This window comes from Magnolia sinica, chromosome 17 (assembly GCF_029962835.1).
Source record: "Magnolia sinica isolate HGM2019 chromosome 17, MsV1, whole genome shotgun sequence".
Lineage (NCBI taxonomy): Eukaryota > Viridiplantae > Streptophyta > Magnoliopsida > Magnoliales > Magnoliaceae > Magnolia > Magnolia sinica.
Genome location: NC_080589.1, coordinates 67326398 through 67386542, shown reverse-complemented (window position 1 = coordinate 67386542; position 60145 = coordinate 67326398). Strand labels below are relative to the sequence as shown.

Here is a 60145-nt window from a genome sequence, read left to right as displayed (position 1 = left end):
TCCCGGGATATAGCAAACCCATGGATCTTAAACTAATTCACTGACATCACCATCATTACCTTAATTTGATCCCATCCCTCCTGATCTCGTTCAATCGGCCGGGGGCGTGTTTGGTTGGATGGATTGGAAGGTAAAATCTCGGGATATGCCGGGCGTGCCAAAATGACTCAGTGAACTTGTCTAGGGATACAGCAATCCCATGGATCTTAAACCAATCCATTGACAGCACCATCGTTACCTTAAAATTGATCCCATCCCTCCCAATCTTATTCAATCGTGCCGGGGGCATGTTTGGTTGGACGGATTGGAAGGGATTGGAAGGTAATATCCCAGGATATGCCAGGCATGCCAAAATGACTCAGTGAACTTGTCCGGGGATACAACAATCCCATGGATCTTAAACCAATCCACTAACAGCACCATCATTACCTTAAAATCCATTTCATCCCTCATAATCTCATGGGATCCGTCCGACCAAACAGGCCCTAATTGGACGTTGCTAGGTTCGATTTGCGCCAGACACAGCATGTGAGAAAATATTGGTCGTTGATCAAGAAGCTTCTCTAGATTTGCCTGGTTTGCTCTGCAAGTGACAACATGGTGGATGAGAAGATGTATGTTTAGAAAAAAGCATAAATAATACTTGGTGTGTATTTATGGCTCACCTGATGACTGGGCTAGGGGAAGGGTGTCATGGGAGTGAAAATAACACCACTTTTCATATCACTATTTTCTTACTCTTAGAGTACTTTTTCAAAATTTTGGGATGAAAATACACTTAAACACCTTTTTCATTTATCTGTTCATGTACTTAAACACCCAGTGATTGGCTTCTTTTACTACTTCACTCTGATGATCTTTTTTTTTTTTTTACAACTCTTCATGATCTTTCATCCATTACAACTATCCTTTGTAGTAGAAATTGTCACTTCTTCATCCTCCTTTTACATATTATATTGAAATATTATTGTCTTGAGAAAATGATAGAAATGCGAGATAAATATATATATATATATATATATATATATATATATATATTACAAATATGAGATAAAAAAATATTACAAATATTCCAACTTAAAAAGATGTGTTTTCTTATTTCTTAAAAAAAGAATGATGAGATGGGTTTGCTTGGGAAGAAATGGATAAAGAGGAAAAAATATATATATAAATAAAAAATAAAAAATCCACCAAGTAAGTTAGGAGATCATCCCTAAATGTACACAGCATGTAAAAGCTTACCAAGATGGTGAAAGCCTACTCTAAAATGAGAAATACAAGTTGATGGAACTAAACTCAGGCAAGTGGGTAGATCAACCCACTTCATACAATCACGCATCTATGCATCTTGCAGTATTCATGCATCCTTATTATTATTATCATCATGATGTACATGATCTGTGATTAGTTCACTCAATGAACTTGCCCAGTTAACATTATATTGATGGAAAAATTCCATGGATTTAGTAGAATATGAAATAGTTGCTCGAGTCTTAAGAAAAAAGGATGAACCAATGGATTATCCAAATGACAACTTGTATTTATTTTGTTGATTTAATGCTCCAGTAATTTACCGGAGAAATAGGAAAAATATCCTTAAAAGAAAAGGCCATGGGTGAGAAAGATTTTTAAAATAAGGGAATGAAAATACTAAAAATAGAGGGTGGCAAGCTTTGAGGGCCCATTGCTATGTATGTGTTTTCCATCTACCTTGTCCATTTATTTTGCTAGCTCATGTTTAGGATGTAAGCCAAAAGATGAGACAGACTTAAAACTTAAGTGGGAATGCCCACCATTGAAACATTCACGAGCACATTTAAGTTCCGAACCATGATGGTAATTTTGTGTTTTCAGTTCAATGAGAATGATCATATGAACCATTTGAATGGCATATAAACATCATGGTGGACTAGGAAAAGTTTCAACCCCCCTCATGCGCCCCACCTCAATGTATGTATCATATATCCACACTGCCCATCCACTTACAGGGAGCCCAAAAATCAAGCATATCCCATTCTCAAGTAGACCATACCATAGGAAAAAGTGGTGATCAGCCATTAACGGGTCACCAAAGCTTAGATAAAGTTGATATTTAGTTTCTTCCTTCATCCAGGTTCATGATACTTTTTCAACAGGTTCGATGGTAAATAAACATTACATAAATATTACATAAACATTACAGCAGGCCTTAAGAATTTTTTAATGGCAAGGAGCTTAATCACCACTCTCATTTGGGATTTGGATCTTCTTTATTTTTGGCTCATGCTTTAAAATAGCATGACAAAACGGATAAATGGCATGGATATAGAATAAATACAACAAGGTGGGCTCCATGGGAAGGGCCACACCATCTTGGGTGACGCCACGCCGCACCTTATCCCTTCTCCTTTTTGGATTGCATAACCTAACACTTGGAGGCAAAACGGATGAACGGGTTTAGGATTTCTCACAGAAAACTCTGCCCCTTAACCTGGAGACGAGATGAGTTATATGATACTCGGTCTGGGCATGACTCCTAGTACGCATGCTCTTAGAAATTAAAACATGTGTAAATTGTGTATTCCGTTGTCACCCATTCAAAATCTCAAGAGCAGATCGGTTGAACAATCCAAACCTTTGGTTTGTGGACACTTGGTTGTGGAAATAGAACAATTCGATTTTTCAATTTTAACCACCCAATGGATGCACACAACAGTCAGATAGTCCAATGAGCTTAATTTTTGGTTCATGACACATATAAGCTAGGTAACATAGTTTGGACAGTTAAATTTTGAAGTGCCCGAGTATCGTCCACTAGACACCAGAGTATCCAAGGGCCTGTTTGGCCGGACCGATCCCACGGTATTAGGAGGGATGGGATCACGATATCCTGGGATATGCATGACCAGCCAAGCGGACCGGTGAACTTGTCCTGGGATATAAGTAATCCCATGGATCTTAAAACAATCCACGGACATCACCGTCATTACCTTAAAATTGATACCATCCCTTGGTTAGATGGATTGGAAGGTAAAATCCGGGATATGCCGGCGTGCCAAACAGATCCAGTGAACTTGTCCTGGATATAGCAATCCCATGGATGTTAAACCAATCCACTGACACCACCATCGTTACCTTAAAATCCATCCCATCCCTCGTAGTCCCACGGATTCGCCCGGCCAAACGGGCCCCAATGTTTGTCTTTTTTCTTAAATGCCAAAAATACCCCTACTCAATCACTCAGTTTCCACTCAACTCGCCCTCATCCACAACAGAAATCCGAAAACCCTCTCCCGGCCCCCCCCCCCCCCCCCCCTCTGAAACTAACCCTCTGAAATTCTTGAAATTCCCCGCAAATCCCTCTCTCTCTCTCTCTCTCAAATGACATTTCCTTCTCTCTCCTTCCCCTCCTTTTCTCCACCATTCTTCCCACTCTCCAAAATCCAATCCCCCTTCCTCTCCAAACCCCACCTCCTCTCTCTCTCCACCCTCCGCTTCAATCTCCACCGTCCGATCGCGCTGCCCCCATCCGCCATCGGTCCCGATGGCAAATTCTACCCCACCCCCTCTGATGATGACCCTCCCGAAGCTCCCGAAGACTCCACCCATGGCGTCTCCAAGTTCCAGCAGATTCACCGCCAAGCCGGCCGTGCCCGGAAGCTCCAAGAATCCCAGTTCGAGAAGGACAAGCCCACCTTCCTCTCCGCCCTCGCCGCCGAGACCGACGCCCCTGATAACCCCAATACCGACCCCCCTTCCGACGGCGACGATCTCTTTGGTGACATCGACCGTGCCATCGCCCTCAAGCGCAAGGAATTCGTCCGGCAGGGCCTCCTCCCACCCAATCCGAAGAAATCGGCGGAAGTCCCTGGTGCTGAACCCGGCCTTGAGGGGATTGAGGAGCTCTTACCCGAGGAGGTCGTTGACCTTGATGAGATCCGCGACCTGCAGGGCCTGACAGTGATCTCAGATGATACGGATGAGGAGAGCTCACCAAAATTCGCTGACGAGGTGAGTGTCTCGGACTTGAATTACCGTGATTCTTCATTTGATCTTGATTTCGATAGTTTCGGAAAAACCAAGGCTAGGATTGTGGAACCCAAGTTCAAGATGACACTGGCAGAACTCTTGGATGAGAGCCGCGTGGTGCCGGTTTCAGTTTATGGGAATCTGGAGGTCCTGATCACAGGTATCCAGCATGATTCTAGGGAGGTGGGGCCTGGGGATCTGTTCGTGTGCTGTGTCGGGATGCGCACTGACGGGCACTTGTATTTGAGTGAGGCTGATAAGAGGGGGGCGGTTGCCGTTGTGGCCAGCAAGGAGATCGATATCGATGAGACATTGGGGTGTAAGGCTTTGGTCATTGTGGAGGACACGAATGCAGTGCTCCCCGCGTTGGCGGCGTCCTTTTACCGGTACCCATCAAAGAGCATGTCCGTGATTGGAATCACGGGCACAAATGGGAAGACAACCACTGCGTACTTGATAAAAGCCATGTATGAGGCGATGGCATTGCGGACCGGGATGTTGAGCACCGTTGCATACTACATCCATGGCGATAACCAGTTGGAGGCCCCGCACACAACCCCAGATGCTGTTATGGTCCAGAAACTGATGGCCACGATGGTCCACAACGGGACTGAGGCGATCGTCATGGAGGCGTCATCGCACGCTCTGGCGCTGGGAAGGTGCGACGAGGTTGATTTTGACATCGCAGTGTTCACAAACCTAACGCGGGACCACCTAGATTTCCACAAGTCTGAGGAGGAGTACTGAGCCTCCAAGGCGAAGCTATTTTCGAGGATGGTCGATCCGGAGCGGCATTGGAAGATCGTCAACATCGACGATCCAAATGCCCCGTTCTTCGCTGCACAGGGTGGACCGGATGTGCCTGTGGTCACATTCGCTATGGAGAACAAGAGTGCGGACGTGTACCCGTTGAAGTTAGAACTGTCATTGTTTGAGACACAGGTTTTGGTCAATACACCAAAAGGGATTTTGGAGATATCATCGGGGTTGCTTGGGAGGCACAATATCTACAATATCCTTGCAGCTGTGGCAGTTGGGATTGCAGTAGGGGCACCGTTGGAGGACATTGTGAGGGGAATCGAAGAGGTTGATGGAGTTCCGGGTAGATGTGAGTAGATTGACGAGGAGCAAGCATTTGGTGTGATTGTAGACTACGCCCATACACCTGATGCATTATCTAGGCTCCTTGATACAGTGAGGGAATTGGGTCCACGGAGAATCATCACGGGTGTGTTACTTTGATCTTCTTTGATTATTTTCCCGTTCCCATCAAATTCTATGCTGCTTGGATGAACAAAATTTGGATTAGAAAATGCACAGTTGGGGCTCACTTTCGGTTGATCCCGACCGTTATCTGATGGGTCACATTATGGATCGGTCATCCTGTGAATATTGACAATCTTAAATCTTTACTGTCCAAATCGGTGGCCTGCAACTGGACATCTTAGTTAACAATCAAACATTCAATGGGAAAATTACCATCAATTGTGTAGGTGAGATTTTCCATTGGAGGGGATTTTTGTGGCACGACCCACTCGTGATAGGACCTACCAGATGGGTCAGGATCACTGAGAAGTGTGACCTGCATGTGTTGTTAGTTCCGAACAGAAAAATAAAATGCTGTTTTGTTAAGCCGAACATGGTATTTTTCGTCAATAAGGTATATTGCTCCCATCTTTCCAATTAGTTGAAAGCAGTTGAGCCATTTCAGTATCTCAGAAATTGAATTCTATATTAGCCTGCATCTCCAAAAGGGTTCTTATCACAGATTGCTGACTTGTCTGAGTTTTACCCCACTCGTCTGAGTCAACTCGGGCTCAGTCGGGACCTGTACAGGTTGGTACCACCATACCACGAGTCAGCCTACGGTTCACCCCCAACTTGGGTGAATCATGACTTGACTCAAACCCGAACAAGTTGGGATGAGTTGCTGAGTAAAAAAACCACGGTTCTTTTACATCTCTTAGATGGAATTGTTTTTTCCCCCCTTTGGTGATAAGCAAGAAATCAGATAGACTGAAAATCCTCTTTTATATCAGTTTCTGCCATTTTGATTCATGACACCCTTACTTTCTTTATCCATAAGCAGCATTCAGCCTACCCATGGCAAAGGTAGTAATGAATGGACTCAGTGATGCTACTTCCAATATTTCTGTCTCTGACAATTGATGCTTTCATTGAAGTATTTGGTTGCGCCGGTGAAAGCGACAGAGGAAAGAGACCATTGATGACGAAAATTGCAACCGACAAAAGTGACGTAACCATGTTGACATCAGACAATCCAAAGTCAGAAGATCCATGTATGTAATCTAGACCATAATTCATAGATGTTTGCTTATCCCACTCGCATATAAGAGCCCTACCCGTCTACACATAAGCCCATGCCAATACAGCACAAGCATGATATCCAACCTTTCCTTTAGGTGGGCTACACTGTTTAGATCTTTTGGCATAAACAAAAAACAGGCTGTTTTACTCCTCAGGTGGTTGACACTGTACATAGCAATGGATGTTTAGGAAGGTCTTTTTCACCATTTGTTTTGTACCACGTGGCCCACCTTAAATGTTCTGTGGCTGACATTTTAAGTCAAAAGATTTAGTCAGTGTGGCCACCTGATGCAAAGCTCCTGTTTTACCCCTCAGGTCGGTGACACTGTACATAACAATGGATGTCTGGAAATAATTTTTTCACCATTTGTTTTGTAAGATGTGCTATGGCCGACATTTTAAATCAGAAGATTTAGTCAGTGTGGCCACCTAATGTAAAGCTCCGATATTGCTATGTCTGCTATATTGTCATGAATGTGTGTAGATGTGCAGGTCTATATTCCCATTATGCTTGGCAAACTTCATTATCCATATATTTTGTAAGCGCTGATATTGCTATGTATGCTATATTGTCATGAATGTGTGTCGATGGGCAGGTCTTTATTCCCATGTATGCTTGGCAAACTTCATTATCCATATACCCTGTGCGCGCGCGGATCCTGAAACAAGGAGATGATATAGAGAATCTGTTCTCTCTCTCTCTCTCTCTCTCTCCCTCCCTCCCTCCCTCCCTCTCTCCCCTCCCCTGCGTGCGCGCGGATCCTGAAACAAGGAGATGATATAGAGAAGCTGTTGGACAAATCTTTTATCTAACTTATAAGGTCTCACATGATGTTCAATTGATAGATATGGAGCCCTTTTGTTCGACCGAGTAATGGTACAGATGGGACCCACCTTTCTGTAACCTTTTTTTTAAAAAAATTTATATATATTTAAAGATGCCTTGCAAGATTAAATGACATATTTAACCTAGCAGACAGGTATCTAGTCTGTTGAATACATTTCAAAGCATCCAAGATTCTGTACCCAGCGAAACCCACCGGATAAGAGATTCTGAAGGGCCTTCAACAAACGTGAGAGGAAGCTCTGTTTCCAATCCAATAGTGCGCAAAACCTCCCTTCCCACAGCTGCTACGGCGTGCTGTGTATGACACGAACTAATCGGCCCCAAGAAAGCATTAATCACACCCCCAGCTGAATTCCTCAACACACTGCTGATGCTTCTGTTGCCATTGTTCCCAACTAGACCTGATGCATTGAATTCCAGGCATTTGGAGGGAGGATGGGACCAAATCCATAGAACCTAAGCCATTGATCTGGTGGGACCCCAATCATGGGTGGTCTAATCCCTAACCTCACAATGTGGTTGATCCTTGCCATCCGGTCAAGGTGAATAGTTAACAAGTAGTGGTCCTCATTTAATTGGGGGATATTGGATGTCAAAGATAATCAGATGGGAGAGATTTTGGGGGCACCTCCCATCTACAATTCGGCCTACCATATGAACAATTTAGATCACTAGAAGTTGGGTCCCAGATGTACTGTTTGTTGGTGCAAGCAAAAGCCTGGGTGAGCTTGTAGCCACATATATTGCCTCGGAACTTCCAGAGCAGGATACTCAATCTGACTTTTCGTGCACATGTTTACGTTTCATCAGTGGACATCTTGGACGACATGCTGGCAGGTGTGGGATTGACCATGCAGGACTACTTGCGACATGGTGAAAACGATTACTACCCACCTCTTCCGAATGGTCATAGGCTTTTCCTACATGATATCAGGCGAGTAGCTGTACGGGCTGCAGTGGCCATGGGCGAGGAAGGTGATATAGTTGTAAGTCTTTTACTAGTTGTTAAAAATCTACCTTATCATATATGGATTTCTCATTATAGAATTGCTAGTTGTCAAAGACATGTTTTTGAACCAAAACTTTATTTTCTAAGCGCATGTTTGCATGCGGGGGAGCATCGATCAACCAAATTGGATAGATCACTCTATCTATTTCGCCTTGAGCAGGAGATGAAAGGAAATGGCTTTCAAAAGAATACTCTTTTAATGTGTATCCCGTCTGCCCACAACGTTTTGGAGAAACCAAATGTTTAAAATTTTCATATTTAAATTCTTTTGGGCAACTCTTCAAAAAAAATAAAAAATCCTTTGGGGTAAAAAAAAAAGAAGGAAAACTCAGGATTCTCCATCGTTCCAAAAGGTCCTAAACGTCAAAGTAACATCATACCCTAGCCTGACACAAGTGGTTTGTTTTCTTTATTATTAGGGAGGGCTAAGACCTATGTAAAAGAGTGGGCTTCTAATTTGAATATCTCCACTGATTGTTTCTCTTTGTTGCTTTGGGGCTCTTGTTGTATCGCCAGTGCTTGTGGCAACTTTTATGATAAATAAATTTTTTATCATCTTTCAAAAAGCCCTAGCCTAAGATTTGCAAGAAGGGAATCTATGTTCATGGTTAGGAGACGAAAAGTTTTCGAAGCGACCAAGGACACAAGGGGCAATTGGTAGGGTTTTTTATTTTTATTTTTATTTTATTTTTTAATTAATCAGCATTTCATAAAATGATTAGATTACCATAGATTGCATGGTGTACTCATGATCATGTCACAACAAAGTCAATCTCTCCATATCAATTCAAGTATGTATTTTATCAAATGGCGACTAAAATTCTATCAAAGGCCACCTTTCAAAATAAAAAAATAAAAAAAATAAATTTAAAGGTACCAATAAGAGCTGATAAATACATAAAGGTGCTAATAGCTAGTGATCCTCTCATCACCTCTTTAGCGAGTCTATAGGCCACCTTGTTGACAATTCCTGGGACAATGGAGAAGTTGGCTTCCAATATAGCTGCAATATATTTGATCTCTAGAATACAGAAAGCTAGCTTCCGAGGCCCCAACTTATCAGTTGAAACGATAGTTAGCAAAACACCGAAAGGAAAAAAGGGGTACGGGAACTGTTCATATTTAATTAGGGGCGATTTGGGAAGCTGGAAATGGTAGGAAATGAAATTGGTTCCAATGGATATGGTGTTTTTAGCTGTTTATATTGTAAAAAGTAGCTGTGGAAATTGACTATCATTATTATGCTTTTGCTCAGAAGATTAGTGAATTGATTACTTCCCAAAAAAGCTAATCCATAGGCATTTTCATAATAATGAGAGACACCCCTTGTCGTTCATTAATGACTTTTCAACATTTCCATGGAAACCATGGAAACCATGCAAAACAAACAAAATATATTGATCATTGACACCTTCAACATTTCCTCTGTTTTTCACATTGTTAGATTTTCAGGGGGTTTTCCACATCTGCATTTTGTATTCTTCCTATCCAAAGGCTATGGAAAATGTTCGCGTTTAACTTTATAGTAGAAGCAATGGATCTATGCCTTGACATAATTGCATCGTTCTTCCATGTTCATTGTGACTCTAACAGTGAAGTGAATTGGCTAGGTAAGGTCTAAGGAGCATGTATTTGGGGATCAGCTTCTAATTATTGCTGGGATAAATTGCCCCAGTGTAGGGGTTCGTCAGCTTTTTATTGTTTTAATTTTAGGCATCTATCTGCTTGTGGTTATAGCTGACAATTTCCCTTCTTGTATTTCCCTTTTTCTTTGGTTATAATAAAATTCTGATCCATTCATAAAAAGATAGCATTTAATTTGATCATAAAAAGAGATGGTAAGGAATTTGGTCAAAGAAATGGAAACGCCAACAAATCGGAGAATGGATAGTTCAGATTTAATACAGTTCTGATTGAAAAAATAGTATTTTTGTCTCTCTTAATCCTTTCTTTTCAAATTACCCATATAAAAATTGACAGTCTCCACTAAAATTTATCACCTTCTAATCAATTCCATCAATGGATAGTGATTACCAATCACTGTTTTTTAAAATAAGTTCCTTTTTCTTGTTTCTTTTTGAATAAAACATGTTTTGTGAGAAAAATGTGTTTAATTTGGTTAACTAGTATGTTTGCCAATCTTTTGAAATACATGGAGGTTTTTTTTTTTTTTTTTTTTTACCTTTCAAAATGTGGAGTTTTGCTATCTATGGATGAAACCAACTGAATGTCAATCCGGCATCTCCTTCAACGATCAACTTTCTAGCAGAGGACAAGGAGAAATGCATAGACTTCCTAATGTAAGGATGTCCACAATGATTGGCCCCACCTAACTACAAGGTCCTAAGAAAGCCTTGGAGGCTAGATATGTTGGCTGTTATTTGGGCTTTGTGGTTGGAAAGGAATAATTGCTCCTTATGGGACAAGCATGAGTTTGTAGAGGATGTATTTTTTAGAGCAAAGCTAGAAGTTTTTTCTTGGGTCAATTGTGGCGAGGCCTCTGTCCTTTTGTTAGGTCTGTGAGGGCAGGGTGTTGTTGTAGCTTGCCTTTTGGCGTTTTCTTTTTAATAAAATATTCTTAACATTTCATTAAAAAAAAAAAAAAAGGAAAGGAAAAAAAGAAAAAGAAAAAGAAAAAGAAAAAGAAAAAAAAGAAAAGAGCTAAGCTTTAAAAAGCTAGAGATTGTTGGTAGCCACATGGGTCTCAAGCAATGTTTTTCGTAGCGGTATCGGTGGGATGTATTGCACCCTTGAGATACGGAAACATATCGGGTATCACATGGGAAATATTGGATGTATCGCGTAATGTTCTGTTGTTTTCGCGAAACAATGGGAAATTGATCAAAATTTTCAATGAAACTTCATGGGATGTTAAAAAAGACATCTATACACACCCAGAAATCAAAATCTCACAAAAAACAAGTGCACATGATAGGTTTCCTTTGTATAAGGTTTTAAACTATGTGCTGTCTGACAAAAGTGATGCAACTATCTTCAAAATCTTACCTCTTTGATAATTTTGGATGTTAATTATGACTTCTAAGTGGTAACTGATATCATTGGCATTTGCAAGTGTGAAACACCCAGTTGGCTTCACACAGCAATTTCTAGTTTTCTACTAACTCAATCACTATCACATATGTTGTAGGTTGTGGCTGGTAAAGGTCATGAAACTTATCAACTAGAAGGCAGCAAGAAGGAGTTCTTTGATGATAGGGAAGAGTGCCGAGAAGCGTTGCAATATGTTGATGAGCTTCATCAAGCTGGGATAGACACAAGCGAATTTCCATGGCGGTAAGTCGATCATCAGTCTTGAGTATTAATTATGCTTACTAGGCCAAATTTTATTACAAAAACCACTTTTTTCCTTTGCAACATCACTTCATAGATTGGGATTTTAATTACCTGGTGAGTGCTATATCATATTCATGGTGTGATCACCTTCTATAAGGTGTTAGCTCATAGGGTTAGGATTTCATGGCCTACTCTTGCCACATGTGCCAATGTGGCTCGGGTGTGAGATCCAGGCTGTTCATCAGATGGGTCCACCAGTTATGCATGATGCCCAGAAAACAAGCCAGTCTACTGATCAGGTTGGCCACACATGTACATTGAATGGGGACAACTGATCGATCTTTTCTAACAGTCCACCTTTTTGTATACGCATGGCCAATTCGGATGATTGGAGAGACCTGATTTTTTGTTGTAGAACATACCCAAGGGACCGACCTAAAGAATGGACTGAATCTTGTAAACATGTGACGGTGTAGGAAAGAAATCCCACTACCAAAGTAGCCTAATCATTTCTCATTTATGAGTTCTTTTGGGCTTTTAATTTCTCACAATTTTATTTGGTTCTAGAAAATTGGATATTCTTGTCACAAGGGGTCCCATGTGGATATATCAACATCATTAAGAGGGTACCATTATAAGAATGAGAACGGCTTGTTGTGAAATTGATGTGTTCTCAGGTAACATAAAATCTTGGATGATAAGTTGGATTGGGATAATTGGAATATGGTGGAGCCATATCTCCATGTGACACATGGCAGGCCAATAAATCAATCTGAGATGTCCATTTAGTCTCTTAAAAAATAATCTAATGAGAGTCATTGATTGTAATGAACCTATGTAATAGACTTTTTTTTTTGAAAGATGATAAATTTATTCACAAAAGGCTGAACCCAAAAATACAAAAACAAAAACAAAAACAAGAAAAAAAGAAAAAGAAAAGAAAATTACAACTGAAGCCAATTGATCGGAAATTGGGGGGTTTTAATGGGTTGGAATGTGGCTGATTTTGGGGTTTTAATGGGCTGGAATGGGCTGATTTTAGGGATTTCAATGGGCTGGAACCAGGCTGATTTTGAGGGTTTTTAATAGATTGGAATATGGCTGGTTTTTAGAAGTTTTAATGGGCTGGAATGTGGCTGATTTTTGGAAGTTTTAATGGGCTGGAATGGGGTTGATTTTGGGTTTTAAAGGACCTGATTATGGAGGAAAATGGTTGAAAAATTTTCGACAGTGTCTCCTTTGGTCAAATGGACTTTTTGGGTTTTGTAAAAGAAAAGAAACAAGTTGAATGGGGGGTAGGAGGGATCGGTGCAATGAAGAAAATAAAGAAAAAGAGTCAGAATTTTATGATTAAAGAACTTGAAAACAATAATATCGAGATTATTGTTGATCTAGGACTTCAACTCAACCATTGGGACCCGCTTTGATACCAAACTGGCATAGCTGGCTGATGGGGAGTATCCGCCCAAGCATAGGTACCTCTAAGCTAAGCTCACACAAGTAGAAGAAAACAATCTAGAAATTTTTTATTCAATTCAAAATGCCTTGGTACTATTCATCCTACGCCCTTATATAAGCTTTTGAAATGTACATATAAGTAAAACTTATAATGTCATTGACAACCAATGACTTATTACAAATGTGGAAAAGAAATTAAAAAAAAAGAAAGAAAGATAAGAATTGATTGATTTTGCTAGCTAATTGCCTAAATAAGTTAGCTCCTAAATAGTAGGCTTGTGCCTCCTTATTGATGGGCCGGCTGTTGGGCTTGTGCTTAATGGGCCTGTGCTTGGCCCATAGATCATGGGCCCAAATCAACTTGCATCACCTGCATAGGCTTGGTGTTTCCGTCATTTCTTTCTTGATGTTTGGTCCCCTTCAACCCGAGCGATATAAATATTCTTGCATAGGCACTTGGAAAACTTGCACCAAAATCTTATTGAAAGCTACTTATGTAGCATTATTCCACCAATTGCTGCATGGTTCTATATTCATTTAGGACCGTTTGTTAAGAGAGAAAACCATGGATGACCACATGGAAAAGAAAAATGAATTCCTTTGATGTGACAGTTTTCTCTATCTGAGAAAAAAAAAGGTGGAGGAAATCAGTTTCCTTTTCCAAAGTATTCCTCAAAAAGTGGCGAAAACCTATTCTCCACAAAAACCTGTTTAATCTATTTCCCTCAATTGGTGGGAAATGAGTTGACCATCTGATCTGACATTTTAACTGGCAAGAAATTATCGTTATTTATTGCACTTCTCCTTGGTTTAGGCAGATTTACCCATTTCGAAATGGCAAAACAACCATGAGAATGGAGAAAGGAAATACATTTCTATGGAAATTTACATTGCTAAACAAGCATCGGACATGGAAAGTAATTTCCTTCCTTTTCCCTTACATTTCGAAATGGCAAAACAACAATGAGAATGGAGAAAGGAAATACATTTCTATGGAAATTTACATTGCTAAACAAACATTGGACATGGAAAGTAATTTCCTTCTTTTTCCCTTAAATTTCGAAATGGCAAAACAACAATGAGAATGGAGAAAGGAAATGCATTTCTATGGAAATTTACATTGCTAAACAAACATCGGACATGGAAAGTAATTTCCTTCCTTTTCCGTTACATTTCCCTGATTTGAGGATTCCATGGGGTTTTCCATTTCCTTGTTTTGGTTTCATTACAAATCGGTCCTTAGCGAACAGAGTGCAAAAAAGAAAGCCAGTCTTCCGCTCTTCTCCCTACGATGCAGAGCTAAGAAGGAAGAAAATGTCTTGAGTGTGCAAAAAACCAAAAAAATGTCTTGAGTGGGAACCATACGTGGTATTCGTATGACCTCATACACCTGCAATGAAGATGGGATGCCCCAAAAGTCAGGTTTATCCAACCAATGGTTGGGACACATGAATGTTGAAGTTTTTATGTGCTTGTTCATTGTTTTCTATAGTGTGGCCTACATAACAGTCGGGTGAATTTGACTTTTTGGGCATCTTGTTTTCATGATGTGAGACTACCTTACTGGACCAGATGTTATATAAACACCATAGCAGGCCTCACACATTACTGGTTGGCCCAATTGGATGTTATATAAACACCATGGTGTGCCTCACACACTGCTTAGTTGGACGAACTAGTTAGGGCTGTCGATGGGCTAGGCCTGGTCTAGGTATCAGCCCATTTTGAACTGTTTTGGGCCTGCCCTATTCAAAATTAAGATTTTTAGGCCGGAGCCCGGCACATTAACACCCCTATGAAAATTGTGAGCATAGCTTTCAGTGGAACCCGGGATCCACCGAGGTGGGTGGATCTTGACTAAGGGAGCCATGTTAATGTATGTTCCTTACATCCATGCTGTCCATCCATTTTTACTGCTAATCTTGGGACATCATAAAAAAAATGAAGCAGATCCAACTCTCAGGTGAACCACACTGTCCAAAACATGTGGTGACGGACAATTAAAAACTTCTAGTAAGCTGCAAAATTTTTGAATCAAAATGATAGTTGTGTGTGGTCCTTTCATCTAGGTCTATGTGACCTTATCAATAGGTTGGATGGCAAATGAGCATTCGGGTGGCCCCAAAATTTTTTAATGGTGGGTATTCAATCACCACTATTTCCTATCTCGTGGTCCACCTATGATTTGGATTTGCTTCATTTTTTGGATCATGCCCTAAAATGATATGTCAAAATGGATGAATGGGATGTAAGGCACATACATCACCGGTGGGTCACACCGTCTGGGGATACACCGAACACCACGCCTGAAAATTGTCTCCAATGAAGAGCGCTGCAAGAGATCTTACGCCACTAGCAAAGTCAGGGTGGGCTCAAGTAAGCCTCATTGTGATGTGCACGTGAACTCTATTATGAGGATTGGATGCATCCACCCATGTTAAGCTTAAGATTTAGAAATCAGCGACATCCATGATTTAAGTGAGTCACATGATCGAGAACAGTGTATAGGGGTGTCCACCCTCCAAACTATTTCCCTTGGCGAGCGTACCTAATGGCTTATAAATCATTTGATGGTCGGAGTGGATTTCATATACACATCACCATGGACCCTATAAGAAATCAATGGTGAGCATCTCTCTCCTAACTGTTTCATTTGTTGTAACCCACTTTACACACCCCCGTCTAAAATAAGATTAAATTGCTCTTCAAGCTTTAACCGGCTTGGATTAAATCTTTTGTAAGCAATTGAAGAACCGTTGAAATATCCAAACCGATCAATAGGCAGGACCCTGACCTGTCACAAAAGGTGTCCAATGGACCCAATCGGCAGATACGCAACCCGGGTGGGTTGCATAGTGGGGTTGCATAGTGACCTTGCCACCATGGATGTCCATGGTGATTTGATATGGCAGGTTTTGATTGTGACATAGGGAAAGAAGTGAAGAGGTCGATCACTGTCTTCCTCGGGTATAACTAATGCAAATCTATGGAGCTCTCTGAATTCCTTACAGAATTTCCTTGAATCCACTATAGATAAAATAGAAATAATTTATAATAAATTTGAAAATAAATTGAATGATGATAAAAACAAAACTACAATCCTTTAACTAATGAATTCAAACATCGGACGGCGTTTTAGACCCAAACTCCCTAAAAATTTGACTTATTATAAATAGTAAACTTGCTATTTATATATGGTCACCATTCCTACTACACTTTAGGGTTTTTGGCCAAAAATAGGAAGTGTCCAATTTTGCCTAACCATGTTATTCTCCTGATTTTCTAAGCCATGCATTTTCATTTTGGGCACAACTCATACAACTCAAAGGATCAAAAGTTATGGTCCCATTAAAACTTACAATTTATAGTAAAAATGAAAATAAAATAGACTTTTAATTGTCAATCTGATGGAATCTTGCAAATCCGGTGGGCAACCCGGCATAGTAGGGTTGGTTAGCTAAAGTAGCTTCTCCTACCCAAAATCAAATATGATACGTTGGAAAACTCAATCTGGTTTGCGAGATATGACCGTTTAAAGGTTTTGACAGTCCGGAAATTTTCCGTCTCCAATCAGGCCTTCTCTGGTCAACCTTTGCCATGAAAGTGTCTGCAACTCGCTCCACATCAGATTGGGCCACGTGTCACTATTAGAAATGGATCCCACACAAAGCATGTTTTAAATTTGTGAGGTCAAATGTGCACTCGATTGGGCCACATCTCTGACAGTGGCATGTGACCTCATCAAATCCTGCCACATCGAGACATCATGGACATCCGTGGTTGCGGGGCTCCACACAATTTTATCCCATACAGATGGATGTAGAATTCAGTGGATTTAGAGAACCACGGAGATTGGTGGATCCATGCTATGGGCCCACTGTGATGTATGTGTTTTATATCCATGTCGTCCATCCATTTTGCTAGGTTATTTTAAGGCACGGGCCCAAAAAATGAAGCAAATCCAAAACTTAGGTGCAGTTGGTGGATAATCCAAAACTTAGGTGCAGTTGGTGGAGAGAACTCTGTGCATTTATTTGCATACGAAGTTACGCCAGTGTAAAGGGTGATTAGTAGGACTACACTTCCACTGTTTATTGGAAAAGCAGTTCCCAAGACAGCCTATTTTCTATTTGATTTTACCTAATCAAGTGAATAGTTTAAAAACTCTAAAGCTCAACTCTCGACTCGATACCTAACTAGGTTCGTTTGAATATAAAAGTATGAAAATTTTAACATAAACCATTGATTGAAAGGTATTGCGATCCAATCCTGCCCGTCACCAGCTCCGAACGAGCAGGGGCTCCAAGTAGCCACTGTAATGTATGGGTTTTATCCACACCGTCTATCCATTTTTCTATATCATCTTAGAACAGAAGGCCAAAACTGAGGCAGATTCAAGGCACAGGTGGACCACGGAATGGGGATTAAACTCTTACCGTTGAAAAACTCTTGAGGGTCATAGAAGCTTTGGATCGAGCTAATTTTTGTCTTTTTCTCTCATCCAGGTGTATGTAAATTTATGAATAGGCTGGACGGAAAATAAACATCACAGCGAGCCATTTGAAAGTTTCAACTGTGAGCATTATTCTCACCGCTGCTTCCTGTGGTGTGGTCAACGTGACCCTCGGATCTGTCTAACTTTTGATCCTACTTCATGAAATGTCACGTCAAAATGGATGGATGGTGTAGATAAAACCCGTACATCATAGTGGTCACTCGGAGCTCTTACCCGTTCCCTGCTCAAGACCTGCAGGATTGGACGCAATCAGCATTAGCATTGATTGGTCAGCTAGTACATGCCATTACCTTGGCATAGTTGAGGTCATCAGTTCGAGTCGTTGCACTTTCATTTTATGCAAGTTTTTAGAGTGAGTCACCGAGTTTTGGAACTATGATCAAGTGTGCCTCATGCCAATAGTCTATATTTAAGATGCATGTGTATTGCTCAATAAGGATTGGAATAAGACAGTTTTAGGTATATATATATATATATAGAGTGGAGCCATGTTTGTTTGGGCTAAAATGACTGACATCCAAGCTCAGCCTGAAAATTGATGGAGCAACACATGACAGGCCGCAGCTTAGCAGGGTTGGTTTAGGCTAAAATGACTTCGAACCCAAGCCCAGTTTGATAAATTATTACACATGACAGGGATCAAATCCGGGCTCACGGGCCAATCTAAAGTTCCAATTCCGTCCAGAGCTGGCTGGGTTTGGCAGGCCACCCGACCCATTGCCACCCCTAGTGAATGGATTCGTATCTCATTTACCAAACGCCCAACAAGTAAGCCCACCTAACCCAACTTACTGATCATTGGCCAAATGAATACTTACTTTTTGTGGGGTCCATTCTAATTTACGGTCAGGTTTTTCCCCTATAGATTTGGCTCATTTTCCATGACACTAGAAGTCTTTCCACCCTACCAACTACCTTACTAGGATGCTACCATCCATCCACTGTACATGTGGCATAACATGCATGCCAATTTTGACCCCTTAAAATTGTAGGCTGACGTGGATGAAGCCTAACCTGAACTGATGATATGGCCAGAAGAGTGTGAACAGTTTTCATCTTAGCCACAAGAGCGAATGTCTCATCATAATCAATTCCGTGTTCCTGTTTGTATTCCTGAGCGAAGGGCCGAGCTTTGTATCAATCCAATGAGCCGTCAGACTTAAGCTTTACAGAGAATAAATCTATTTACTGCCAATTAATTATTGGTCAGTAAGTCGAGTAACAATGTCTCACATATGGTTATCATCCAATGCTACAAGTTCTTCTGCCATAGCCTTCTTTCAACAATCATGACTAGTTGCCTGATGGTATGACCTCAAGCGATCAGGCTGTCGACGTACGCGAGTGGAATGACGTATATCAAGCGATCAGACTATCGATATACACGAGTGGAACGACGTACCAAGATAGGACCCGGATCGGTTATGGGTATAGTATGGAGAGTAGTAGGTGATGGATTTGTACAAGATCCTCATGAATAAACCTGCAATGGATAAGTAGAGGTACTCGAGGCAACCGGAATGTCAGGAAAAATAGTAAGATCAGGAGAATCTAGTGTGGGCGAAGGAGAAAAGATGAATGGAAGGCAATATGCTCAAGAAAAATAACATGTCATGATACCCGTACACAACGAGAGACCGGATCATAGCAACGAAAACCCTTTTAAGTGTCTCCAAATCCCAAGTACATACATTTGATTGATTTTTGGGGAAAGTTTGTTACGTTCACGTGATGCCCAATGAACATAACATACACAACCAAAAACACGAAATGTGAAATATGTAGGAAGAGAACCGGTGAGAACAAAATATGGAGATTTACTATTCAGGACTCTGGTTGGCAACCGATTAATTAAGTAGACTGAATGTATCATAGCTTCCGCCCAAAAGAAACGAGGAATACTTATAACTGTCATTAAGGTATCGGTAGTTTCAACAATATGACGATTTTTTCATTCAGCCATCTCATTTTGTTGTAGAGTATCAGAACAGGTGGTCTGATGAGTAATCCCATGACCTTGAAGATATGTACAAAAATTTGTGGAGAGATACTCTCTCCCTAAGTCAGAGTGGAGAGTTTGAATTTTTACTTGAAATTGTGTGTCCACTATAGAATGAAATATTTTAAAATTTTCAAACACCTGTGACTTAGAGTGCAGAAAGTAAATCCAGATGTAACAGGTGAAATCATTAATGAATATAACATAATATCATAGTTCAAAGAGAAATAATTGGGGAATGGCCCCAGACATCCGTATGCACCAATTCAAATATAGATGATAATTTTATAGTACTTAGAGGAAATAGAATACAATTACTTTTTGAAAGGCAACAAGAAGAACAAGAATAATCCAAACCACTTTTATTAAGAGAAATATTCCCTAACATACCAGAAGAAAAGAGCTGAATCAAACGATCAGAATGTAGATGACCCAAGCGAAAGTGCCAGGGTTTCCACATTTTATTTACCGAACAAATATCCGAGGAAGAGAGAGAGAAGAAACACCGAGCTAGAGTAACGGATGAGTGAAAGTCCAACACGTACAAACATCTAAGCCGCCCACCCTTCCCAAGTACCTTTCCCGTTGCCAGATCCTGCACAAAACAACAATTTGGAAGAAATATGATTAAGCAGTTATTGGATGTAAGTTGACCAAAAGAAATTAAATTTGAGGAGAGTTTAAGGATATGAAAAACATTACGAAGGGTAAACTGGTGATGGTCAGAAGGAGAGAAAGTTAAGGAACCAACGAACTGAATTAGTAGTTTAGTTCCATCTGCAGTAGAAATAGCCTGATTGTTAGTGTAGGGACGAATATTGCAAAGATGGGATACATCATTAGTTATATGATTTGAAGCACCGGAATTGAAGAACCATGGAGAAGATGCGGTTATACCTGACAGATTGGCCGTAAAAAGGCATGCACGATCTGTTAGAGCATCGCAGGAGTTAAAGGTGAGGAAAGACCTTCAACAAAACCAGTGGATGCAATATCAATAAAAGAAGGCGCGGAAGAAGTAGTCACAGAAGTAGCAGAAAGAGCACAACCACGGCCACGACCTTAACTACCACGTCCACGACTGAATGAGGATGCGTAGGCACGTGAACGACAGTCCTGAAGACCATAACCAGTCCTTCGAAAATACGCGCACCAATCTTTGCACAGAGTGACGATATGTCCGACTTTGTTATAGCCGCGACAAGTTAAAGGAGTGGAACCATTGTTTGGTGCAGAGGTGGATACAGTAAGTGCTAGGTCAAATGGTTCCTGAGATGTCTCCTTAGAGAGGACCTGCAATCGTTGTTCCTTGGCTAATAAATCATTAATAACTGAATTTATTGAAGGAGTTGGGCTACGGTTCAGGAGATCAGCCCTGCAATGCTCAAATTCCAGATGCAGTTTCATAAGAAACTGTCTAACTTGCGCACTCTCATGCATTGTATGGAATATGTTAAAGTCATTTGGGAAGTCGAGATCCATCATAGCCATCTCTGTCCAAATTGTAACCATTGTAGAGTAGAAAGATTGAATACTTTTGTCACCTTGAGTAAGGTGAACCAGATCTTGTTCCAGGCGGTATAACTGTTCACTCCCCAAGTATAGGGTTGTGATGTAGTAATAAACTCGGTAAGACCGAGGTCGAATCCACAGGGACTGATACCTGTACGTGTCCTGAAACTAGATAGAAATAGAACTAGGCTAAGATGAAATCTAAACCAAATAGAATATAAGGAATAATTGTCTAAAACTTTAAGGAATTCAGAGGAAGGGAACTAGGGATTCAGAGGATCCACTTGTAGAGATCAGGGAGATCTTATGTCTGCATCAGTAATTATGAAATTTAAACTGAACGTTGCTTGATCTAGTTTTTAAAGAGATGAAAAGTATAGGAATTAGAATGGATTCCATCACCAAACCATGCCCAGGAGACACAACAAACAACAGAATTAAACTAATTACCAACTAATCAACATACTATGAAGGTTAGGAAGGGTACTGTCATCCTACCATGCCCATGGGACGATGGTGAACAACAGGGCTTCCTAACGTTATGCACATAAAAGAAAAGGAACATGCTTACAGTTATCACAGACCCATTGTAATTTCAGTCACAACAGACCATTAAACACTAAAAACAATCCCTTAATTATACTCAAATCAATCTTATTTCAGTCTAACAACAGGCACAAGCAGAAAAATCTCCCATCAAGCTACAAGCTTCACCTCTTAGCCCTAGCTAAGAGGTTTAGCCTAGCATGATCATGCTAGAACCCCTTAGACAAAGTAAATAAACAGAAAAAAAGTAGAAAAGAACAAGAAGGGAAGAGAAGAAAACCCAGCCTCCTCACGTGCCAGCCCTCCAAAACCTTCCTCTTTTTCTTCAATCCTCCACTAAAGACGAGCTTCCAGACGTGCAGCAGCAACCCAGCCCAGCTCCTTTCCTTCCTTTCTCTCCTCACGCTGCCAGACGACCCAAACTCTCAGCCTTCCAAAATCTTCCTTCGTCAAAGCCAAAAACCAGCCTGCCTCCGAACGCTCCCCTTTTCCGCCTTTTCTTTATTCCTTTTTAAAGATGGACAGCCCCCGTCCGGTGCTGTGGAGTCCCACCAGAAATTGCCCGGCGGAACAGCGTCGGACGCTGTTTCCTTTCAAAACACAAACTTCGGTCAGACCTGCGTTTGACCGGAGTCTCCGTCCGGTGCACTTCTCATGCACATGTGTCCTATGTACATGCAATGTACATAAGGATCCATCGTGATATTCGAAAGAAATCTGTGCCGTCCATCCATTTTCTTGCCTCATTTAAGCTGTCTAGAACAATTTTGAAGCATATCCAGATATGAGGTGGGCCCCACATAATGATTAAAGGGGCTGATCTGTTCGTTGGGCCACTTTCACAGTGATTCAGGAGCTGAATTTTTACGTGTACGGTTCATTTAAGGTCCTCAGGTCACGTATGAAGTTTCGAACTGATCAGATGGTGGGAACCCTATGATCTTGCATTCTGGACACTTTTCAGGCCACTTGAGCTTCAATTCCTCGATTTTCTTGGATCCCTGGCATGCAAATCAGTCGATCTTGGTCTCCTGGGGTCCATTCCATGCTTTGGTGTCATCAGAGTGTTAAATCAATGCTTTAAGCATCCTTTTTCAGTCCATGCTCGTAAATACACTCTGCATCACAAACATGATTAAATCAGGCCGTTAAACAATACTATGTTTGTAAATCCAGGTAACAACTGGGTCTGATATGCAATATTTGACCCTTAACACAACCCCCAACCAGCATTTTGCTACTCCCGAGCAAAGTATGCGAAAAATAAATTGAGAATTACAGGATAATTTCTACAACTCAAAGAGATTTATGAAAAATAGTTCAGATACTCGAATTCTAAGATTCATGAATGTTGGCATTACTTTTTCCTGAAATCAAGCTCACGGTAAACTTCATAATCAAGTTCAACATATTAGTCCATTAATTAGAATAATTCTAAATATTGAATTTCATGGATGTATAGTCCAATCTCGACTTGTCAACATTAAGATTCACCTTGATATTTAAGGATATCATTGGTAACAAATAAGAGAAAACACGATAACCCAACTTGGCTTACACTTATCTTTTTATTCTTTTAATTTTTAATTTTTTTTTTTTTTTTTTTTTTTTTTTTTTTGAAATGACGCCAAGAAGAGGGATCAAATCCTCACCTACAGGGAGCAAACCTAAGGTAAAGACTGTACACCCAACTTTTTCACATATCATTCATGGGGAATCGAATCCTTACCTATAGGGAGCAAACCTATGGTAAAGACTGTTCGCCCACTCTTTTAATTTTCTCAGGCCGGTTCTTTTCATGCTTAGTGATTACCACGTTAATCCTTCAATATCAGACTAAAACCTTAACATGCAAGCGAAATGTGTCTTGCGAATTCATGACTAATCAATATTTACAAATTCTAATAATGGATTAACAATTCAAACTTAGCTGTGAAATTTGATAGATAACTGAATCCAAGAGTCATGAAGTACCAACATCACGCATTTTAAAATTCTAAGTGCCCTAGATGGCCATCAAGATCACTTTGAATTCATCAGAAATCCTGAAAAATTAAAAATTTTCACAATTTTTGCTCAAAACCAAGAAAACACTGATTAAGAACCTAATCTCCCACCCCCAACCAAAAATCTACATTGTCCTCAATGTAAAAAGAAGTAGACCTGCAATGCACATGAGACAACGGAAAAATAGGAGTGATGGAAAGATAATACCTGGACGAAAGAATCAAGAGGCTTTTCAAAGATATCTACGTAAGAGTGGGTCAGCACAAGAGAGAAACTAACAAAAATAAAATAAAAATAACAAAAATGAAATCCTACCTACACCACTTTCGCAGGTGCTCTCGATTGCATTTAGCGTATGCAACAAGCCTTTAAACCCCTAGGTTACCCCTAGTGGACGAGTTGTAGTCTCGTGAGGGTTTGCAGTAATGTTACCCACAAACATTGAACTGACTAATGATAAAAATGACATGAAATGAAGAACTGGGTTGCCTCCCAGGAGCGCTAAGTTTACCGTCTTCAGCCAGACAAATAAAACAACTACTCTAGTCCTATGAAAGCGATAAACCTACCTATACCTCCATCAGACTAGGAGATCAATCCTGGTAAACAGGATCAGTCAGAGGCATGGACATGTCCTCTGAATCAAATTTCTCGACAAATGGTTTCAATCGATGTCCATTGACTTTAAACTCCTTGCCATTGTCGGGATCTCTAATTTCAACGGCCCCATGAGGAAAAACAGTAACAACAATGTAAGGGCCGGTCCAACGAGATCGAAGCTTACCCGGAAAGAGATGTAATCGAGAATTGTACAAAAGAACCTTCTGACCAGGCGTGAATGATTTTCGCAAAATGTGTTGGTCATGAAATGCTTTCATCTTGTCCTTGTAAATTCTCGCATTATCGTACGCATCATTCCGGATTTCCTCAAGTTCATTCAATTGAAGTTTGCGTAGCGGGCCAGCGTTGTCCAGATTGAAATTAAGATTTTTGATCGCCCAGTACGCTTTATGTTCCAACTCCACAGGCAAGTGACAAGCCTTCCCATAGACAAGTCTAAAGGGAGACATTCCAATAGGAGTTTTAAATGCAGTACGGTATGCCCATAAGGCATCGGTTAATCGGATTGACCAATCCTTACGATCTGGGTTAACCGTTTTCTCCAAAATGTGTTTGATCTCCCTATTGAAAATCTCAGCTTGTCCACTTGTCTGAGGATGGTATGGGGTGCTCACCTTATGAGAGATACCGTATTTCTTCATTAAGCTCTCAAATGGTTTATTACAGAAGTGTGAGCCCCCATCACTAATGATGGCTCGAGGCGTTCCGAATCGAGAAAGGATGTTTTCTTTTAGGAATTTAATGACCGTGCGATGGTCATTCTTTCGACATGGAATCGCTTCGACCCATTTAGTGACATAATCCACGGCGAGCAAAATATACAGATTTCCAAACGATTGGGGGAATGGTCCCATGAAATCGATGCCCCAGCAATCAAATGCTTCAATGATAAGGATGGGATTCAAAGGCATCATATTTCGACGGGACAATGCTCCCAATTTTTGACAACGCTCACAAGCTTTGCAAAACTCATGAGTGTCCCTAAACATAGTGGGCCAGTAAAAGCCACACTGCAGAATCTTGGCCGTGGTCTTTTTAGCAGAAAAGTGACCACCACAGGCCTCTGAGTGACAGAAGGAGATGACGCTCTGATGCTCATCGTCTGGTACACATCTCCTTAGAATTTGGTCTGGGCAATATTTAAATAAATAAGGATCATCCCAGAAAAAGTTGCGCACCTCGGTGAAAAATTTCTTCTTATCTTGTGCAGTCCACTGTGTCGGTATGGCACCTGTAGCAAGATAATTAGCAATATCAGCGAACCAAGGTGAATGGGAGACTCTGAACAGTTGTTCATCAGGGAACATATCATTGATATGGGTCGCCTCAAGGGAATCAGAGGTATTAAGGCGAGAAAGGTGATCGGCCACTACGTTCTCTACTCCCTTTTTATCTTTAATTTCCAAATCAAATTCTTGGAGTAGAAGGATCCATCTTATCAAGCGGGGCTTAGAATCATTCTTAGAAAGAAGATACTTCAGTGCCGCATTATCTGTATATATAATGATCTTGGATCCGATCAGGTAGGACCTAAATTTGTCCAAGGCGAACACTACGGCTAAGAGTTCCTTTTCCGTAGTCGAGTAGTTCACTTGGGTACGATTTAGAGTCCTACTTGCGTAGTGAATGGCGTAGGGCTTCTTATCTTTTCTCTGGCCTAGGACCGCCCCAAGAGCATAATCAGAAGCGTCGCACATAAGCTCAAAAGGAAGGTTCCAGTCGGGTGGCTGCATGATAGGTGCAGTGGTTAATGTGCCTTTAAGCTTGGTGAAAGCTTCCTGGCATTGCTCAGTCCACTCGTACGGAACATCCTTTTGAAGAAGATTACATAATGGACGAGAGAGGAGACTAAAGTCCTTTATGAATCGCCTGTAAAATCCTGCGTGTCCTAAGAAGGATCGCACGTCTCTGATGTTCTTGGGTGGAGGTAGGTTAGAGATAAGATCGATTTTTACCTTATCTACCTCGATTCCTTTGGACGAGATGATATGTCCAAGGACAATTCCCTTCTGAACCATGAAATGACACTTCTCCCAATTAAGTACCAGGTTCTTTTCTTCACATCTTTTCAGCACACATTTAAGACTTTCCAAGCACTTGCTGAAAGATGGACCGTAGACAGAGAAATCATCCATGAAGACCTCTAGATATTGCCCTACCATATCAGAAAAGATACTAAGCATACATCGCTGAAAGGTGGCAGGGGCATTACATAGTCCGAATGGCATCCTTCGGTAAGCAAAGGTGCCGTAGGGACATGTAAATGTGGTCTTTTCCTGGTCTTCGAGGGCTATCTCTATCTGGTTATAGCGAATACCCGTCAAGAAAATCAGAATAGGAATGACCACTAACCTTTCCAGGATCTCGATCAATGAATGGTAAAGGGAAGTGGTCTTTCCTCGTGACGTATTCAACTTCCCGTAGTCAATGCACATTCTCCAACCGAGTGACTCTAATTGGCACGAGTTCATTATTAGCATTGGCTACGATGGTGATTAGGACTTCTTAGGGACCACTTGAGTTGGACTCACCCATTGACTATCAGATATAGGGTATATAATACCCACGTCCAGTAGTTTAAGAACCTCGGCTTTAACCACTTCCTTCATGTTTGGATTTAGTCTACGTTGTGGTTGCCGAGCGGTTTTTGCATTATCCTCAAGATATATGTGGTGAGTACAAATCGAGGGATCGATTCCTTTGAGGTCCGCTATCGTCCATCCCAGGGCTCCTTTATGCTCAATGAGAATAGATATAAGCATACTCTCCTGTTCTTTCTCCAGGTGGGCAGAGATCACCACCGGGTATGTCTCATCTTGACCCAAATATGCATATTTCAAATCAGAGGGCAAAGGTTTTAGGTCAAGCTTCGGCGGCTTGAGGTTAGACGGTAGAGGCACTACATCAGTTTGTGGTAATTCTTCAAATTGTGGCCTCCATCGGTTAACTTCAAGTACAGGATCAAGCAAGGCGCACGTCTCCCTAATCATGTCATCATCAAAATCATGGGAGTGGGCCAGGCACGTCTCTAGATGGTCGGAGGATAAGGTCAGAGGTGTCGTATTTTCCACGAAAGAGTCAATCATGTTAATGTCGTGGAAATCGCCATCATCCTCTGAGTTGCTGCCGTTATTGAAAAAGATGTTTGACTCCAATGTCAAATTTTCAAAAGACATAGTCATGATACCATTCCTGCAATTAATAATTGCATTTGACGTGGCGAGGAATGAGTGACCAAGAATGACGGGAATCTGAGTGCTCATGTTATTGATGGGTTCGGTGTCCAGGATGATAAAGTCTACAGGGTAGTAAAATCTATCGACAATTATCCCTCTTGGTACACGAACAGAGCGATCAGCAAGTTGTAGTGTGGTTAGGGTGGGTTTTAATTCACCCAAACCTAACTGTTTGTATACCGAGTAGGGAATCAAATTGACGCTCGCTCCTAAGTCAAGAAGTGCGTGATCAATTCGATGGTTCCCGATTACACATGATATGGTTGGGCTACCAGGATCCTTGAATTTCTGCGGCACGTCTTGCTTCAGGATGGCACTCACTTTCTCAGTCAAGAAGATTTTCTTTTGAATAATTTTCCGTCGCTTGGTCGTGCATAAGTCTTTTAGGAATTTGGCATATGAAGGTATCTGTTTAACGACATCAAGCAGAGGAATGTTGACTTTCACCTGTTTCAACACCTCTAGGATATCCTGAGAGTTAGAGAGAGGTTTTGGTGAAACCAACCGTTGGGGGAATGGAGCAACTGGCTTCTCTAGAAGTTCCGGTTCTACTTTTTGTGGGGCATCACTGGATCCATCATTGTTGTCCTCTTCTGGTTCTTAAGGCTTTTCGGGCCTAACCGGAAGAGTTTTATCAATGATCTTCCCACTCCTAAGAGTGGTGATGGATTTAGCATGCCCCATCTAATTTGAAGAGCTGGGATCATTATTCTCGTACTGCGGTTTAGGATTGGGGAGAGGTTGTGCAGGAAGCATCCCCTTTTCTATAACCGTCATACGAGAATCTATCTTTTGCATAAAATCTGTAATTCCCCGCATTGCCTGAGCCAGCTCTTGTATAGGATTTTGAACCAGTTCCTCTTGAGGTTTCACTTGATTTGGATTTTGATTGAAAAAACCTGGAGGAGTCGCCGTTTGTCCATTCCTCCAACTAAAGTTTGGATGATTTTTCTAGCCAGGATTGTATGTGTTGGAGTTGGGTCCAGTAAAAGGTCTTTGATAATTATTTACAGCATTGGCTTGTTCATTCAACACTCCTCGAAAAGCAGGTATTGTAGGACAGTTTTCAGTTGTGTGAATGTTGCAATCACAGATGCCGCAAACAACTTCATTGACCTTATCCTTCTTTCCTTCCATGGCCTCAACTTTCCTTATGAGCGTAGTCACTTTACACTTGAGATCATCCTCTTCTTTTAAGAGATATAATCCACCTTTCTCCTTTAATTGAGTCGGCCTAGACGTGGTGTTTGCCAGTGGGTAATAGTCCCATGATTGTATTTTTTCAGCGAGACTATCGAGGTAATCCCATACCTCGTCAACATCTTTGTTGATGAACTCTCCATTACACATTGTCTCGACCATTTGGCGCATGGAAGATGTCAGTCCATCGTAGAAAAAATTTGTAATGCGCCACGTTTCAAATCCGTGTTGTGGGCATGAACTGACCAAATCTTTGAACCTTTCCCAACATTGGAAGAATGTTTCGTCTTCCGTTTGGGCAAAGTTCATGATTGCTTTTCTGAGGGTAATCGTTTTATGATGTGGGAAGAATTTTTTTATGAATTCCCTCTGCATATCGTTCCATGTGCCAATGGATCTAGGACGCAGTGAATGTAACCACGTCTTAGCTTTCTCTTTTAAGGAAAAAGGAAAGAGTTTCAGCCTAATTGTATCCTCAGATACATTAGGAAAACATAATGTAGCTATAATCTCATCGAACTCTTTCAAATGTAAATATGGACTTTCTGATTCAAGTCCATGGAATTTGGGAAGGAGTTGGATAACTCCTGGCTTGATGTCCATTTGTCCTGTATTTTCAGGAAAAATCATGCATGAGGGCATACTCACTCCCGCCGGTTGTAGATAATCTCGTAAAGTACGAGGCGGGGGTGCCTGTTGCACCTCATTCTCATCTTGGGTATCCTCCACCCTGGGTGGAAGTGGAGGAGGTTGGTCTTCAGCCATAACCTCAGTTAACTCAGGGGATTTCAAGCGGTGTCTAGTCCTGTGATGGATAGTCAACCCCTCAACCAATCCTCCTTCAGTCAAGAGACGTCGAGTGTCGTCACGGGCCCACTTGGGCATGAAAACACTCGCAGCCCTCAATTAAAAACTTAACCCTAGGAAAATCTAGCAAGAAAGAGGGAGTTGGAAAGAAATTACCAAATTGGAGTCCTGAGTTAAAACCTGCAAAATAAAATAAAATAAGTTAGATTCTAAAAAGAGAAGAACAATTCTTTAAAAGAAAGATAGAAATAGAACTAGGCTAAGATGAAATCTAAACCAAATAGAATATAAGGAATAATTGTCTAAAACTTTAAGGAATTCAGAGGAAGGGAACTAGGGATTCAGAGGATCCACTTGTAGAGATCAGGGAGATCTTATGTCTGCATCAGTAATTATGAAATTTAAACTGAACGTTGCTTGATCTAGTTTTTAAAGAGATGAAAAGTATAGGAATTAGAATGGATTCCATCACCAAACCATGCCCAGGAGACACAGCAAACAACAGAATTAAACTAATTACCAACTAATCAACATGCTATGAAGGTTAGGAAGGGTACTGTCATCCTACCATGCCCATGGGACGATGGTGAACAACAGGGCTTCCTAACGTTATGCACATAAAAGAAAAGGAACATGCTTACAGTTATCACAGACCCATTGTAATTTCAGTCACAACAGACCATTAAACACTAAAAATAATCCCTTAATTATACTCAAATCAATCTTATTTCAGTCTAACAACAGGCACAAGCAGAAAAATCTCCCATCAAGCTACAAGCTTCACCTCTTAGCCCTAGCTAAGAGGTTTAGCCTAACATGATCATGCTAGAACCCCTTAGACAAAGTAAATAAACAGAAAAAAAGTAGAAAAGAACAAGAAGGGAAGAGAAGAAAACCCAGCCTCCTCACGTGCCAGCCCTCCAAAACCTTCCTCTTTTTCTTCAATCCTCCACTAAAGACGAGCTTCCAGACGTGCAGCAGCAACCCAGCCCAGCTCCTTTCCTTCCTTTCTCTCCTCACGCTGCCAGACGACCCAAACTCTCAGCCTTCCAAAATCTTCCTTCGTCAAAGCCAAAAACCAGCCTGCCTCCGAACGCTCCCCTTTTCCGTCTTTTCTTTATTCCTTTTTAAAGATGGACAGCCCCCGTCCGGTGCTGTGGAGTCCCACCAGAAATTGCCCAGCGGAACAGCGTCGGACGCTGTTTCCTTTCAAAACACAAACTTCGGTCAGACCTGCGTTTGACCGGAGTCTCCGTCCGGTGCACTTCTCATGCACATGTGTCCTATGTACATGCAATGTACATAAGGATCCATCGTGATATTCGAAAGAAATCTGTGCCGTCCATCCATTTTCTTGCCTCATTTAAGCTGTCTAGAACAATTTTGAAGCATATCCAGATATGAGGCGGGCCCCACATAATGATTAAAGGGGCTGATCTGTCCGTTGGGCCACTTTCACAGTGATTCAGGAGCTGAATTTTTACGTGTACGGTTCATTTAAGGTCCTCAAGCCACGTATGAAGTTTCGAACTGATCAGATGGTGGGAACCCTATGATCTTGCATTCTGGACACTTTTCAGGCCACTTGAGCTTCAATTCCTCAATTTTCTTGGATCCCTGGCATGCAAATCAGTTGATCTTGGTCTCCTGGGGTCCATCCCATGCTTTGGTGTCATCAGAGCGTTAAATCAATGCTTTAAGCATCCTTTTTCAGTCCATGCTCGTAAATACACTCTGCATCACAAACATGATTAAATCAGGCCGTTAAACAATACTATGTTTGTAAATCCAGGTAACAACTGGGTCTGATATGCAATATTTGACCCTTAACAATAACCTAGTCGCATTACTCTATTGATATATTATCTAGAGATGCTCCCACATAGCCGTAGCAGTGCGATGTGGCGTGAGGCCAACAGCTATTGATCGATTGACGGAATCAAGAATCCAGGTACTAATCCGTCCATTTTTCATTTCCCAATCAGTCATTCTTTCGGCATCGGTGGAAGCGGGAACAGTAACAGATCCATCAATCAGTTCCCACAAACCACGACCCTTAAGAAAACTTTGAAAGTGGATGGCCCATAGATTGTAATTGGTGCCATCGAAACTACATCGTGGGGCCTCTGTACGGGAGTCTTTGTCCATAGATAGGAAGAGATATAAACTACGCCAAAGAAAAAGGTACCTTGCAGCAGGAGAGTTGGTTGTAGGCAATAGAACAACAACAAATCAGAACAATAATCAACAAAAGGGTTTATATCACCACCAAACATATCAGAACCGTAACCAGCAAACGACAATAGATCAAAACAACAAAAGGGTTTGGATAGAGATAGCAAGACATACGCAGTAGGAGTTGATCGGATGCAGCAGGAGATGCAGTAGGGATCAGATGTACGTGCGGACGCAGTAGGTACAGACGTACGTGCGGACGTATGTGCGGACGGAAGTGATCGGATGCAGCAGGGGCGAGCGCAGCAGGGGCGTGCGCAGCAGGAGGGGTCAAATGCTGCAGGTGAGAGCGCAGCAAGTGTAGCAGGGATCGGACGTGCGCAGGGACGTGCGGACAGGCTTGGGGAAGATCGGACGAGCGTGGGGAGGGTCCGATCTGACAGAGGACAAGCCGGATATAACAGGGGAGGGCTGGATCTGACAGACGGTGGGACCAGTGATGAAGAGATGCCGGATTAGGATCGGTATTACTCTGATACCATTTAAACAAACCAAAAATAATGAAGGCTTTGGGGAGAATGATTCTCCTTTTCTTTTCTGCATTTCAGACAACCCTAAAGGATTGAATATATAGAGTTTTACAACGACTACATAAGGTAAGATGATAAATACAAAATCTTCTATATAAGGAATGTGGCCTGTCTAACATCAACATATTGTTTGGTCGTGTTACCTCGCATACGCTGCAAGACTCTCCTACCAAAGCAACAGTCGGAAAATCAAAACTGGGATTAAAATTTGATAATAACGTACTATAATTTGCCTTTTCAAATCCAAACAAGTAGTTGAAGCATATTTACACTAAACTTGTTGGGTAAATACATACCAAATTCAGTTGATGAAGCAAATAGAAAAGAAAAATGAAAAAAAAAAAAAAAAGATTGATCCCATGAGTTTTTTTTTTTTTTTTGATCCCATGAGTTACTAAAGCAAAATAAATAGTTTTAGTTGCATTGCATTAACACGTCTTCTTTTCTGTTTTACCAAATCCATGGGTGCACCCTACATCTAGACGTGATTGGCAGAGCCAGGGGAATTTCAGGTATAGATATTATGTAACTAAGTTTGAGTAGGATTAGGGTAAGGCATACATAAAACTCATTTAGAGGGGGCTCTTTATTGTACTAAGTAAAAGAGAGAATTTATCTAAAACTAAGAAAGAAATCCTTTCCTAATCTATACAACTTGTATTAATAAAGCCTCATAACCAGATTCAATATACGCATGTGGATCACCTGCTTATTGGACCATTCTGATTCATGGGTCAGGGCACAATCACGATGGCTCCACCCAATGGATGGCTTGATCTTGCACATGAGTACCACATTGGATGTGTAACGATGATAGAGGGAGTGGGATCTAATGGATGTAGAATCAACCAACCTCCTCTACAACTCTGTCAAATAGTTATAACAGTTGGATACTTGGAATTCTGCTTGCAAGATGGCATACCAAATGTTGCCATGCCAAAGTGATCAATTCTAGCCATCAATGATGGGTCCCAACAGATGACATGTTAGGTCGTTCGGACTACTAGGTCATTAATATGCATAGACGGTGACAAATTACGTGATTGTGTCATTAAAAAATAACATGCCTGAGAAAAGGAAACCACAACATAAAAGGACTAAACTATCTTATATGGTATCAAGTAAACCTCAGAAAACATTAATAACAACATAACCAACCACAAAATCAAGCAAAATTACATCAGTTAGACGAATACTCAATAACATTCAGAATTCAATAAGCTATTCAAAATATATAAATCTGGAATTTATTTATTTTTTTGTTTTACTTCGATTACTCCCACAATTGGGGTGGCACTCAAGTTTGCAGATTAACAGTTTCCAATCTATCTATTGAGTAAGAATGTTTTTCTTCTTTGTGAAATGACACTATGAAGACACCCGATAGCAGATTGATGAGTGTACTCAGCTTTGCATTAACCAGTTCGAGTTCTATCAGGGAACGTTATCAATTTCCGTTAAACAAATCCCCGGGCAATGCAGTGGCGGATAAGCCTGGCCCGCTGGGGTAGCTTAAATCAGCTCCACAGAACGTTCCATTCGTCTGCGGATCTCCCCCGCAAAACTCGCAGAGAGTTGGTTCTCCATAGAGTTGGATTGGGGGCGATTCGAATCTCGTAGCCTCTCCAGTCCATTTCAGTCTGTCGGTTCGCTTGTTTATTTTAGTTCAGCCTTTCACGATAGGCGGGCCTAGTCCTTTTTCTCTGGGCCTCCCCGAATTGTAAATTCTCTTTTTGTGGTTGAATAGACATTGGGCCTTCTTTTGAAAAAAAAAAAACAACATAGTCAATTCCCCTGATTTTGGGCTATGATCCATCTCTGTGATTGTCCAACCAGTCAATGGCCTAGAACACCAGAGACAGGTTTCCGTGTTGGGTATAGGTGTGTTGGGTATAGGTATTGTGACGTGCACTCCATAAACTCCACATCATAAGGAAACTAAGTTGTGTTTAGCCAAAGAAAATTGGTTTCCTAATGCATTATACTGTTTTCTGATCCTACCTGTGCATATAGCATACCTTGTGCATCCACTCATTATGTGGGCCACGGTGCATGAAAAGCATGTTTTAGCCATTTATTTGTTTTGTACATTGTAGCTCACCTGATGGTTCAACTGCTACACCTGACTGATTACTGAGCCACACGTTGACAGACATGGACAGCTTAGATCTTGCACTTGTTTTCTATCTAGGCACATGTAATGGCATGTAAAGCGGTTGGATTGTGAAGGCTTGAGATATTCAAATCTCAAAACATCCTTTAGCATTCAAAGAAAAGATAGTGCATTTCAAGAGCTGTCCATGTGGCTGCATGTTTAGATGATCATAACCATTGCTCTAGTGAACCCTTTCCCAGATAGAAAAGAGTCCGAAACTAGCATGGTGGCCCTCAAGCTGGAAGCCAAAATGGTCAAAAGTACACTATCAACAGAGCAATTAGATTGGTGCCACTTATCCAATCACACAGTCATGTGGGCCAATTCATAGGTAGTTGAAGTAATGGCCTTACACATTCTTGGTTGTGCCACTAAGGTACCCATCCATTCAGCAGCCCTAAAAAATGTTGATCAACTCAGAAAATAAGCAATAGCCAACATTCAAAAAGAAAAATTCACAATCATATGGACACCAGTGTATGAACCCATAATAATCTGATGGATGCTGCTGAAATCACAATCTACAACTACAAAGGATTAAGTCATCATCCTTTGATTTCAACCACCATAAAACACACCAGTGTATGAAGGGATTGGTAGATAAAAGTACACATCTCATGCTAATGTCTGAAAACATCATCCAAATAACTAACACACACCATTATACATAATGACAGAGTATGAAAACCATAAACAGGAAATGAACTTTCAAGCCAACAGTCTCTACATCAACATGTTGTCTGGTCATGTCGCCTCACATGCACCATGAGACTCTCTCCTATCAAAGCAACAATCGACAAATCAAAACTGGCATTAAAAATTAATAATGATGTACTATAATTTGCTTTTTCAAATCTAAACAAGTAGTTGAAGCATATTTACACTAAACTCGTTGTGTAAATAAATACCAAATTCAGTTGATGAAGCAAAATAGAAAAGCAAATTGGAAAAAAAAAAAAAAAAAAAAAAAATTGATTCCATGAGTTACTAAAGCAAGATATATAGTTTTAGTCGCATTGCATTAACATGTCTTGTGTTCTGTTTTACCTAATCCATGGGTGCACCCTACATCAGAGCTGGGGGAATTTCAGGTATAGATATTATGTAACTCAGTTTGAGTAGTGTTGATGTAAATATCCGGTTCGTCCTCTTTGACCTTCGTATACCTGCACAGAGAGAGAGGACAAAGGAGACCCTGGCTTGAGCAGGGGACCCTCCGATGCCAAAGTCAGGCCTGGATTCTGGGTCTAAGTATATTGATGAGTTTTTAGAGAGAATTCTTTTCGTACCTCTCAAGGTGACAGGGGTCCCTCTTTTATAGCTGCGGGGGCATTTAATCGTACGAGGATTCTCTTCCTGATATTGTGCGCGGGATCTTCTCCTGGGATCACGGAGATAGGATCGTGCCCCTCTCGGGCCTTCATCCGATCCCGTGAGCTCCGGGGTCGGAGACCTTATCCCAAGATATCCGGGACGAGGCTTGATCTTGCGATGGTCGATCTGGTAAGGAGGTCCGCCCGACGCGTGCCCGGAATGCTGATGAGTCGTCCGAACCGACTTAACCTTTGTCTCGGTTCGACGCATGCCCGGAATGCTGCTGAGTCGTCCGATCCGACTCAACCTTTGTCTCGGTTTAGCGAATCATGCCTCGGATTTGGCGCATCCTTTGATGATCCGAGGCATTAAGTCCGAGTCTGCGGACTTGTACTTTTTGTCCCCAACAGTAAGCCCCCCCTACTCCGTGTGTTTCATATGACACTTAGGAGTAGTGAGTTTTGAGTCGGTCCACAACCCAGTCCGAGACAGTAGGTAGTCGTTTAATGCGTTCCGTGTCGCCTTTGACGGGAGGCGGTTCGGTTCCTGACATCGCACGCGCCGTCAGCCGTCAAATCGCACATCCTGCCAATGAGGGTTGGACACGTAGCAAGGGCATTATTGTCGTCAGTCGACGAGCGCCACGTGTCGAGCGGGGGAATCGATGCAGGCGTCGAATCATTTCCCCATTAATTACTTCCGCCGTATGGCCATCTTATAAATTAGTGGGGGTCCCGCATTTTGAACTTCTATTGCCATTCCTATTTTTCATTCCCTTAGGAGCCTTCTCAGTCTTTCATCTTCTTCCTTTCCTTTCTCTTAACCGTCAGCGCTTCTTTCCGCCATTTTCGTTCTCCTTTCTCCCTCCGGTGAGTTTCTCCTTCCTCTTTATTAGATAATAATGGCGGATAGGGGTTCTCGAAGTCCCCAGGGGGGAGCTTCCGGAGACGAAGGCGAAGCGCAACGTTTTTGGACTGTTGCGGAATCGCCTTCCTTACTGACGGAGATAGCAGTGGATGCCAACGCTGCTTTTCTATCTGAGAGAGTCACTGAAGCTCCGGCGGAGCGCCCTGCTTCCGTAGCTCCTTCTCGTGGTGGGTCGTCTTTATTAACCCGCCCGGGAAGGCCTAACTTTCCAAGGGGCATGGAGGAAGATGAGGAGGAAGAAGATGAAATGTTGATTGCCGAGGGAACCTCTGATCCAGTTCCTGTCGATGAATCGGCGCACGCCGAGTCAGAAGGAGAGCGGGGGAAGATTTAAGCGGTCCGGTTCCCTCAGTTTTAACTGAGGCGGACTTAGACAGAATCCGAATCGGGTATCACATCCCCGAGTCGGTCATCACCTATCTCCCCCGTCCGAATGACTTGCCGGATCACCCTCCTGCTGGGGCGGTCGCGATTTACCAAGTGTCAATGCAATGCGGCTTGCGTCTGCCCCTTCAGGCCATCGTCCGGGGAGTTTTGTCTCGCATTCAGATTGCCCCGGGGCAGATAGTCCCGAATGGGTGGAGGAACTTATTCGGGTGTGCGGTGTTGTGGGCCGAGATGGAACAGCCACCGCTTACAGTCGACGAATTTCTCCACTTGTACCAAGTGCGAGTGAATCCGAACTACCCTGACTTCTACGTCTTCGCTGCTTGGCGAGGCGGAGGCGGTTCCCTGATCACTGACCCTCCCACTTCCAACAAACATTGGAGAGAGCGTTGGTTTTGGGCATGTGGTCGCTGGGAGATGGATGAGTCCGGGTCTTGCGAGGCTCGTGTTCCTCGGACATTTCAGAGAGCAGGTGACTTGGGTCTTCTCTCTCTCGCCCTTTTTCATTTTTTGCAATATTCAGAGTCTGACGGGCTTGTGTCTGGCAGACATTCCGAAGAAGCGACCGAAGCTTGGCTCCAGTGCCTCGGCTCGGATCAAAGAGTTGAGGACGTTGGATCCGGCGGATAGGTCTTGGAAGGTGCTTTTACAGCCGGAACGCCTTCCCCTTGCAGGTCTAGACTCGGAAGTCACAGGTAATTGAAAATGTACATTCTGAATTTTCCGAATTTTCCCTGACTTACTTCGTTTTTTTTTTTTTTTTATAGATCTGCTCGAGGCCCGTCCCAATCTCAGGATTGTTCACGAACTGGCTCCCTCAGAAATGACTGGAGCTCGTCCTCCCCTTAGGGCAGTCACGAAGTTGAAGGCTCCGCCGCGGTCAGTTCTTCTGTCGGAGCCTCGGCCGCCGAAGAGGCAAAGGGTCGTGCGGAAGGAGAAAGAGCCAGCGAGTTCTTCTGCCCCTTCCGTCGTCGTAATTCCCGACCCGGAAGAAAGGGCGGAGGAGACGGCGGCCGCTGCCTCGGAACCTCAGGCGGCACCCGACTCGGTACACATTGAGACGGATGTTCCGAGACAGGAGGAAGAGACCAGGGCCGCGTCTTCCAGAGGGGAAGGTGAGACGAGGACCGCATCCTCCAGAGGGGAGGAGACGAACCAGGAAGGGCCGTCTTTCCTGCAGCAGGTGGTATCGGGGATGGTTCCCTGGGCCTTAGCCCACGGGGGCGAAAGAGAGTTCGTGAGGCTCTACAACGCTCCGTCATCGCAAACCGTCAGCCATGCAGCAAGGGTGCTTTTTGAACTCGCTCCCTGCTTGATTAAGGCCAGCAAGGAGCTATCCTCGACTCATCGGCTGCAGACTCTTCTGTCGGAAGCCGAAGGGCGACGCGAGGAGGCCGAAATCCGAGTCGGCGTCCTGACAGGCGAGGCGGCCCTTGCCCGGAAGGCTGCCGAAGATGCGGGAGCAGAGGCGGCTTCCTCCAGAAGAGCCTTGGATGAAGCGAAAGCAGAGGTTGCTCGGGTACTGGCTCTTCTCTCCGAAGCTGAAGAAGAGAACCGACGAGTTCTCGCAGTTCATGCTTCGTGCGCAGATGACTTAGCTCGGGCTAAGCTTGAGGCGGCGGAGCATATTCAGCAGGCCGACGAGAAGAGTCGGGAGGCTGAGAAGGCCAGGGACCAAGCCGTCCAAGCTTTCCTTGAGTCGGTGGAGTTCGAGGACGAGAGGGACCGCTTGTTCCAAAGCGGATATCTGGAATGCGTCAAGGATATAAAGAAATCTTTTCCTGACCTTGACCTTTCAGAAATCGAGGGCGGAGCAGCCTCGAAATCCGAGAATCCGGACGCCGCTGCTGAAGACACTGCTGCTGGGGACGAGGCCGGTGCATGAGGACAGTTACTAGGGCCCTTCGATTTTTATTTTTTTTTGCTTTGATGTATTCACACGTTGTATTTGTATGTGTTTTGACAAATGAAAGAAAAATGCTTAGCTTTATTCATTTGACTTGGCTTTAATCCTTCTTAGTTCAGAATCTTTAAATATTGAGTACCGAGCTAAGGATAGTAGACCTTGAGGTGTTCAGCGTTCCAAGGGTGAGGCAATGGTTGTCCGTTTAGGTCTTCTAGCCGATACGTTCCTGGTCGGATGGTGCCCGAGACGGTATAGGGTCCTTCCCAATTGGGTCCCAGCGTACCCAACCCAAATTCCTTGGTGTTGGAAAATACTTTCCAGAGAACCATATCTCCCATTCGAAACCTTCTAATCTTAATTCGGGTATTGTAGAACCGAGTCACTTGTCGTTGCCGCGCCTCCGTGCGCAGCCGCGCCACTTCCCTTTGTTCGTCCAAAAGGTCGAGTCCGAGTGCAAGGAGTTCTTCATTCTCTTCTGCATTGAATGAGGTGATTCGAGCCGAAGTTAATCCGATTTCAACGGGAGTGACGGCTTCCGAGCCATAAGCTAATGAAAACGGAGTCTCTCCTGTGGCTGTTCGAGCTGTAGTTCGGTAAGCCCAAAGAATTTTCGGGAGCTCTTCGGCCCATGCTCCTTTGGCTCGGCCAAGCTTGGTCCGAAGATTTTGCTTGATAACCTTGTTAACCGCCTCAACTTGTCCGTTGGTTTGAGGATGATGAGGTGAAGAATAAACGTTTCTGATTCCGAGGTTGTCGCACATCTCGCGAAAGCTCCTATTATCAAATTGCCTTCCATTGTCTGTAACAATGGTACGGGGTACTCCGAATCGGCAGATAATGTTTTTCCATACAAACTCGGTGATCTTCTGCTCGGTTATTTTAGCTAATGGTTATACCTCGGCCCACTTCGTGAAATAGTCCACTGCTACCACAGCAAACTTGGTCTGACCTTTTCCCATAGGGAGCGGTCCTATAATGTCGACGCCCCACTGTACAAAAGGCCAGGGGCCAGTCATCGGTGTTAGTGCTTCGGGTGCTTGCCTCAGAATTGCCGCGAACCGTTGACATTTATCGCATTTTTGAACGAGCTTGCGAGCGTCATGTTGGATAGTAGGCCAGTAGTATCCCTGTCGTAGGACCTTATGGGCGAGAGATCGCCCTCCAGAGTGGTTTCCGCAGATTCCTTCATGGATTTCCCGTAATACATAGTTTGCCTCACTGGGTTTGAGGCACCGCAGCAACGGGGCGTAGTAACCTTTCTTATAGAGGGTTCCGTCGTGTATGGTGTAACGGGAGGCTCGGATCTTAATTCGTCGAGCCTCGGCGCGATCCTCAGGCAACTTTCCTTCGTCAAGGTATTGGCGGATTGGATCGATCCAGGATGGTCCCGAGTCGATTGTGTTGACAGCCTCGCCAATTGGTTCATTTACACTCGATTTGTCAACGTATTCGATAGGGACGGACCTGGGTATATCATCTTCATCGGCGGAGGCGAGCTTTGCTAATAAGTCGGCTTTGCTGTTTTCTGTACGAGGGATCCGAGTGACACGACAAAGCTGAAATCCATTGACAAGTTCTTTCGCTTTCTCCATGTATGCTCTTAATTGGTCTTTCCGTGTTTGGTATACACCGGTAACTTGATTAACAACCAACTGAGAGTCGCTGAAAACGCTTAGGTGGGTAACTCCCATACTAGCGGCGAGTCGGAGGCCGAGTAACAATGCTTCGTATTCTGCCGTATTGTTCGACGCTTGAAATCCGAGTCGTAAGACATACTGTATATAGGTATTATCGGGAGTTTCCAGCACAACCCCCGCCCCACTGGCCTTCGCGTTGGAAGAACCGTCGACATACAGTTTCCATGGAATAGGGCAAGGGGGAGCGGTTGATGTCGGAACTGCACCGTCCTTCGGCGCATTATTTACTGAGAGTTCGGTTGGAAGCGTCCCCTCGGCGATAAAATCAGCTACGGCTTGCCCTTTGATTGCTGCCTTTGGTCTGTATTGAATATCAAACTCACTCAGCTCGATAGCCCATTTAGTGAGTCGGCCGGAAGCCTCTGGCTTCTGCAATACCTGGCGAAGCGGAAGATCGGTCATCACGATGATGGTATGGGCATGGAAATACGGCCTGAGTCGGCGAGAGGAAGTTATTAAAGCCAAGGCGACTTTTTCCAAGCTTGGGTATCTCGTTTCTGCAGGCAGTAACGCTTTGCTGACGTAATAGACCGGCAGTTGCTTTCCTTCGGATTCTCGTATCAAAGCCGAGCTAACCGCTGCCTCGGATACTGCTAAGGGACTCCCCTGATTCGGGTTTTGATAAGAGAGGCGGAGAACCGAGATATGACTTTAATTGTTGGAATGCCGCTTCACATTCTTCCGTCCAACCCGTCGTTTGCCTTCCTTTCAATTGTTTGAAGAAAGGGAGACATTTATCCGTGGCTCTGGACAGGAACCGATTAAGTGCTGCGACTCGCCCGGTCAACCTTTGGATGTCCTTAATAGTTTTGGGGGATTCCATATCAATCAAAGCCTTTATCTTCTCAGGGTTTGCCTCTATTCCTCGCTGACTGACCAAGAAACCGAGGAATTTTTCGGAGCCTACTCCAAAAGCACATTTACTCGGATTTAGCTTCATCCGGAACTTCCGTAGGATTAGAAACATTTCTTCCAAATCATTCACATGATCTGCCGCGTGTATGCTTTTGACAAGCATGTCGTCGATGTATACTTCCATGGTTTGGCCTATAAGCCGGGCAAAGATTTTATTAACTAACCTTTGATAAGTTGCGCCGGCATTTTTCAGACCAAATGGCATCACTCGGTAGCAATAAAGGCTTTTGTCGGTGACAAAGGTAGTCTTTGATTTATCCGTTTGATGCATTACAATTTGATTATACCCTGAATAAGCATCCATGAAGCTAAGGAGCTCATGTCCGGCGGTACTGTCTACTAGCTGGTCTATCCTCGGAAGCGGAAAGCTATCCTTGGGGCAGGCTTTATTTAAGTCGGTATAGTCAATACAGACTCGCCACTTCCAGTTGGATTTCTTTACAAGCACGACATTCGCGACCCACTCTGGATAGTGTATTTCTTCTATGAAATTGGCCTGGAGGAGTTTGTTGACTTCTTTTTTGATGATGGCGTATCGTTCAGGGCCGAGCGGTCGTCGCTTCTGTCGGATCGGTCGATACGACGGATCGACGTTGAGTCGGTGAGTCACCACAGAGGGGTCGATCCCGGGCATATCTTCCTGACTCCAGGCAAATACGTCGGCATACCTACGGAGTAGGGCTATCAGCTTTTCTTTCAAAGGGGAATGTAGAGACGAGCCAATTCGTACCGTCTTGGATCCATCCGTCTCGATCAAGGGGACCAAGACAAGATCTTCGACCGGCTGTCCTCGCTCATAATTCTCGCCCCGAGGGTCCAATGATTCGATCGTTAATATGTTGGTCGGACTTTTGTCGGCAGCTCCCTTTACAGCTATCATGTAACATCGCCTCGCATCTTGCTAGTCTCCTTTGACAATTCCGACTCCCGACTCTGTCGGGAATTTCATTGAAAGGTGGTATGTGGATACCACGGCCTGGAGGAGACTCAATGAAGGTCGGCCGAGTATTGCGTTGTATACTGAGGGTTGATCGACGACCAGGAAGTTAACCATCATCGTCGTCTGATGCGGGGCACTACCAGCAGTGAGTGGTAATGAGACAATCCCTTCGGGCAGCACCTGTCCTCCGGAAAAATCGATCAACGGGGTCCGAACTGGGCGTAGCATGGACCGTTCGATCCCCATTTTATTGAACGCCTGAGTAAACAACACGTCCGCAGATGACCCCGTATCGACGAGTATCCGGAATACTTTTCGGTTAGCGATCGCCAGGGTGACGATCAACGCATCATCATGGGGGTGATGGATACCTCGGGCGTCTTCCTCAGTGAACGATATGCAATATCTTTCCCTTTTCTTCTCTTTTGGTGGCCGATTTATAATCATGAGCTCGGACTGAGGCTGACTAAGTTTTCTTGCATGATTCCTTCGTGCATTGTTTGAGTCGCCCCCACCTTGTGGACCGCCGATAATCGTCCGGATTTCTTCCATAGGCTGATTCTCGGTCGGGCGTGCCTCAGCTGCCCCAGCTTTAACCATATGTTCTCTGAGTCGGCCGTCTTTGATGAGTCGTTCGATCTCTTCTTTTAGGTGACGGCAATCACTTGTGCTATGCCCGTGATCACGGTGATAATGGCAGTATTTATCCTTGTCCCGCCGATTAGGATTACTCCTGAGCTTACTGGGCCAGTTAACAAAGCCTTCGTTTTTTATTTCCATCAATACCTCTTCCCGAGTCTTGTTCAGGGGAGTATATGTGGAAAATCTTCGATCCGGCCGTTTCCCTGACCTTCGCTCATCACGCGCTTGATCATCCTTGCGTTTCCTTCCTCGCCGAGTCGGCTTCCTTTTGGCCGACTCTTTGGCCAAAGTTTTAGTTTCACGCAGATTCGCGCTTCCTCGGCATTCGCATACTTGTCCGACCGTGCCATAAATTCTGCCAGTATCGGGCGGAGTTTTATCTAGAGATGCCAAGAATGGTTTATCTCTAACTCCTTGCATGAGCGCATTAAGGGCCGTTTCTTCCGAATGTTTTCGAACCTGAAGGGATTCGAAATTAAAACGCTTGATATAATCTTTCAATAGCTCTCCCTGCTTTTGAACTACGTTGTTCAGATGTGTGGGGGGCTTCAATTTCTTCTTTCCGCCGATGAAGTTGGTGAGGAAGGCGTCGCTCAGCTCAGCGAATGAACTGATGGACTTTGGTTTCAACTGTTTGAACCATAGTCGAGCTACATCGGTCAATGTAAGAGAAAAGGCCCGACACATTACTGCATCCGAGGCATCGTGGAGCTCCATGTAGGTTCTGAAGCATTCAATATGCTCGGTCGGGTCGGTCTTGCCGGTGAAAGGAGTGATTTGAGGTAATCGAAACCTCTCGGGCAACCGGGCCTTCAATACCGAGTCCACAAAGGGGGACGCCTTCGCTTCGGACCCGGTTGAATATCCATTCCGGCCGTGCTTCATGTCCGCCATCTCTTTTGCCATCTCTTCCCGCACTTCTCTTTTAAAATTTTGAATATCGGCTTTCCAAGGTTCACTGCTCTCTGCCGTGCCTTCGATGGATGGGCGATTACGCCTTCTTCGCTCTATCTCGTGCCGAAGATCAGTCGGGGGTAGGGAAGCGTTGGCTGACTGCTCTGGAGATGGTTCTGATCCGCCTTGGGGTTGACTCGGCCGGAGAGACTGTGGCGCGGAAGGTTGAGGATCAACCGCCGTAGTTGGTACGTGCGCCTGGGGTTGTGTTGTCTCCCCTTGAGGATGCGGGAGCGGCTGCATTTGTTGCTGATACATTCGTTCCAGCATCTGCTTCATCACATTCATATCAGACCGGATTTCTTGAACCTCCTTATCCAACCGTCCATCGTCGCGACCCTGCTGATTGTTGCTTGTCCTGGTCGCTCCTCGTTGGCGGTTGTTAGGTGGGTTCTGGGCTGCGGGGATCACGACTGGACCCACCGGCCCTCCAATCTCATTCAAATCTTCCTTTGGGACCGTCCTTCTAGTCATTACCATTGAAATCAATATAGAGATATGAGATGGCTTTTTTGTACGGTTCCCACAGACGGCGCCAAGCTGTTGATGTAAATATCCGGTTCGTCCTCTTTGACCTTCGTATACCTGCACAGAGAGAGAGGACAAAGGAGACCCTGGCTTGAGCAGGGGACCCTCCGATGCCAAAGTCAGGCCTGGATTCTGGGTCTAAGTATATTGATGAGTTTTTAGAGAGAATTCTTTTCGTACCTCTCAAGGTGACAGGGGTCCCTCTTTTATAGCTGCGGGGGCATTTAATCGTACGAGGATTCTCTTCCTGATATTGTGCGCGGGATCTTCTCCTGGGATCACGGAGATAGGATCGTGCCCCTCTCGGGCCTTCATCCGATCCCGTGAGCTCCGGGGTCGGAGACCTTATCCCAAGATATCCGGGACGAGGCTTGATCTTGCGATGGTCGATCTGGTAAGGAGGTCCGCCCGACGCGTGCCCGGAATGCTGATGAGTCGTCCGAACCGACTTAACCTTTGTCTCGGTTCGACGCATGCCCGGAATGCTGCTGAGTCGTCCGATCCGACTCAACCTTTGTCTCGGTTTAGCGAATCATGCCTCGGATTTGGCGCATCCTTTGATGATCCGAGGCATTAAGTCCGAGTCTGCGGACTTGTACTTTTTGTCCCCAACAAGTAGGATTAGGATAAGGAATACATAAAATTCATTTAGAGGTGGCTCTTTATTGTACTAAGTAAAAGAGAAAATTTATCTAAAACTAAGAAAGAAATTCTTTCCTAATCTATACAATTTGTATTAATAAAATCTCATAACCAGATTCAATGTATGCATGTGGATCGCCTGCACATTGGACCATTCTGATTCATGGGTCAGGGCACAATCACAATGGCTCCACCGGATGGATGGCTTGATCTTGCACATGAGTACAACATTTGATGAGTAGCGACGTTAGAGGGACTGGGATCTATATGCATGTAGAATCAACCAACCTCCTCTATCATGGCACGTATCGTAATCGATGATTAGAAAGATCACTTGGGCAATACGACATTTGGATTGTGAAGGATTGAGATATTCAAAGCTCAAAACTTTCTTAAGCATTCAAAGAAAAGATAGTGTATGTTAAGAGCTGTCCATGTGGCTGCATGCTTAGATGATCATAACCATTGCTCTAGTGAACCCTTTCCCAGATAGACGAGCCCGAAAATAGCACCGGCAAGCTCATTCTTACTGTTTGAATGGTGGCCCTCAAGCTGGAAGCCAAAATGATCAAAAGTTCACGATCAACAGGGAGCAATCAGAATGGTGCCACTTATCCAATCACACATTCATGTGGGCCAATTCATAGGTAGTTGGAAGTAATGGCCTCAGACATTCTTGGTTGGGTCACCGAGTTTTGGAACTATGATCAAGTGTGCCTCATGCCAATAGTCTATATTTAAGATGCATGTGTATTTCTCAATAAGGACAGGAATAAGACATTTTTAGGATAGAACACATGCATATGCATATATATAGAGTGGAGCCAGGTTTGTTTGGGCTAAAATGACTGACATCCAAGCTCAGCCTGAAAATTGATGGAGCAACACATGACAGGCTGCAGCCTAGCAGGGTTGGTTTGGGCTAAAATGACTTCGAACCCAAGCCCAGTTTGATAAATTATTACACATGACAGGGATGAAATCCGGGCTCACGGGCCAATCTAAAGTTCCAAGTCCGTCCAGAGCTGGCTGGGTTGGGCAGGCCACCCAACCCATTGCCACCCCTAGTGAATGGATTCGTATCTCATTTACCAAATGCCCAACAAGTAAGCCCACCTGACCCAACTTACTGATCATTGGCAAGATGAATACTTACTTTTTGTGGGGTCCATCCTAATTTACGGTCAGGTTTTTCCCCTATCGATTTGGCCCATTTTCCATGACACTAGAAGTCTTTCCACCCTACCAACTACCTTACTAGGATGCTATCATCCATCCACTGTACATGTGGCATAACATGCATGCCAATTTTGACCCCTTAAAATTGTTGGCTGACGTGGATGAAGCCTAACCCGAGGATTTGGTGAGCTACCACATGAATGTGGTTGTCATCCATTCATGGGCCCAAACAAAGATTGATAGACTCTGAAATATGCAATAGGCAGCATTCAAAGAGAAGAAGAAAAAAATACTCACAATTAGATGGACACCAGTGTATAAACCACAACAATCAGATGGATACTAACTGAAATCACAATCTACAACTACAGAGGATGTAAGTCATTATATATCATTGGATTCAACCACCATAAAACACACCAGTGTATGAAGATATTCATAGATAAAACTACAGATCTCATGCTAATGTCTGAAAACATCATCCAAATAACTCACACCATTATAGAGGACAGAGTATGAAAACCATAAAAAGAAAACGAACTTTCAAGGAAGCAATCTCATCACGTCGATGGAACTAGTCAAGCGGATACAGAAAGCGCAGAGAAAGTAGGGCTGGAACTGCTGCCTCCCGTAGGAGTCTGGGCCGTGTCTCAGTCCCAGTGTGGCTGATCATCCTCTCGGATACATCAACATGTTGTCTGGTCGTGTTGCCTCGCATATGCTGTAAGACTCTCCTACCAAAGCAACAGTCGGAAAATCAAAACTGGGATTAAAATTTGATAATAACGTACTATAATTTGCTTTTTCAAATCCAAACAAGTAGTTGAAGCATATTTACACTAAACTTGGTGGGTAAATAAATACCAAATTCAGTTGATGAAGCAAAATAGAAAAGAAAAATGGAAAAAAAAAGAAAAAAAAGATTGATCCCATGAGTTTTTTTTTTTTTTTGATCCCATAAGTTACTAAAGCAAAATAAATAGTTTTAGTTGCGTTGCATTAACGTCTTCTTTTCTGTTTTACCAAATCCATGGGTGCACCCTACATCTAGACGTGATTGGCAGAGCCAGGGGAATTTCAGGTATAGATATTATGTAACTAAGTTTGAGTAGGATTAGGGTAAGGCATACATAAAACTCATTTAGAGGGGGCTCTTTATTGTACTAAGTAAAAGAGAGAATTTATCTAAAACTAAGAAAGAAATCCTTTCCTAATCTATACAACCTGTATTAATAAAACCTCATAACCAGATTCAATATATGCATGTGGATCACCTGCTTATTGGACCATTCTGATTCATGGGTCAGGGCACAATCACGATGGCTCCACCTGATGGATGGCTATATCTTGCACATGAGTACCACATTTGATGTATAGTGATGTTAGAGGGAGTGGGATCTAATGGATGTAGAATCAACCAACCTCCTCTACAATTCTGTCAAATATTTATAACAGTTGGGTACATACAATTCTGCTTGCAAGATGGCATACTGAATGTTGCCGTGCCAAAGTGATCAATTCTAGCCATCAATGATGGGTCCCAACAGAAGAAACATTAGGACGTTCAGACTACTAGGTCATTAATATACATAGATGGTGACAAATTACGTGATTGTGTCATTAAAAAATAACATGCCTGAGAAAAGGAAACCATAACATAAAAGGACAAAGCAATCTTACATGGTATCAAGTAAACCTCAGAAAACATTAACAACATAACCATCCACAAAATCAAGAAAAATTACATCAGTTAGACGAATACTCAATAACATTCAGAATTCAATAAGCTATTCAAAATATATAAATCTGGATTTATTTATTTTTTTTGGTTAAACTTCGAATACTCCCACAATTGGGGTGGCACTCAAGTTTGCAGATTAACAGTTTCCAATCTATCCATTGAGTAAGAATGTTTTTCTTCTTTGTGAAATGACACTATGAAGACACCCAATAGAAGATTTATAAGTGCACTCAGCTTTGCATTAAGTCCATTTGTAGTCATGGATCAGAAGGTTAACATAGTCAATTCCCCTGATTTTGGGCTATGGCCCATATGTGTGATTGTCCAACCAGTCAATGGTCTAGAACAACGGAGACAAGTTTTCGTGTTGGGTATGGGTATTGTGTTGAGATGGACAGCTTAGATCTTGCACTTGTTTTCTGTCTAGGCACATGTGACAGCATATAAAGCGGTTGGATTGTGAAGGCTTGAGATATTCAAATCTCAAGACATCCTTAAGCATTCAAAGAAAACATAGTGCATGTTAAGAACAGTCCATGTGGCTGCATTCTTAGATGATCATAACCATTGCTCTTGTGGACCCTTTCCCAGATAGAAAAGAGTCTGAAAATAGCACTGGCAAGCTCATTCTTGCTATTTGAATGGTAGCCCTCAAGCTGGAAGCCAAAATGGTCAAAAGTTCACGATCAACAGGGAGCAATCAGACTGATGCCACTTATCCAATCACACATTCATGTGGGCCAATTCATAGGTAGTTGAAGTAATGGCTTCAGACATTTTTGGTTGGGGAATTTTCACCAACAACTAACATGCATGATTTGCAGGAGACGGTATTGCCTAGAGCTAATCAAGATGAGGGAAATAAACGAAAAAAGAAGAAAAACTCACTGGCTTTTGTAGAGATGCTGAATTTGCCCTTCCATGCGTTTTCCGTTGGTGGAAGAAACAAGCAACCAAATTTACCTGCCTATGATACCTCGCTGTTTTATTTCGATAGAGGGTATATGTTGAATCTTATGCCAATCCTCTCCGCCATTTTCCTGTATTCTGGTGTTGAATTCATTTGGCATGTACAACACCTCCAATTTCTTGAGGGTAGTCACATGTTGCAGTCCTTCTGGAAGCATCTTTAAATGAGAGCAGTTCCAAATCTGCAAATGTATAAGCCTTGGCATCGCTCCTTCCTCCACAATCCACTCTTCTAATTCATGTAACTCTACAACATGTAAGGATTCGAGTTGAGGAAACCCTTGTGCAGAGCAGACCATTTCCTTTCCCATATATGAATGAGCATCCAATGAGAGAATCCGAAGGTTGGCTAGTTTCTCCAATGTCGCCATTGGGTCTTCCATTAACTCGGAGGATATCAAGGTAAGCTTGGTGAGGTTAGGTGAGAATTCATTCGACTCAGGTAGCTTCTCTAACTTTCCCCTCAAAAACATCTTCTTCAAATGCAGGTTATGTGAAATAGGCATAAAACCTGGAATAGTACTGTGCCATTCCAACAACAAAGACTGGAGGCAGTCCAATCTTGGAAGAGACTTTGACAATGCCTCTGCATGCCTACTCCGGTAGATCCCCCATATTCCCAGTTTCTTTAGATTAGTTAACTTCTCCAAATAATCCCCTATCCAATCGCCAGCTGTTATACGTTTTAGAGTCTGGAGATTAACTAAAGAATCAAGTTCGAGTGATGGATGTCCCACTATTTTAGACCACGCACCTTTACTTATTATGCTGCCGTACGGCACATGCACGTGCCTTAATTGTTGCATCGTCCAAATAAAACTGGGTATGTGAACCGACCGAGAACCTGATGTTAAATAAAGCGTTTCTAAATTGTGGAGATTGCTCATGGATGATGGGAAGCTTGCTGGGTCCGAATCACACCCATTTAAGCAACAGTCACAACTGTCCGAGCCAGCGAACCTGAAGCTAAGGTATCTCAAGTGGATCAGTGTACCTATTTCTTTTGGAAGCTTTTTCATTTTCATATAAGATAGATCTAACACCCTAAGCAAACTGAATCCTCTGAAAAGAAACTGCTCTTGCTTTTTCCTGACTTCTCCCTTCATTAAATCGATCCATAACACTGAACGAAGGTGTGAGCTGGTGTGATTTAAACAAGTGTACTTACTAGGTGCCTGATGAATAGCAAGCCGGCGTGAATTTGATGGAGAGAGAAGACTTGTATGTTTATGATGAACGTCTACGAATTTGTCTTCCTTGGCTTTTGAAATGGAGAGTTCACGTAATAGATCATGGATGCGGCAGCTTTTAACTCCACCAATGGAACGGATTTTTGACACTTGAATCAGGCTTCTATGGATTAGCTCCTCCAGGCAAACCTCTGCAGCTTCCTCGACCGTTTCATCCCCTTTTGGCTCTACAAATCCTTCTGCGGTCCACAGATAAATCAATTTTTTAGCACGGATCTCATAGTCTTCTGGAAAAACACCAAGGTAGAGAAAGAATGGCTTCAAATGGTAGGGTAAATCTTCATAGCTTAAGGCTAATATTCTTGCAATTCGAGATTCATCATCCGTGAACTGGGAGCTAATTCGCCTCGGTACTTTCTCCCACTCGTTTGGATCTGTTGCTTTTCTTGATAGTAGCCCCCCTATGACAACAATAGCAAGAGGCAAACCACCACACTTCGCCAAAATCTCTTTACCTAGTTTCTCTAAATTTTGCTGGCAAAGTATACCCTGTTCCAAGAATGCTTTTTTACAAAACAATTTCCATCCTTCTTCATCTCCTAAAAGCCGCAGCTCGTGGGGACAGCTCCGTGCATCTGCATATGAAGCTACATCTCTGTTGCGGGTGGTGATTAGGATTCGACTTCCATTATTCATATCTGGAAAAGCAGCTACTATAGAATCCCATGCTTCAGTCTTCCATATATCGTCCAACACCACAAGATATTTACTTTCATTCAAATGATTGGAAAGCTTCTCTCTCAACTGAACAGGATTCATTTTCTCTACCTTCTCAGACTCTTCTTGACTAAGAGGCATGAAGCATTTTATAATGCTTTGCAAAAGATCTCTCACAGCGTATTCTTGAGATACAAAAACCCAAGCACAACAATCAAAATGTTTCTTTACAGCATCATTGTTATAAACTTTAACGGCAAGAGTAGTCTTGCCAAGACCGCCCATTCCGACCACAGAAACCACACAACGTCGTGAATCGCCATCGATCAACCGTCCCACTAATATCTTTATGTCTTCTTCAAAACCGACGACTTCTGTCTCCCCAAATAGAGGAGAAGTTTGCCTTTGCTCGTGCAGACTTTCACCCCTGGAGCTGCTACCTTCTTCGACTTTGCTGACATCTGTAATGCCGTATGTCAGCCTGCTCGCAGAGATCTCCCGGATTTTATTCTTTATCCGTTCTATCTCATTGCCGACCTCACGTCGAGCCAATAATTCAACATGGATGAATATGCACCTTTTAAAGAAACCGACGAACCCACTTCTCATATGTCCTTCTATTTTGAGGATGAAGGTGTCGATGACGTCTTCTGCATCGTAAGCGACATCTCTTACATCCGCTACCCAATTCTTCACTCTTTCATCACCGCTTTGCTTTGCGTGAGCGTCTTTCAAGAAGCACCGCATCCGCCTCAATTCTCTCTCGACCCACTCGACCTGATCACGCACTCCATAGAGGGAAACTGCCTCTTGAACTAGTACATCCCTGAGTTTTCTTAAAACCAAGGAAACAGTAGACTCAACAGCCATCTTCTTTTGTCTATCTTTCTTTTCTCACGAGAAACTTCGATCCCTTGCTAAAAACTCACAGATGCAGAATGAGTTGGGTCATTTCTTCCCTTCAAAGGAAACAGAGAAGAAAATAATCCCAACCTTGTTTCGTGTACTGAGGACCACTTGTAGAGTGGACTGGGCCAGTTTGCTCTGTACAAATACATACCATGGTTAAGCAATCGAAACCGTTCATCTGATGGCTGACATTACGGATGGGGATTCATATATATCAGAAAATCATAGCCCCTTCAAGCTTATCAACGTTTTGGATGAACAAACATTGGCCCACTTATATCGAAGTGAAAGCCCAAATGTTAATATACAATCTCTGGAGTAAGCACTGTTTAACGTGTCTTTATTTTCTCTTGCTTTAGGATGCGGATTGAGTGGCGACGCGTGCGTAGATGTGGTGCGAGTTATCTACGGCCAGACACCAAATTCTAAACTACTGATAGATTGGACGCGGTTTGGCTGATGACCGCAACACTTAGCTGGTGTCAAAGCTCCGTGGTCCCACCATTATCTATGTGTTTATTTACGCCGTCCATTCAATTTTTAAACTCATGTGAGGCAAACCCAATGCTAAGGTGAACCACATAATAGGAAACTTCAAGTAAAATGAAGTCCGCTGTTGAAACCTTCCTCAGGCCTGTTGTGATTTTTATTTGTATCCAACCTGTTTCGTGAGGTTACACAGACCTAGATGAAATGAAAACACAAATATTAGATTGATACAAAACTTATGAGGCTCCAGGAAGTTTTAACAGTAGGTATTTAATCCCCACTATTTTCTATGGTGTGTGGTCCACTTGAGGTTTGAATATTCTTCAATTTTAATCTCATGCCCCAAATTAAGCTTGAAAAACATATGGACAGTGTAGATATAATGTATACATAAAAGGTATTCCCCCATGGAGTCCCTGTGGCGTCTCTGCTAGGGTGCTATTGAGTTGTTTTACAGCCGAACAATGCAGTATTGAATGGCAATATATAAATTTGGGTGCGGTTTCCTTTCCAAATCCTTTCGCACTTAACTTCGTGCGACCGTAAGCTAGGTCGGCCCACCATGATGTCTACGGGAAATCGGACGCAAGCTAGGTCGGCCCACCATGATGTCTACGGGAAATCGGACGCGGGTTTCCTGCTAAAGCATTTTGCCGGGAAGTTTCTGTGCTGGAATGCTAGGTGGGGTCCACCGTGGTGTTTGAGAGAAATCCACCTCATTCATCTGTTTCACTAGATCATTTTAGAACAAGCTGCAAAAAATGACGCAGATCTAAAACTCAAATGGGTTATATGAGATGAAAAATTAGGAAAATAGTTTCCTACCATTGAAACCTTTCTCATATCCACCTTGATGTTTATATCCCATCCAAACCTTTATAAGGTCAATCCCACTGAGATGAAGTGAAATCACAAAAAATGTAGCCTGATATAAAGTTTTTGTGGCCACATGAATGTTTCAACGGCGGTCGTGGTCGCTAAATCCCCACTGTTTCCTCTGGTGTGGCACATTCGAGTTTTGGATCTACCCCATTTTTGGTCTCATCCACTAAAATGATCTTCGAGAACGGATGGATGGGGTGGATTTCTCCCAAACATCACAGTAGGCCCCACCTAGCATCCTAGTGTAGGAACTTCACCCCATCACGAAAATCCACCACGTCCATCAGTTTTGCAAGATCATTTAGGAGATGCGCGGAAAAGAAATCTAAGGTTGGTCGCTGTTTATCTACCATCCATACCGTTCGTATGGTCATTGCTACTAGTATGAACGGAAAACTTAAAAATTAGCCTAATTCAAAACTTATGTAACCCCACGTATGTTTCAACGGTGGACGTTCAATCCTCTGTCGCGTGGCCAACTTGATTTTTGGATTTGTGTCAGTTTTACCCTGTGACATGGAACGCGTGGATTTTTAACAAACAACGTAGTGGGCCCGACATAGCTTTCCCGCACAGGAAGGATGTCAAGATATCCGCGTGTTAGAAATTCCGTCGGATGGACGCGGTTTATACGGGAGCCTTTAGGAAGTTATTGCGTTGAGATGCTACGGGGGCCCACCGTGATGTTTTGTTGGAATTCACTCAGTCTATACGTTTTTAGAGATCATTTCAGGACATGTACCAACGATGGGGTGAATCCAAAACTCGAGTGTGTCACACAGAGCAAACAGTGGATATTTAGCTACGGCTGTTGAAATATTCATGCTGCCACAAAAAAGCTCAGTATCGGACTAAATTTTTGTGATTTCAAATCATCTAAGTGGAGATGACCTTATAAATGTTTTGTATGAGATGTAGACATCAAATGGATCCCATAAAGGTTTCAATGGTAGGAAACTGTTTTCTCAATTTTCCCACTCGCATGGCCCACTTAAGTTTTAGATCTACCTTATTTCCTGTCGCATGTCCTAAATGATCTAGTAAAACGGATGAAGCGAGTTGCTTTCTTTTCAAACATGACGATGACCCCACGTAGCATCCCATCCTAGGAACTTCCTTGGAAAGGCTTTCATAGTAAACCCATGTCCGGCTAGGATTCGGTGTGTGGACCTGGATACAGGCACGGATGTCCTTGCATATGTTATCTGCAGTGTTGGCATTGCATGTGCGATGCACCTAAAAGAGGACAGGATAGAAATCGAAGGAAGCGGATTGCATGGTGTGCCACACACCACTTAACGTCACCTTGTTCTGTAGGTCCATTATGATGTATGTGTTATATCTAATGTTAGAAAATTAAGTGTTTCTTGTACACAACGGAGGATAGAAGAAAAAGATAATGAGACGATCAGATCTATCAAGTTCAATGCTCAACTTGAATAGTCAATTTCTCAAGACAAATTTATTGTCATTTTTCTGAAAGTTTCAACAAGTGCAAACGAAGGAAATCTACAAATTGTCTTCAGGATACAATGAATTCTCAATCCGAATTTCAATACGAAAAATTGCACATTTAAGTGTTAAATTATCTCTAGTTTTGACACCGATATGCCTTTAAGATGTTCAGAAAAAACTTAGCAAGAGGTTAAATCGAGAGTACTTGTATAAAAGATGATATAATCTTAAGAATTAAGAGTGTTAGATTATAGTATCCAGGATTTATATCAATTGAAAGGTTATGAATTTCTTCTTGAAAAGATGTTAATGTGTCTCTTCAAGAAATCTATACCCATTCACAACAAACAATATTCTTTCATGAAAGGACATAACTCTTTGTCCTATGGTGATTATTTCTGTACCCATTTAGACAGAAACAGTTATTCAATAATAAAAACTGTTTCCACATGAGCGACACGTAGCATAGGTGTCACATGTACAATCATATCATAATTAATCTTAATCAACAAAAAGGTAATAAAATATCAGGATAGACCCTAGTTCAATTCTATTTGTACTATGGCTCAAAAAGGTTGAACCGTGATTAAGGCTATTTTTGCTCCTTGTGACGATGTGTACATGCGAAGTGCTAAGTGCGCCTAATAAAACACCCAAGCAGTGCGTGGACGGTGCACCATTCTTGAGGAGATTTGAATCCTAATTACATAAGCAAAAACCTCTTCTCTTATCGACTGGCTGTACACACTATTTATTGAAAGTTTAAATAATTAATGTATTTATTTACTTTTTAAAAATAACTTTTATTTTTATTCTAAAAAACACAACAATCCCCTACAATTTCAAATATAAAATCAGATTCTAAAACGAATGACATATCAGTATAAAAAGGTGTGTAAGTAAAGGTATCTTTTGGATTTGAACCTTTACTTTAGTGTATACATATCAAAGTTATGCTAGGTACTTAGTGACCCATTAATCTTGAACTAAGGACTTTATATGATTCACCGGACACATAACACACATATATTCATATATAACTAGAGATCTAAAAGTTCGCACATTTCTAGCCTGGTGCGTATCCTTATTTCATGAGTATTCTAAAGATGATCCCAAGCTATTCAAAAGCGGCCTCTGTTCACTCCCCAAGTATAGGGTTGTGATGTAGTAATAAACTTAGTGAGACCGAGGTCGAATCCCAAGGGACTGAAACCTATACATAATTTGAAACTAACTAAAACTAGAACTAGAATGAGATGAAATCTAAATCGAGTGTAATTTGAGGAATAATGATGAAATAGAAAACTAAAATTATAGAATTCAGGGAAAGGAACAAGGGATTCAGAGGATCCACTTGTAGAGATCAGGGAGATCTTATGCCTGCATCAAAAACTCAACTGGACTTAGAGTCCATCTTCATCCAGTTGAAAAGTGTAACCATGGAAATCGAGACTGAACTTCCTTTAATAAAGTTTTTAAGAGATGAAAGGTATATGAATTAGAATGGATTTCATCATCAAACCATACCCATGAGACAAAGTAAACAACAAAATTAAACTAATTACTAACCAATTAACAATGTATGAAGCTTAGGAAGGGTACCGTCATCCGACCATGCCCAGTAGATGATGGTGAACAATAGGGCTTCCTGACATCATAAACATAAAAGGGAAAAGGAACACGCTTAAAGGTATCGCAGACCTATTGTAATTTTAGTTACAACAGACCATTAAAAACTAAAAACATTCCCTTAATTAAAACCAAAAATCAACATCGGTTTAGTCTAAACAAAAGGCACAAGCAACAAGTTCTCCCATCACGCTACAAGCTTCACCTCTTAGCCCTAGCTAAGAGGTTTAGCCAACCATGATTAGGCTAGAACTCATAAGAATAAAAGAAAACTCTAACAGATATACTCTCTCTGCTCCACGCTCACGTCCAGATCTGATATCCAACTTGAATGCCTCCTCCCCAGCCAAGATTCCTCTCACGTTCTCTCTCTCTCTCTCTCTCTCTCTCTCTCTCTCTCTCTCTCTCTCTCTCTGTTTTATAGCTGCCAAGGGCGGTAGAGAGGTTGGTCTGCAAACTTCCTTTCCGCAGTTGGAGTCGGTGCGGAAGTCTTACGCAGTTGCAACGTCCGCCGCATCTATCGCAGGAAAAATAACGTAACAAATCGCGTCTGAAGGGAATTTTCGGCTCCAAGTGCAGGATCTGAGCCATTCAGGCTGCATGGCTTTGGTCAGTCCCACTTTGGGATGATTTTGGATGGTCCGGATCGTCAGACCAATCCTCTCTGTGGATGCAAAATGGCCCGCAGCGTCCGAGTCTCGGACGCGCTGTAAACAGGACCTGCGAACGGGATTGGCGCTGGTGCTTGGTGTGGTCCACTTTGACTGATCTTATGGAGAATCTAATCCATTCAACAAGCTTCCGATTCAGCTCAAGATCACGGTCCCAAGTTTTGCGTGAATCCGTGATTAATATGGCCCACACCATTACTGGACATAGCAGTGTATTCCTTGTAGGTGTGAGCTTGGATGCATGCACAGAAACATAAAAGTATAAGTCTTTGGACAAAATCTTGGCCTGCACACGATGGACCGTTCGGATCACCCAAACGGATGACGATGGTGGGCCACTACATCATCAGCGGAGAGCCCTGCGTGAAGGAAACAGAGGCTTTCCTTCTCTGTATAGGAAAGTCGGGCAGGTCAAAGTCAGTTTGACCTGACTTTATGTTCAGTGCACCTCCACTGCACATGTGCTTTGCACACGTATCCCATGTAGATGGGTCCCATCGTGATGTTTCAAGCAATCTAATCCATCCATCCATTCTTCTAGCTAATTTAAGGGATCAAGCCCAAGTTGGAAGCATATCCAGTGATCAAGTGGGCCCCAGTTTGATGATTTGTGGGATGATCTGTCTTTTGGGTCATTTCCACAAGGGTCCAGCAGCTGAAATTTGACGTGTACGGTTACTTTATGGTCCTTAGGCCATATATGAAGTTTCACCAAACGGATGGTGGGAACCTTGTGATCTCGCATTCTGGATGATTTTCGGGCCCGTTTAACATACATGGCCTGATTTTCTCAGATCTCTGGTGTTTAAATTATTCGATCTCAGTCCCCTGGAATCCGTCCCTTACCCTGGTGATTCTGGAGCGTCAATTCCATGCATTTAGCATCTTTTTTAGTCCACGCTTATAAATCCACCTTGCAACATAAACATGATTAACCCAGGCCGTTAAATAGTATCTAATATGTAATATTTGACCCTCAACACAACCCTCAACCAGCATTTTGCCAGTCCCGAGCAAGGTATGCGAAAAATAATTTCAGAAATACAAGACAATTCCTGTAAACACGAGTGATTAATGAAGAATAATCGAGATACCAAAATTCTAAGATTCATGAATGTTGGCCATTACTTTCTCCTGAAATTAAGCACACGGTAAACTTCATAATCAAGTTCAAATATTAATCCATCAATTAGAACAATTCTAAACATTGAGTTCCATGAATGTATAGTGTAATCTCGGCTTAACATTATTACAATTCACTTCTCTATTTCAGGATATCATTGGTAACCAACAAGAGAATTCATGACAACCAAAACCAAAACCTGCCTCATAGTTTGTCTTTTCATTCTTCCAGCTTTTGATTCTTTTATTTAAAGTAACACTAAGGGAATCAAGTCCTTACCTATAGGGAGCAAACCTATGGTAGAGACCAGTCGCTCAATAATTTTTGAATGTCAATCTTGGGGAATCAAACCTTCACCCGTAGGAAGCAAACCTATGGTGAAGACCATTCACCAAATATTTTTAATTTCCCAGGTTGGTTCGTTTCAAGCTTAGTGATCACCAAGTTAATCCTTCAATATCGAATTGAAACCTTAATGTGCAAGCAAGATGTGTCTTGTGAAATCATGACTCAGTCAATATTTAAAACCTCTAATCATGGATTAACAATTCAAACTTAACTGTGAAATCTAATAAATAACTGAATCCAAGAGTCATAAATTACCAACATCACGTGTCTTGTAATTCTAAATTAAAGATGGTCGTCAAAATCGCATCAAATTTACAAGAAATTTCAGAAAAATTTAAAAATTTTCACATCACAATTTTTACTCAAGACCAAGAAAACACTGATTAGGTAGCCTAATCTTCCACCCCCAACTAAAAATCTACATTGTCTTCAATGTAAAAGATATGCTCGTAGTGTACATGAGACAATGAAAGTAAATGAGAAGTGATGGGAAGATTGTACCTGGACGAGGGATTCAAGAAGCTTTTACACAAAGATCTCAGCATGAAAGCAAGTCAGCACAAGAGAGAACCAACAAAAGAAAATTCTCCTAAAACAATGTAGAAAGCAAATTAACTTAGAACATCATAAAGCAAACTACCCTAGTCCTATGAAAATAGGAAACCTACCTATACCTCCATCAGACTAGGAGATCAATCCTGGCAAACAGGATCAGTCAGAGGTATGGACATGTCCTCTGAATCAAATTTCTCGACAAATGGCTTTAAGCGATGTCCATTTACTTTAAACTCCTTGCCATTGTCAGGATCTCTTATCTCAACAGCCCCATGAGGATATGCAGTGACCATAATGTAAGGGCCAGTCCAACGAGATCGAAGCTTACCTGGAAAGAGATGTAATCGAGAATTATACAAAAGGACTTTCTGACCAGGTGTGAATGATTTCTGTAGAATACGTTGGTCATGAAATGCCTTCATTCTGTCCTTATAAATTCTCAAGTTCTCGTATACATCGTTCCGAATTTCTTCGAGTTCATTCAACTGAAGTTTGCATAGTGAGCCAGCGTTGTCCGGATTGAAATTCAGATTTTTGATCGCCTCGTACACTTTATGTTCCAACTCCACAGGCATGTAACAAGCCTTCCCATAGACAAGTCTAAAGGGAGACGTTCCAATAGGGGTTTTAAACGCAGTACGGTATGCCCATAAGGCATCGGTCAATCGGGTTGACCAATCCTTATGATAAGGGTTAATCGTTTTCTCTAGGATATGTTTGATCTCCCTATTGAAAATCTCAGCTTGTCTGCTTGTCTGTGTATGGTATGGGGCGCTCACCTTATAAGAGATACCGTATTTCTTCATTAAGCGTTTGAATGGTCTATTACAAAAGTGTGAGCCCCCATCACTAATGATAGCTCGAGGCGTTCCGAATCGGGAAAAGATGTTCTCTTTTATGAATTTAATGACCGTGCGATGGTCATTATTCCGACATGGAATCGCTTCAACCCATTTAGTGACATAGTCTACAGCGAGCAAAATATATAGATTTCCAAAAGATTGGGGGAATGGTCCCATGAAATCAATGCCCCAGCAATCAAATGCCTCGATGATAAGAATGGGATTCAAGGGCATCATATTTCGACGGGACAATGCTCCCAATTTCTGACAACGCTCACAAGCTTTG

The 60145-nt window shown here is 42.5% G+C and overlaps 1 protein-coding gene, 1 non-coding gene and 1 pseudogene across 2 annotated transcripts; 2 read left to right on the top strand and 1 right to left on the bottom strand.

The window, feature by feature from the left end:
* Nucleotides 1-3288: 3288 nt before the first annotated feature.
* LOC131231894 (UDP-N-acetylmuramoyl-L-alanyl-D-glutamate--2,6-diaminopimelate ligase MurE homolog, chloroplastic-like) lies at nt 3289-11505 on the top strand (annotated as a pseudogene).
* A 17296-nt stretch (nt 11506-28801) lies between these two features.
* On the top strand, nt 28802-28908 carry LOC131232057 (small nucleolar RNA R71). The gene has a single exon (XR_009164662.1). It is a non-coding gene; the product is annotated as a small nucleolar RNA R71 (small nucleolar RNA).
* A 5880-nt stretch (nt 28909-34788) lies between these two features.
* Nucleotides 34789-51898, bottom strand: LOC131231893 (disease resistance protein RPP8-like). Its single transcript, XM_058228244.1, has 2 exons — nt 48969-51898; nt 34789-35086 (listed from the first exon to the last, which is right to left on the bottom strand). The coding sequence occupies exon 1, from the start codon at nt 51824-51826 to the stop codon at nt 49040-49042; it is 2787 nt and encodes a 928-aa protein (XP_058084227.1). The 5' UTR covers nt 51827-51898; the 3' UTR covers nt 34789-35086; nt 48969-49039.
* Nucleotides 51899-60145: the final 8247 nt, after the last annotated feature.

Excerpts from the sequence above, each read along its gene's own strand:
- LOC131231893 (XM_058228244.1), bottom strand. The coding sequence starts at position 51,826 with ATGGCTGTTGAGTCTACTGTTTCCTTGGTTTTAAGAAAACTCAGGGAT.